The following is a 70,792-nucleotide window of genomic DNA, read 5'->3' as shown; positions in this document are numbered from 1 at the left end:
TGCTTTAATTGTGTTATCCGGAAATCGTAATACATGTGTGAGTACATAGACCATAACATGTCCCTAGTGAGCCTCTAGTTGACTAGCTCGTTGATCAATAGATGGTTACGGTTTCCTGACCATGGACATTGGATGTCATTGATAACGGGATCACATCATTAGGAGAATGATGTGATGGACAAGACCCAATCCTAAGCATGGCACTAGATCGTGTAGTTCGTTTGCTAAAGCTTTTCTAATGTCAAGTATCATTTCCTTAGACCATGAGATCGTGCAACTCCCGGATACCGTAGGAATGCTTTGGGTGTACCAAACGTCACAACGTAACTGGGTGTCTATAAAGGTGCACTACAGGTATCTCCAAAAGTGTGTGTTGGGTTGGCTCGGATCGAGACTGGGATTTGTCACTCCATATGACGGAGAGGTATCTCTGGGCCCACTCGGTATTGCATCATCATAATGAGCTCAATGTGACTAAGTAGTTAGTCACGGGGTCATGCATTACGGAACGAGTAAAGTGACTTGCCGGTAACGAGATTGAACGAGGTATTGGGATACCGACGATCGAGTCTCGGGCAAGTAACGTACCGATTGATAAAGGGAATTGTATACGGGATTGCTTGAATCCTCGACATCGTGGTTCATCCGATGAGATCATCGTGGAACATCTGGGAGACAACATGGGTATCCAGATCCCGCTGTTGGTTATTGGCTAGAGAGGTGTCTCGGTCATGTCTGCATGATTCCCGAACCCGTAGGGTCTACACACTTAAGGTTCGATGACGCTAGGGTTATAAGGAAGGTTTGTATGTGATTACCGAATGTTGTTCGGATTCCCAGATGAGATCCCAGACGTCACGAGGAGTTCCGGAATGGTCCGGAGGTAAAGATTTATATATGGGAAGTCACCATACGGTCACCAGAAATATTCGGGGGTATATCGGTATTGTACCGGGACCACCGGAGGGGTTCCGGGGGTCCACCGGGAGGGTCCACCTGCCCCGGAGGGCCTTATGGGCTGTAGGTGGAAGGGAACCAGCCCTTAGTGGGCTGGGCGCCAACCCCCTAAGGCCCATGCGCCTAAAGGGGGGCGCCCCCCTTGCTTGGGGGGCAAGCTCCCTCCCCCCTTGGCCGCCGCCCCCCTCTAGATCTCATCTAGAGGGGCCGGCCCCCTTCCCCCTTCTCCCTATAAATAGAGGGGTGAGGGGAGGGCTGCAGCACCACATCCAAGGCGCAGCCCCTCCCCTCCCCAACACCTCTCCTCCTCCGCGTGTGCTTGGCGAAGCCCTGCCGGAGAACTGTCACTCCACCACCACCACGCCGTCGTGCTGCTGTTGGAGCCTTCTTCCTCAACCTCTCCCTCCTCCTTGCTGGATCAAGGCGTGGGAGACGTCACCGCTCCGTACGTGTGTTGAACGCGGAGGTGCCGTCTGTTCGACACTTGGATCATCGGTGATTTGGATCACGACGAGTACGACTCAATCAACCCCGTTCTCTTGAACGCTTCCGCTCACGATCTACAAGGGTATGTAGATGCACTCCTCCCCTCTCGTTGCTAGTAAACTCCATAGATTGATCTTGGTGATGCGTAGAAAATTTTAATTTCTGCTACGATCCCCAACAGTTTTTTCTAGATCTTTTCTTTTGGGGCTACATATTTATATATGATCTGTGAATCATTGAGATGCATTAACATGTTGATCTTATATATGGGAATCGTATTAGTTGGTTTTGAATTTGGGCTACTAATGTGAACATATTACAATGCCATGCCTGTGAGTCTCGTGTGAACATTTTGAACGGATCGGCTCTTACTGCTGTGCACAGCATGATCCTTATTTATGTGTTCTCAGTGTTTACAAGTTACTAACAGTTCCTTATTTCTGTTTGCTCAGTGTTTACAAGTTACTGATTGATCACTAGCTAGCCTACTAATGCGCTCCTGGCAGTTTTAGTTCCGACGCAAGATCCGAAGTGGTAGTTTTTTGAATAAAAATGCCTACCTCTGAAGAAACTAACAAGCTGCTCTGAAGAAAATGCCATGCGAATCTGAAGAAACTGCCAGCAAAAAACGTTCGCAAATGCCTTATCTCCCAGCGAATGTTCATCAGCTATGCGATCGTACACGTACACCATCCGACCTACTCAATCCTACACGTACACTATCCGACCTACTCGATCCTACACGGATAAATAGCGGATCACGCACGTACTACCTCCTTTCCGGTTTGCAGGGCTCAATTCAAAAAATGACCTACTCGGTCCTACACGAATAAATAGCATATCACGCACGTACTACCTCCTTTCCGGTTTGCAGGGCTTAGTTCAAAAATCTAACCAACCAAGGTAGATGATGAGTGGTGGAATCATTTTTGACAAGGAGGGAGTACCTCATCTGGATGATTCGAGTGCACTCGTTTGACCGTCATGCCGGCGTGCGACCCAGCATGGACGGGATGCACCACTAACAGGACGGGATGGCACAGTCATAATTTCAGTTTTTCTAGTTTTCCATGGCAAGCTGGCGCGCTAAGCCATGCGTGCTTATGCATTGAATTCCGATGACCGCGATGACCGTCGCGTTTCCCGCGACACGGTAGTTCGCCTACCTTCCACCTATAATTACTGTTTCCCGGGCTTCTCCGGTGGCACCATCACCCAACTCGCCCTATCCTCATAAGCCCCCACCGGCCCGACGTCGCTCGCCACTTATTCTCGCTCTCGCCACGTCCACCATGCCCCCGCCCGTCCGTGATAGGCGACACCGGAGGCGGTCACCGCCGGAACTAGTGGTCGGTTTTTCACTGGAAGGCAGACGGAGGGAGGAGGCATTCTATCGATCTTTAGATGGCAATGCAGACTATGAGGAGTTGTTGGAGCGCGACCGCCTGGCGGAGGAGCAGCGTATTGCCGATTTGCGCCGTCAGCGGGACATGGAACAGTAGTGCACCGACGCTCTGAGTCGCGAGCAGAGCGCCCGCAACTGGGCCGACTACGTGGAGGCCGGCGCCTGCTACCTCTTGAGCACTGCGTTGGTTTTCCCTTGAAGAGGAAAGGGTGATGCAGCAAAGTAGCGTAAGTATTTCCCTCGGTTTTTGAGAACCAAGGTATCAATCCAGTAGGAGGCTACGCGTGAGTCCCTCGCACCTACACAAACAAATAAATCCTCGCAACCAACGGGATAAGGGGTTGTCAATCCCTACACGGTCACTTACGAGAGTGAGATCTGATAGAAATGATAGGATAATATTTTTGGTATTTTTATGATAAAGATGCAAAGTAAAATAAAAGCAAAGTAAAAAGCAACAGAAATAACTAAGTGTTGGAAGATTAATATGATGAAGATAGACCCGGGGGCCATAGGTTTCACTAGTGGCTTCTCTCAAGAGCATAAGTGTTTTATGGTGGGTGAAAAAATTACTGCTGAGCAATTGACAGAATTGAGCATGGTTATGAGAATATCTAGGTATGATCATGTATATAGGCATCACGTCCGAGACAAGTAGACCGACTCCTGCCTGCATCTACTACTATTACTCCACACATCGACCGCTATCCAGCATGCATCTAGAGTATTAAGTTCATAAGAACAGAGTAACGCCTTAAGCAAGATGACATGATGTAGAGGGATAAATTCATGCAATATGATAAAAACCCCATCTTGTTATCCTCGATGGCAAAATACAATACGTGCCTTGCTGCCCCTACTGTCACTGGGAAAGGACACCGCAAGATTGAACCCAAAGCTAAACACTTCTCCCATTGCAAGAAAGATCAATCTAGTAGGCCAAACCAAACTGATAATTCGAAGAGACTTGCAAAGATAACCAATCATACATAAAAGAATTCAGAAGATTCAAATATTGTTCATAGATAAACTTGATCATAAACCCACAATTCATCGGTCTCAACAAACACACCGCAAAAGAAGATTACATCGAATAGATCTCCACGAGAGAGGGGGAGAACATTGTATTGAGATCCAAAAAGAGAGAGAAAGCCATCTAGCTAATAACTATGGACCCGAAGGTTTGAGGTAAACTACTCACACTTCATTGGAGGGGCTATGGTGTTGATGTAGAAGCCCTCCGTGATGGATGCCCCCTCTGGCGGAGCTCCGGAACAGGCCCCAAGATGGGATCTCGTGGGTACAGAAGGTTGCGGCAGTGGAATTAGGTTTTTGGCTCCGTATCTGATCGTTTGGGGGTACGTAGGTATATATAGGAGGAAGGAGTACGTCGGTGGAGCAACATGGGGCCCACGAGGGTGGAGGGCGCGCCCTGGGGGGTAAGCGCGCCCCCCTACCTCGTGGCTTCCTGCTTTGTTTCTTGACGTAGGGTCCAAGTCCTCTGGATCATGTTCGTTCCGAAAATCACGTTCCCGAAGGTTTCATTCCGTTTGGACTCCGTTTGATATTCTTTTTCTGCGAAACTCTGAAATAGGCAAAAAACAACAATTCTGGGTTGGGCCTCCGGTTAATAGGTTAGTCCCAAAAATAATATAAAAGTGAATAATAAAGCCCAATAATGTCCAAAACAGAAGATAATATAGCATGGAGCAATCAAAAATTATAGATACGTTGGAGACGTATCAAGCATCCCCAAGCTTAATTCCTGCTCGTCCTTGAGTAGGTAAATGATAAAAACAGATTTTTTTTGATGCGGAATGCTACTTGGCATAATTTCAATGTAATTCTTCTTAATTGTGGTATGAATATTCAGATCCGAAAGATTCAAGATAAAAGTTCATATTGACATAAAAATAATAATACTTCAAGCATACTAACTAAGCAATTATGTCCTCTCAAAATAACATGGCCAAAGAAAGTTCATCCCTACAAAATCATATAGTTTAGTCATGCTCCATTTTCGTCACACAAGAATGCTCTCATCATGCACAACCCCGATGACAAGCCAAGCAATTGTTTCATACTTTAGTAATCTCAAACTTTTTGAACCTTCACGCAATACATGAGCGCGAGCCATGGATATAGCACTATGGGTGGAATAGAATATGATGATGGGGGTTATGTGGGGAAGACAAAAAAGGAGAAAGTCTCACATCAACGAGGCTAATCAATGAGCTATGGAGATGCCCATCGATTGATGTTAATGCGAGGAGTAGGGATTTCCATGCAACGGATGCACTAGAGCTATAAATATATGAAATCTCAACAAAAGAAACTAAGTGGGTGTGCATCCAACTTGCTTGTTCACGAAGACCTAGGGCACTTGAGGAGGCCCATTGTTGGAATATACAAGCCAAGTTCTATAATGAAAAATTCCCACTAGTATATGAAAGTGACAAAACAAGAGACTCTCTATCTTGAAGATTATGGTGCTACTTTGAAGCACATGTGTGGTAAAAGGATAGTAACATTGTCCCTTCTCTCTTTTTCTCTCATTTGTTTTGGGCCTTCTCTTTTTTTATGGTCTTTCTCTCTCTCTTTTTTCTTTTTTTTATTCCTCACTTGGGACAATGCTCTAGAAAATGATGATCATCACACTTCTATTAGAATAAAGTTTTTAGTATGATCTAGCTTTGAGTTTTTTTATCTCTATCTATGTAATCGAGTCCGTGAGTTATATATAATAAAGAGTAGTTTTGAGTTGAGGGCTTTGCTTTCTTGCTATGATCTTGAGAGAATAAAATAAGAAAGGAATAAAAAGATCATATATTGATTTTATGGAGAGTAATGACTTCACATATAAAGAGTATGATGAATGGAAGTTGTTGAGAGTTGACAAACATAGTTTTGGTCATTGTTGCAATTAATAGGAAGTGATAAAGAAAGAGAGGTTTCACATATAAATATACTATCTTGGACATCTTTTGTAATTGTGAGCACTCATTAAAATATGACATGCTAAAAGGTTGATGTTGGACAAGGAAGACAACATAATGGGTTATGTTTTCTTATATCCGAATATAAGTTATATTATCATGGATCCTCCAACATGTTGAGCTTGCTTTTCTCTCTTATGCTAGCCAAATCCTTTGCACCAAGTAGAGATACTACTTGTGCTTCCAAACATCCCTTAAACCAGTTTTGCCATGAGAGTCCACCATACCTACCTATGGATTGAGTAAGATCCTTCAAGTAAGTTTTCATCGGTGCAAGCAATAAAAATTGCTCTCTAAATATGTATGATCTATTAGTGTGAAGAAAATAAGCTTTATACAAACTTGTGATATGGAAGAAATAAAAGCGACATACTTCATAATAAAGTTCTTTATCACAAGCGGCAATATAAAGTGACGTTCTTTTGCATTAAGATTTTGTGCATCCAACCATAAAAGTGCATGATAACCTCTGCTTCCCTCTGTGAAGGGCCTATCTTTTACTTTTATCTTCTACCCTTATACAAGAGTCATGGTGATCTTCACCTTTCCTTTTTACACTTTTTCTTTTGGCAAGCACTATGTGTTGGAGAGATCCATAAAGTATTATTGTTGACATTACCCTTGAGGTAAAAGGTTGGGAGGCGAAACTATAAGCCCCTATCTTTCTCTGTGTCCGATTGAAGCTTTGTACGCATAAGTATCGCGTGAGTGTCAACAATTGTGAAAGACTAAATGATAGTTGAGTATGTGGACTTGCTGAAAAGCTCTTGAATTGACTCTTTCCAATGTTATGATAAATTGCAATTGCTTCAATGACTGAGATCATAGTTTGTTAGTTTTCAACGAAGTTTCTGATTCATACTTTACCTTGTGGACGAATTGTTACTTTAGCATAAGAAATTATATGACATTATATGTTGCTATTCTAAAGATGATCATGATGCCGTCATGTCTATTTCATCGACACCTCTATCTCTAAACATGTTGACATATTTTTTAATTTCGGCTTTCGCTTCAGGACAAGCGAGGTCTAAGCTTGGGGGAGTTGATACGTCCATTTTGCATCATGCTTTTATATCGATATTTATTGCATTATGGGCCATTATTACACATTATGGCACAATACTTATGTCTTTTCTCTCTTATTTTACAAGGTTTACATGAAGAGGGAGAATGCCGGCAGCTGGAATTCTGGACTGGAAAAGGAGCAAATATTAGAGACCTATTATGCACAACTCCAAAAGTCCTGAAACTTCATGAAGAATTATTTTAGAATATATAAAAAATATTGGGTGAAGAAAGCACCAGAGGGGGCCCACCAGCCATCCACAAGGGTGGGGGCGCGCCCTACCCCCCTGAGCGCGCCCCCTGTCAGGCCTCCGGTGCCCATCTTCTGCTATATGGTGTGTTTTGACCTGGAAAATCATAAGGAAGCTTTCGGGATGAAGCGCCGCCGTCTCGAGGTGCAACCTGGGTAGAACCAATCTAGCGCTCCGGCAGAGCTGTTATGCCCGGGAAACTTCCCTCCCGAAGGGGAAAATCGAAGCCATTGTCATCACCAACGAACCTCTCAACGAGAGGGGGTCAATCTCCATCAACATCTTCACCAGCACCATCTCCTCTCAAACCCTAGTTCATCTCTTGTATCCGATCTTTGTCTCAAACCCTCAGATTGGTACATGTGGGTTGCTAGCGATTACTCCTTGTAGTTGATGATAGTTGGTTTATCCGGTGGAAGATCATACGTTCAGATCCTTAATGATAATTAATACTCCTCTGATTATGAACATGAATATGCTTTGTGAGCAGTTACGTTTGTTCCTGAGGACATGGGAGAAGTCTTGTTATAAGTAATCATGTGAATTTGGTATTTGTTCGATATTTTGATGAGATGTATGTTGTCTTTCCTCTAGTGGTGTTATGTGAACGTCGACTACATGACACTTCACCATGATTTGGGCCTAGGGGAAGGCATTGGGAAGTGATAAGTAGATGATGGGTTGCTAGAGTGACAGAAGCTTAAACCCTAGTTTATGTGTTGCTTTGTAAGGGGCTGATTTGGATCCATATGGTTTATGATATGGTTAGATTTATCTTAATTCTTCTTTCGTAGTTGCGGATGCTTGCGAGAGGGGTTAATCATAAGTGGGAGGCTTGTCCAAGGAAGGGAAGCACCCAAGCACCGGTCCACCCACATATCAAATTATCAAAGTAACGAACGCGAATCATATGAGCATGATGAAAACTAGCTTGACAGTAATTCCCATATGTCCTCGGGAGTGCTTTGCATTATATAAGAGTTCGTCCAGGCTTGCCCTTTGCTACAAAAAGGATTGGGCCACCTCGCTGCACCTTAGTTACTTGCTTCCGTTACAAATTATCTTATCACACAACTATCTGTTACCCATAATTTCAGTGCTTGCAGAGAATACCTTGCTGAAAACCGCTTGTCATTTCCTTCTGCTCCTCGTTGGGTTTGACACTCTTACTTATTGAAAGGACTACGATAGATCCCCTATACTTGTGGGTCATCACTCCTCACCGACCATCGAGCCTATGAAGGAATTACTCACTCCCGGTGGGGAGAATCATGGAATTGGCGATGCAGAAGGGTTGGTGATGAGGAAGATCGAAGATCCCCCTCTCCGAAGCCCAAAACGGACTCCAGATCTGGCCTCCCGATGAAGAACAGGAGGTGGCGGGGCTCCGTATCGTGAAACGTGGTGAAACTTCCTCCCTGATTTTTTTCTCCAAATATGGGATTTTATAGAGCCGGAATCAGGGTCTACGGGGCCACCGTGTGTGCACAACCCACCTGGGCACGCCTGGAGGGGGGCGCGCCCTGGTGGGTTGTGCTCACTCACCCCCCCCTTTGGTAGTTCTTGGCTCCAGTATTTTTTATATATTCTGAAATAATTCTCCAAAATATTTCGTTCCATTCTGAGAACTTTTATTTCTGCACAAAAACAACACCATGGTAGTTCTGCTGAAAACAACGTCAGTCCGGGTTAGTTTCATTCAAATCATGCAAATTAGAGTCCAAAATCAGAGAAAAAGCGTAGGGAAAAGTATATATGACGGAGACGTATCAGGAACCTGTTATAGTTAAAGATGAAACAATAATTTATGATGTTGATCCAGTTGTGCCTACTGCTTATATTCAGAAACCTCCTTTCCCTATTAGGATTAAGAAACATGCTAAAACTTACAATTGTGGTTAATAAGAGTAATATCAGAACACCTAGACCCTATGAACAAATAAATGTAGACCCTAATGTTGCAATGGTTAAGGATCTCTTGGTTTATAATATTTATGGGCATGTTATTTACTTCTATGATGGAGCTGCAAGAATTGCTAAACCTGCTAGAAATGAAAAAGATATGTTAGATAAGAATAAGCCAGTAGTGGACATGCCTGTTGTTTCTGTTAAAATTGGAGATCATTGCTATCATGGTTTATGTGACATGGGTGCTAGTGTGAGTGCTATTCCATTTACTTTATATCAAGAAATTATTGAATGATATTGCACCTGCTGAGATTGATGACATTGATGTTACTATTAAGCTTGAAAATAGAGATACTATTTCACAACTTGGGATTGTTCAAGATGTTGAAGTCTTGTGTGCTAAGATCAAATACCCTACTGATTTCTTAGTACTCGGTTCACAACAAGATAACTTTTCTTCCATTATATTTGCTAGGCTCTTGAATACCGTTAATGCTAAAATTGATTGTGTTAAAGGAAAGATTAGAGTTAAGTTTGGTGATGTATCTCATGAGTTTAATTTCTCTAAATTTCGTAGACAACCACATGAGAAAGAATTATCTAGTAAATATGAAATTATTGGTCTTGCTTCTATTGCTGTACCTCCTACTGATCCGCTAGAACAATATTTGCTACACCATTATGAAAGAAATGAAATAGATGAGATATTCTTTAAACAAGCACCTAACCTTATAATTTGCATGTCAAAACTCTTGAAGATCCTGTCCCACCTAAGAGTGACCCTGTGTTTGAATTAAGGAAATCATCTGATACACAAGAATATGCTTATCTTGATGAAAGAAGATATATCCTGTTATTATCAATGCTAACATTTCGAGCATGAAGAAAAGAGATTTCTTACAACTCTGAAGAAGCATCATGCTGCTATTGGATATACTCTTAATGATCTTAAGGGCATTAGTCCCACTCTATGTCGAGCACAAGATTAATATGGAGCATGATGACAAACCCGTCATTGATCACCAACATCGTTTGAATCCTACGATGAAGGATGTGGTAAGAACTGAAATATTGAAGCTTCTAGAAGCAGGTATAATTTATCCCATAGTTGATAGTAGATGGTTAAGTCTTGTTCACTGTGTTCCTAAGAAAGGAGATATTACTGTTGTTCCTAATGATAAAAATAAACTTATCCCACAAAGAATTGTAACTGGTTATAGGATGGTAATTGATTCCAGGAAACTAAATAAAGCTACTAGAAAAGATCATTACACCTTGCCTTTTATTGATCAAATGTTAGAAAGATTATCTAAGCATACACACTTTTGTTTCCTTGATGGTTATTTTGGTTTTTCTCAAATACCTATGTCAAAAGAAGATCAAGAGGAAACTACTTTTACTTGTCCTTTTGGAACTTATGCTTGTAGATGTATGCCTTTTGGTTTATGTAATACACATGCCACCTTTACAAAGATGTGTGACTGCTATATTCTCTGACTTTTGTGAAAAGATTGTTGAGGTATTCATGGATGATTTTTCCGTTTACGTGTGACGCCCCCAAAATTAATCGTGCACTAAACATCCACGCCCTGTCATTCCACCACATTATCTCTCACGGGTCTTGGGGCCGACCGTGATAACCCACAAGTATAGGGGATCACAACAGTTTTCGAGGGTAGAGTACTCAACCCAAATTTATTGATTCGACACAAGGGGAGCCAAAGAATACTTGTAAGTATTACCAGTTGAGTTGTCAATTCAACCACATCTGGAGAGTAAATATCTGCAGCAAAGTGATCAGTAGCACATTAGTATGGTAATTTTATAGTAGTAGTAATGATAACAATGGTAACGATAACAGCACTAACAATAGTTTTGTAGCAGTTATGACACTAGTAACAACAGCAACAGTAATAGTAACATAGCAAGAACAATATGTGAAAAGCTCGTAGGCAACGTTGGATAATATTCATCGTGCAATAGTCATAACCTAGGGTGACACAGAACTAGCTTCAATTCATCAATATAATGTATTCCGTAAATAGTCATACATGCTTATGGAAAAGAACTTGCATGTCATCTTTTGTCCTACCCTCCTGTGGCAGCGGGGTCCATAAGGAAACTAAGGGATATTAAGACCTCCTTTTAATAGAGAACCAGAAGAAAGCATTAACACATAGTGAATACATGAACTCCTCAAATTACGGTAATCACCAGAAAGAATCTCAACTATTGTCACCTTGGAGTGTGCGGATCATAACACGTAATAGGTGCGTATAACTTGCAAGATAGGATTTAGAACACAAATATATTGGTGAAAACATAAACAGTTCATATTTCAAATCATGGCACTCAGGCCCTAGTGACAAGCATTAAGCATAGCAAAGTCACAGCGACATCAATCTCAGAACATAGTGGATACTAGGGATCAATCCCTAACAAAACTAACTCGATTACATGATGAATCTCATCCAACCCATCACTATCCAGCAAGCCTACGAAGGAATTACTCACTTCTGGCGGTGAGCATCATGAAATTGGTGATGGAGGATGGTTGATGATGACGAAGACGGAAGATCCCCCTCTCTGGAGCCGCGAACAGACTCCAGATCTGGCTCCCGACGACGAACAGGAGGTTGCGGCGGCTCTGTATCGTAAAACGCGATGAAACTCCCTCTCCTATTTTTTCTCGGGAAATAGGAATTTATAGTATCCAAATTAGGGTCAGCAGAGTCACAAGGGCCCCACCACCCACCAGGGCGCGCCTGGGGGGGGGGCAGGCTTGCCCTGGTGCCTTGTGGTCATCCGTCGACTGGAGCGCGCCATCAGGCTACTGGAAAGAAGACCGCAACTGTCCTTGGAGCCCCTCTTAGGGCGCCAGCTCCTGCGGCTACGCCCGAGCCCCACGTTCCTACTGGGGCGCCCGCTCCAGCTCCTACTCCTCCGACTCACATTGTCCCTCATGCTCTAGCTGAACAAGTTCTAGATCCTCGGTATAAGGATATGATCTGCTTTAACTGTGGTGGGTCGGGTCACTGTGTGGGCAACTGTATTGAACCGAAGAAGTGCTTCATCTGTTCTGGGAATAACAACGTTAACAATTGTGCTACTTGGTCGTGTTTGCACCCCACAACCGCTTATTTTGGTAGTGCAACAGCTGGACTAGGATTCTACCATATTTATATACCTATGCAAACAAAATCTAATTGGATGAACTTCAAGAACTGCGCTATCCTGAATGTGGTCAAAGAGGAGGTTTCTGATTCTCACCTTTTAGTGCAACAAAACAGTATTTTTTTCAAACAAAGATAGTGGCCATGGTAGACCAGAGAGCTAAACAGCAAGTCCTTTCTTAGGAGATTCCCTCCTTGGAAAAAAGTGGATGATCTTATTGATTTTCCTGTTGAAGGTGTTACTATCAAGATTACTGAATGGACAGGTTCTATTGATCCTTTTGGAGAACTCACTTGAGCATGGGTGCAAATTGAAGGTATTTGTTTGATGCCCCCTCTTACCTCCTAAGTACTCACTCGCTCCATAATGTAGTGCATAGATATTTTAAATATTAGATATGACATAAGACATATTTTTATACGGTATTTGTTTGATATCTTTTATGTTTATTTATTAAATACACAACATGGAAGCGCGTGCGGCTGTGTGGATCATCTAGTATCAACTAATTAAGCAACATCACATCTAGATACTATCTATCTACTCAATTTATATAATTATAATCAATCAGTTAACCCATAACCATATATACATACCCAAGCAAGCCATTAAAGCTAGTACTACTTGTACACTACTCACTTCTTCTGGTATATTGTAATTGGCACTAGAACTACACGGACGTGGCAGACGTTTTGGCTCCCGGGTGCATTTGCACCCGGATGAACAGTAAAATCATAAAAATTGTAAAAAAAAATCTGAATTTTTTTGTAGATGTTCGTGTTAGCGTCGCAAGCATGCTTGACAATCTTCATGCAAACCGGAGCAGTAGAGTTTCGTCGGTGAAAAAAACAAATGTGGGTGTGACATTTTGGGCTAAGAATTGATGTTTAATTTGTTTTGTTTTTTGCACATGGCAAAATGCTTAACGTTTTTGCCTAAAATTTTTCAAGAAGCATCTGGATGTGAGAAAGGACACATAAAATTTTTGTTAGGATTTTTTTTTTGAGATTTCAAAATTCATTTTTCACGGGTAGGAGCATGTGCTCCCGGGAGCCGAATTGGATTTCCGGTATATTTCTCCCTTCTTTCCAGTTTAGAAGGCCCAAGAATATCTTCAGATCGACGATTTAACCAATGTAACGAGAGTTATAACACAATAAGCTATATCAAGTTTGTAATGATATTGTCTTTTTATATATACAATTTTCAGTATAATGGTTAAAATAGCAATCTTACATGTAGGCCTTCTAAATCGGAGAGGAGTAGTGTACAAGGGAGAAACAACAGTATAGCTAGTGCACCAACTACAGGGCCCGGGCCCCGCCCCACCCAGCCTCAGCCAACCCCGATGGACTTGTCTGCTTCCACCTTGGGCTTTTCCACGTACCTGCCCCAGCCGACTGGCAACTGAAGTGCACCGAGAATGGAATCTTGGTACTAACAAGATAACGTACTTGAGCGACCGAGTCTTGACTTTGAGTTTGATGTGTTCTTCTCAACTTATATGTTGGTCGGTTCCTGTTCTGCTTCCCCTTTTAGGTCAAAGCTCATAAAGTCATAATCCCTCGTCCGTCCGTTTTCGCCTGCAGCTAGCTGTTGGTTCATCATATCTAATCTAGTAACAGACTAGTATGTGCTTCACATTTGAATTCTTGATCTTTAAGGGGGCCTGCATAGTGAACGTAGGTCGCCTAACATGCACGCACTCATTTTCTGTTTGCTTGGCATCGCTACGGTGCATGCGCCGTAACACGGCTATAACTTGTTTTTAGAGAATGTACAGCGCAAATTATGCAAGTGTTTGGAGAAGTTAGAAACATGCCGATCGCGACATGCACATATCTCGATGTAGTGGCTAGGTTTTGCCCACCTCTGCGTCTAAGATTTGAATCTCTCCAAATAATTTGACAATCAAAGACCCAATATTTGGCTATGGCATACCCATATCTTTTCTGGTATCTATGTTCTAGTACATGGCTGAACAACATTGACCTGCATAAATTCTTAGACCGACACTGAAAAACAAAGAGCTGGCCTGGCAAACTTTCTGCGATACAAACTAGCATACTCCAGCAGCTGGATGCAATGACGATAACAAACTTCCTGGCAAAAGAGAGTAGTAACAACTAAGAAGCCTGCCTCGTTCATGCATTTGAGAGCGTCACGTCGATGTGCTACGTAGTACAGTACTACGTAGAGTACATGCATGCATGTTGCATGGTCGATCCGTTCACTGTCACTGACCTAGCTAGGAGAGCTGGAAAGAGCCAGCCAGATGCCTACATAATCAACAAACGAGTACTCAAAAAGGAGCCGACCGGTGCAGCCGGCCGGTCACCTAGATTTCCCGGCGGCCTTAATGCCGGACGCGACTGTTGCTACACCGACTTTGACACTGTTGTGTGCTGTCGCGTCGTCGCGTCCACTGCTGCACTACACAGGTGAAGTTGCTACCTTGGGCCGAGTAGCTCTATTCATGGTCGATCAATCTAGCTAGCCTCTGCGCCGGCGTGGTGTTCAACTGTTTAAAAAAAACAAAAAATTCAGTCAAAATAGTGTGAATATTGACTATAATAACAAATAAATTTTGATTTTTTGCCCTGAAGTCCACACTAGGGGTTTATTCGTGAAAATTTATATACTGGTGAACAGAAAGTCACGTTTATTCCAAAACAAATCTAAACTTATTTGACTTTTTGTAATTATTATTTGACTTTTTTGTAATTATTTTTTTTTTGCTCATATAGGGTGTATCTACAAGCATGAACCAAGGGGTATTTCCCTAGCAGGCCCTCCTATTTTAGGTTAAAGTTTGACCTATAAATTGAACTAATAAAATATAAATTATATCTCATAAAAATTATACCGTTGAAAAACTCTTCCGAATACAAATCCAACAGTGTATTTTTTGTAGCATATACTTTATATTTTAGTAGTCATATATAGATGGTAAAAGTCTAACCCAAAATATGAGGGGGCCAAATAATAGGGATGGAGGTAGAACGTACTACTCTGTCTCATCAGATTAGTAAAATCAAAAAATTAACCAGGAAAATAATAAAGCTGAAATTTTGGGTATCAAACCTGGCCTATCATTCTAATCATGTGCAAAGTTTCGTGAAGAAACGACATCCGTAGTATTCTTAGCGAAGAAAATACAGTCCAATCTACAATGCATTCACACATTTTTTTTCCTATACAATCAAATTTTTGACTTATCCGCTGAGAATACCATGGACGACATTTCTTCACAAAACTTCAAACATGAGTAGAATGATCGACCAGATTTGATACCCTGAATTTTCAGAATATTTTGATTATTTTCCTGGTATTTTTTAAATTTTATTATTCATATAGGGTTCACGGGCGCCAAGAGCCAAAAAAATCTGTGTCCCCCAAATCACCATATATTCTTGCATGATCACCTGGGTATATAAACCAAAGTACACTAAATGTGAACCTTTCTTAAGAACCCAAAATTAAAGGGAAATTTTTGGCATAAAAGTTGTTGGTTCACAGGCAGCTCACCATAGCTAGTACTCCTTCAACACTCCTATAAATATTTTTGGTTTTAATTACAGCCCAAGGATACACCCTGTGAAATACCTACCCACGCGCCATACTTTGGTATAGCTGATCTAGTAGGTAGCAAAGCACTCAGGAGTGTGTTTTTGGTGAATCATGGAAACGAACAATTGACCATGCATATAATATATCGCTGTCAAACCAAAGGGTTTGATAGAGAGCACTAATTGCTGTCCATTCGTTATCTTCGTAGCACAAATGTAGCTAAGCTGCTCCACCGTACTAGGTCAATAATGCTCCTTTCTTTCAAAAGAAAAAGGAAGGGTCAATAATGCTCCTAAAAATAGGAGATGGTCTGTGACTAAATCATCTCTTAACGCAAGCGACGACACCACAGTTGTCAAATGAGAAGAAATACAATATATGTTGTCGAAGATTATGGGTCTTGACCTAAAGAAATATATAGAGAATTTAAATAAATTCTTTAGGAAAGCATACACTAGATGAACATCATGAAAATATTTGAATCGCAAAGTCAAGCCGTTCTCCAGGTTCCATGCGCAGTTGCCGGCGGGCCGGCGTGGGCAGGTGAAAAGGCCCGGGAAGAAGCAGACAAATACAACGGCTTCGACAGAGTTGGGTGGGTCCTCTCTAATCTCTAATTCGTTCAACGCTAATGCTAGTCATAGCGGGAGTAACTTAGGCAGTAATATAACACATTTCAAAAAAAATTGCTTATATGACATGTAGTGAATGAGAATAGAGGTGTTTAGAGTAATATAATATGTTACTATAACATAGCGCTTCCTGAAAAAAGATGAGTCTACAAGATAATTAATGAAGCCATCTATGACACTACTACTATGTTATTTTGCACTATGAAGATAGTAATTTAGACTAGTATCATATACATGACACTAGTATAACTTACTCCCCACTATGACAGCCTAATCATTTTTGCCTAAAAAACACTAATCCTTTTTTCCTGGTTAGCCGTATTTTCTTCAACGCTGTGGTGCACTCGTAGTAGGTTTTTTCTTCTTTTTTCTGCGGTGGCATATTGTTTTTTTTGTATTATTACATGATTAAAATGGAGTGTTTTGCCTTCTTGCGGATCTTTCTCAATTATGTGCAATTTGTGATCCGGATGGTGCCTACTTTATACTATCAAAAAAGGCTTTCGCCCCGCTTTATAAATAAAGCAAACCATCAAGGCCACAGAGTATCACAACAGTACACGCACACCACACCCAAGTCCCACGACAAATAGTACAAAGGTTCTGCTGAGGGCACAACTCAACAAGCCCTAAAAGAGAGAAAAAAGGGGCGGCCAAGCCACAAAGGATCTAATCAGGCTCTGGAGGTGGCGGAGGAAGCAGCGGCGTCAAGCGCAGGGCCATCGCACGGAGATCAGCAATGATGGTGGTGATGGCGTCCCGATCCTGTGGGCGGCTAAGAGGCCGCCGGAGCTGCAAGAAACCACACATTTTGAACACCGCGCCAGTCGCACGTCGAAGAGGAATACGCTGGATGACAAGCTTATTGCGGACCGTCCACAGTGTCCAGGGCAGGACCCCGATGGGCAACCACCTAATGTGGCGACTCGCTGGGGGGCGAGGTCTGGAGCTCGGCGAAGAGGTCGGGAAAGTTGGTATTGCACCATCTACCACCGGTCACCTCGCGCGGGCAGCTCCAGGGAAACTGGGCAGAAACACACAATAAGAAGATGTGGTTGGAATCCTCTTCGGTCCCACAGAGAGGACACAATCCGTCCCCGGGGCCATTGCGCTTTCGCACCTCCATGCCTGAGGGAACACGCCGACGGATCCATTGCCACGGGAAGATCCTAATCTTCAGGGGGAGTCTTATAGACCAGACCGCCTCCAGGGAGGCAGGTGCGGGTGTGGCGACAATGGCGCGGTAGAGGGACTTCGTGGAGAATCTGCCAGAGGCCTCTAGGTGCCAAGATATGCGGTCAAGCGGCGACGTCAGGTCTGGTTCATAGAGCGCGATGATGTCTAAGAGTTCATGCCATGCAGCTATCTCCGGGGGGGAAAAGGGGCGCCGGAAGGCGAGACGCCCTAAGTCAATAAGGGTCGTCTCAACTGAGACCCGAGGGTCCACTGCAATGGAGAATAAGTCTGGGCAGCGGGCCGCAAAGGGGGAGTCGCCAGCCCACCTATCGAACCAGAAAAGGGTGTCCATGCCAGAACCAACCGAGATGGAGGTCCCTATGCGGACCACACACATAAGCTGGATGACGGACTGCCAGAACCGAGAGCCTCCGAACCGCTGGCATAAAGCAAGGGGCTGGCCACAGAGGTATTTGTTCCGGATGATGTGGAGCCAGAGGCCGCCGTCCGCATTGGCGATGCGCCAAAGCCAACGGGTCAGGAGCGCGATGTTCATCCGCTTGGAGGACATGTTGCCAAGACCGCCCTGCTCCTTTGGCTTGCAGATTTTTGTCCACCGCACCATGTGGTACTTCTGTTTATTGCCCTCGCCAGCCCAGAAGAATCTTGCATGGACCGAGCCGATCTCATGGTGGAGCGTCTTAGGGAGGCTGTAGAAACTCATGATGAACAGGAGAAGGCTGGACAGGATCGTTCGAGCCGCCTTTGACAGCCATCTACCCTGCCAGGGCTCAATGCGGAGACGGAGTTTGCCCACTGCGGGTCTCAGGTCCGTAACGGAGAGCCGGGAGTCACTAATGGGGATCCCCAGGTAGGTGGTGGGGAAAGTGCCAAGCCGACAGTTAAGTCGGTTGGCGATACTCTGGCTCTCCGTGCAGGAATATCCCATGTCACCATGATCTCACTCTTCGCGAAATTGATCTTGAGGCCCGACATCTCCTGGAAGCAGAGCAGGAGGAACTTGACGTTCGTGATGTCCACCATGGTTCCTTCGACCATGATAATGGTGTCATCGGCGTACTAGAGAAGAGAGTGTGGCACCCAGGCTCAGAGCAACCGGTTTACCCTGCATTGCCAGCCCAGAGATCGAGTCTTCTGGCAATACACAACAACATGGTACATAAATAACCGTTTTATTGATACTAGCATGGTACAAAGGTCTGATATTACATCGAGATTCGAGGCCAAGCGGCACACACGGTGCTGCTGGACAGTATGTACATTATTTAATGAACATGGCTGGGGCCTCGATCACACGAAACTACGCGGCAGCGGAAGAACGACGTAGCGGAACTCCATGGCACAGGGACACCGACGTGGACACGGCCTAGACACGAGATGCGCTCCGATGCGAATCAACTTGCCTGAAAGCTGGCATGACACGCCAGGTCAGTACATTGAATGTACTTGCAAGCTCACAACAAACATAAGCACGATGACAGACAATATCATGATAATTAATCAAGTTAAATTAATGCGAGAAATTACTACAAATGCAAAGCTATGCAAAGCAACCAAACAGCGCACCGAGTCACACGGACTCGCTTACCAGACGGTTACCTCGTAACCAAACGATCACCACACCGGGGTCACATCTGAAACCAATCACTCATGAACACCTCGAGTGCTCAAGGTTCACCACGAAACAATGCATCACAACAATTACTAGTTTGCAAGATTAATTATAAAAGTTGATCCATGGTGTGACTTACTCCCGAGTCTTGCCCATAACCGAGGGCACGGCTATCGATAGATTAAATACACTCTGCAGAGGTAGCGCACTTTACCCACACTACGGAATACCTGGCCTCGTACTCCCATTCGGGTGGACCAAAGTATTCCGACGAAACCCTCCCTTTGCCATGCACTCTCCCCAGCCACTCCGACCATCTCCCTCTCAGGGCTAGGTCTTGGGTGGCCCCGTGTCTACCAAAGACACCAACGGCCACCGTCATGGCAAAATGGTCCCAAACGGGGACAAGGTACCATAAAAACAAAACGAGCACACAAGGTTATGTCTGCCTACCGGGCCAGGGTATGCACGCCCATAACCTTCCCTCGCGGGAGGCACCGGTGAGAGCCACGACAAAGGACCGAATCAAGACCTTCCCATTAGGTAAATGTGGTCGCACTAAATTAAAAACCCGATTCAGTGGAACCATGATGTGATCAACATCATATTCAGGTTGAACTTAATCAAGTATTAACTTTCAGAAAAACTTTTTATTACTAACATGGCATCATACCTGAAATCATGCAACTACTCGTCACATAGAGCAAGCAACTCTTAAGCATGGATCAAAACAAGCAACATAACTATCTTGCAATACTAAGATCAGAAACTTCTCTGGTTATAACTCCTTTTTATCTACAAACAACATTTTTATTAGTTCATCATTTAGTTGAAAACTATTACTAGCAAAAATAGCTACATAACTTTCCATAACAAAATATCTAGTGCAAAATCTTACTCTACTTAGCCAAACAATTCTATGAACTCAACCAGAAGCTAAAACAAGCATATCAAGCATCATAAAACAACTAGCAATTAACCATATTAATTTATCAAATTTATAATGCAAATAAGACCCATATTCAAGTAGAAAATCATAGATATTGAAATAACACCATCCAAATGATGATGTGGCTTGCCTTAGTGCAGAGGAGGGTCACACTCCTCCTGGTTAGCTTCAAGGCAAGATCCTCCTTCTGAAAATATTTTAAAACCACAAAAATAAATGTCAAAACACATTCTGAAAATCACCAGAAATTCTAGACAGCAAGGAAAAAATCCACCTTTTGGTGTGCTGCTAGAGCTTTCTGTAACAAAGACAATGCAAAAAGAATCAATTCATTTGGACTTATGGTTTAGAAATGGTGGCTGGTCAAAGTTTAGTCAAATTTCTGAATTAAATTTGAATAAATAAGAAATCATGGGGGGTGACGTCGAAGGCGTAAAGTAGGAGTGCGCCTCCACTCGTACCGCTTCGGGCGCGAGTGGTGAGGCTGACACTGGGCCCCGCCAGTCAAGAGAGATGGAAGGGGATCGAGACCAGAGGGGAGGCTGAAAGATCGTGGATGTCGCCTAGAGGGGGGGTGAATAGGCGCTTTAAAATAATTACGGTTTAGGCTTGAACAAATGCGGAATAAACCTAGCGGTTAATTTGACAAGCACAAAACCTACAACAACTAGGCTCACCTATGTGCTAAGCAAGATAAACAACTTATGCTAAGCAAGATAAACAACTAAGTGATAGCAAGATATATGACAAGAAACAATATGGCTATCACAAAGTAAAGTGCGTAAGTAAAGGGTTCGGTTAAGAGATAACCGAGGCACGCGGAGACGACGATGTACCCCGAAGTTCACACCCTTGCGGATGCTAATCTCCGTTTGGAGCGGTGTGGAGGCACAATGCTCCCCAAGAAGCCACTAGGGCCACCGTAATCTCCTCACGCCCTCGCACAATGCAAGATGCCGTGATTCCACTAAGGGACCCTTGAGGGCGGTCACCGAACCCGTACAAATGGCAACCCTTGGGGGCGGTCACCGAACCCGTACACTTTGGCAACCCTTGGGGGCGGTCACCGGTACCCGTCAAATTGCTCGGGGCGATCTCCACAACCTAATTGGAGACCCCGACGCTTGCCCGGAGCTTTACACCACAATGATTGAGCTCCGAACACCACCAACCGTCTAGGGCGCCCAAGCGCCCAAGAGGAACAAGCTCAAGGGCACCAAGCACCCAAGAGTAATAAGCTTCTCAACTTGTAACTTCCACGTATCACCATGGAGAACTCAAACCGATGCACCAAATGCAATGGCAAGGGCACACGGAGTGCCCAAGTCCTTCTCTCTCAAATCCCACCGAAGCAACTAATGCTAGGGAGGAAAAAGAGAGGAAGAACAAGAAGGAGAACACCAAGAACTCCAAGATGTAGATCCAAGGGGTTCCCCTCACATAGAGGAGAAAGTGATTGGTGGAAATATGGATCTAGATCTCCTCTCTCTTTTCCCTCAAAAACTAGCAAGAATCCATGGAGGGATTGAGAGTTAGCAAGCTCGAAGAAGGTCAACAATGGGGGAAGAACACGAGCTCGAGAGATAAGTTTCATTGGGGAAGAAGACCTCCTTATATAGAGGGGGGAACAATCCAACCGTTACCCCCCACACGAGCCACGCAGAGAGCGGTACTACCGCTTGGCCAGCGGTACTACCGCTCCCCCCCCCCCCCCGCGGTACTACCGCTGGGGCCAGAGCGGTACTACCATGGTGGTCAGGGCAGTACTACCGCATACGAGCGGTACTACGGCCCCCACTGCCGCGGCTAGTACCGTAAAACCCGACACGAAAAAGACCCCTCGAATCGAGGTGGTACTAGTACGAGACCGCAGCGGTACTACGGCTGGGGGCTACCAGCGGTACTACCGCTCTGGAGCGGTACTACCGCTCTAGAGCGGTACTACCGCTTGTAACACCCAAGCGGTACTACCGCTCCGGCCCGCGGTACTACCGCTAGGAAACTAAAACTGCCATAACTTCTGCATATGAGCTCCGAATTGAGCAAACTCAAGCTTGTTGGATAGAGGAAGACGAGTAGCATCAAAACAGAGGAGTGAAACCTCCAACCGAGAAGAACCGGCATAACCTCCAACATCAAAAACATCATAGAAGATGCGAGTGAACTCCGTTTTCGATGAACTCGAGCTTGTCATCAAGATGACCATAAGCTCCAAAACTCACAAAGAGAAGAACCAAACAAGAACCAATAAAGATGATGCAAGGATGCAATGGTTTGAGCTCTCTATGAACGATACGATCAAGCTACTCATCGAGAGCCCCCCTTGATAGTACGGCAATCGATCCTATAACCCGGTCTCCCAACTACCATCATGAGACCGGTAAAATAGAAAACCTATCAAGAGCAAACCTTTGCCTTGCACATGGTCCACTTGAGCTAGATGATGACGATCTTGACTCCCTCAAGTTGGACCACCTTTCTTGGTTGCGTTGGCTCGATGAAGACTAGTTGATTGCTCCCCCATGCTCCACTACGGGTGAGCCACTCTTCCGCACATCTTCACAAGTCCATTGTCACCACAATGGACGGCAAGCTTCAAGCATTTGATCTCTTCATGATGCTTCACTTGAACTTGCACACCGCAACATCTTCACAAGTCCATTGTCACCACAATGGACGGCAAGCTTCAAGCATTTGATCTCTTCATGATGCTTCACTTGAACTTGCACACCGCAACCTAACCCCACAAAGAACTCTCACGAAGATCATGGTTAGTACACAAAGCGTAATTGACAATGCTTACCACACCATGGGATCGCTTGATCCCTCCCGGTACATCTTCTACGCTTTGTGAGTTGATCAAGTTGATTCACTCTTGACTTAGTCTTGATCAACCATGAATCTTTTCAACTCTCTTCATTTGGATGATGTCTTGAAGATATACATGAATGATCACACAATCTTCTTCTCCAAGACATGCTTGCAATAAGCTCAACTCTCACATGACCAATCTTTGGATAATTCCTTAATAACACCTTGGTCACCACATAAACTCCTTGAAACCAACACATGGACTTCAAGAAATGCCTATGGACAAATCCTTCAAATATAACTCAAGGCAACCATTAGTCCATAGAGATTGTCATCAATTACCAAAACCAAACATGGGGGCACCGCATGTTCTTTCAAAGGCGGTGCTTCGCCGGAGCTCATGCCGGCGACGAGGGGGTTTGGGGCTAGGCTAGAGGGATAGATCATAAGCGGGGCTCGCGGCGCACCTGCCCGTACCCGTGGCTTAGCGAAAGGTGGACGGAGCTGGTCGGAATCGAGCTCGCAAGCTTCGGTGGCGGACGGGGTTCGCCGGAGAGGTGGAAGACGGTGGCTAGAGGCAGCTCCGAGTGCTTGGCGGGGTCCAGGCAGCTCCAGCAGACCACCAAGGCCCTGCCCAAGCAGCTGCTTGAGCTCGAGAGGCCCTGGAGAGCAGCAGCTGACCTGCGGGGATCGCCGGAGTCCTCGGGTCGGGGCGACGGCCAAAGGCCTGCCCGACCGGGCTTCTGCTCATCTACGTGTTCGTGGAGGTGGTGTGGAGTGGTGCGTGGCTAGCGAGGGAGGCGGGGTGGCTTTATATAGCCGGAGCGGAGGGGGAGGGGACGTGTCGCCGCCGGAGCGCTCTGGACACGCGGCGAACGTCGACGAGAGGCTCCAACGCGAGGGGACAGGGTGCAGCGTCAACGCCGGCGCTTGCCCACGCTCGCGGACGAGCACTGGAGGCGGTTTGAGATGGGGACAAGCACACGCGCGCACTGTGCCGTTTTGGCCGCGACTTGACCGGGCTTGCTGCGGCGGCTCCAGCGTCGGCGAGCGCCAGGGAGGGGTCATGGGTGATGGGTCGAGGGTTCTGGCACGTTGCGGCAGTCGGAGGCGAGCACTTGCATGCACACGCGCGAAACAGAACGCAAAGCGCCAGCCAGACCGCGTCGAGACCTGCCAGGCGCCGTGTCCTCGCGCGGTCACCAAGTTGGCATGGCCAAAACGATGGCCAGGAGCGGCCAAACCTTGTCTACGAGCTCGAGCGTGCAGTGCTACGTCTAGGAGAGGTGATGGCTCATACCCAGGCCGACCAAACGCGACTCTACCAAGCTCGCAAGTTTGTGGTCAGAAACTTGGTCGCCAAGTTTGGCCACCTTCTAGAAGGCCATTAGGGCTAATCTCATGGGGTTTAGGGTTTCTTAGAAAGGTCTTTAAGCTCAAGAAATCTTAAGGCCAAAAGCTCAAGGAAAATGCACTTGCTGTACAAAGTGCATTTCTGGTCCAGAAGTGAAAAGCTTTTCTACAACAAAAATATTACAAAAAGTGATGCAATATTTTTGCATGGGAAGATGTGCCATGGTCCTAAGAATATTTAGGAATTATCTCAGATTTTTCTGAGCAAGAAAAATTGAGGTTGCTTTGGAGCACAAAGTTCTGAAATGAGCTTAAGAGAGAAGAATGAATATTTTCCTTTTAGGAAAAATATTCATTTTATTATTTTGGGAATTTGTGGGAGGAATAAGGTAGATAGGTCACTTGGGTGAAAGCCAAGGATATGCCCAAGTGACAAGTCCATTTGAATTGATCCAAAAATCCAAATCAAATCAGGGCAAAAACCACGATGAAAACCAAGTCCGGAAAGAGAGAGAAGGCAAGTCCGGTAAAAAGAGAGAAGGCAAAATCCAGGCTGTCACAAACCTCCCCCACTTAGGATGAATCTCGTCCTCGAGATTCGGTTGCTTGGGAAACCATTCTCGGTATGCAGTCCTTAAAAATTCCTCTCTTTCCCAGGTTGCTTCTTCGGTGTGATGCTCCCACTGAACCTTGTAAAATCTTATCTCTTTGCTGCGAGTGACCCTTTCTGTCCGATCCAATATTCTGATTGGCTTTTCCTCATAAGTCAAATCCTTAGCCAATTCTATCTCTGACATATCAGTCCTTTTCTCCGGTGGCGAGATGCATCTTCTTAGCTGTGAGATGTGAAACACGTTGTGTACTTCTGACAATTCTGGTGGCAATTCCAACTGGTAGGCAACTGTTCCGACTCTGGCCATGACGGGGAATGGACCGATATATCTGGGTGCCAATTTTCCTCAGGTTTGAAACCTCTTGACTCCTTTCATAAGGGTGACTCAGAGATATACGTGTTCTCCGGGTTCGAAGCTGATCTGGCGATGTTTGGCATCATAGTAGCTCTTCTGTCGGGATTTGGCCAGTTGCAGTCTGTCTCGGATTTCCTTGACTTGCTTCTTTGCTTCGAGCATTAAATCAGTCCCGAAAATACGGCTATCTCCGGTTTGAGACCAATTTAATGGGGTGCGGCATTTCCGGCAATACAGGGCTTCATAGGGTGACATCTTTAAGCTGGCCTGGAAACAATTGTTGTAGGAAAACTCGGCGTAGGGCAGATAGTCTTCCCACTTGGTTCCTTGGGCCAATGTACATGCCCGGAGCATATCTTCGAGTATTTGATTTACTCGCTCAGTCTGTCCATCTGTCTGAGGATGGTAAGCCGTGTTGTACTTCAGAGCGGTCCCCAAGGCTTGATGAAGTCGGGACCAAAATGCGGATGTGAATAGAGATCCCCTGTCGGAGGTGATAGTCTTGGGTACTCCATGCAGACTGACGATTCTTGATACATACAGCTGTGCAAGTTGATTTGCACGGTATGTGGTCCGGATGGGTAGGAAGTGTGCCACCTTGGTTAGAGTGTCCACTATGACCCATATCGCGTCGTTTCCTCGATGAGACCTTGGTAATCCGGTGATGAAATACATGCAAATACTGTCCCATTTCCATTGGGATACCGGCAGAGGCTGGAGGAGTCCGGCGGGTTTTTGGTGTTCCGCCTTTACCTTATTGCAGATATCGCAGCAGGCCACAAAATACGCGATGTCTTTCTTCATTCCATCCCACCAAAATATCTGACGAAGATCCTCATACATCTTGGTACCACCGGGATGAATTGAGTATGGTGCTTCATGTGCTTCCGCCAATAATTTCTTCTTCGGACTGTCTTGGTTGGGTACGCAAAGTCTTCCTCGAAACCTTAGCGAACCTAGCTGATCCATAGTGAAATCCGGTGCTTGCCCTTGGTGCAGCTTCTGAACATATATCTGTAACACCTTATCATCCACTTGAGCTCTGCGGATTTCTTCTTCGAGAGTAGGAGCAACTTCCAATATATTGGTAAGACGGGCGTCGGTGATTACCAGATTTAGCTGCATGATTTCTTCATAGAGCTCTGGAGGCAAGGAATCCATTAGGGCATTGAGGTTGGCTGGTTTGCGGCTCAGGGCGTCAGCCACCACATTAGCTTTGCCCGGGTGATAATTTATTCTGAGGTCATAGTCCTTAACCAACTCGAGCCATCTTCGCTGTCGAAGGTTCAAGTCGGGCTGAGTGAATATATACTTGAGACTTTTATGGTCGGTGAATATCTGGCACTTCTTTCCTATCAGATAATGTCTCCAGATTTTCAAAGCGTGCACCACTGCGGCCAATTCCAAATCATGAGTAGGATGGTTTCCTTCATGTTGTCACAGTTGGCGAGACGCATAGGCCACCACTTTGCCATCTTGCATGAGTACACACCCCAGTCCTTTTCTGGAAGCGTCGCAGTAAACATCGAAACTATGGTAGATATCTGGAAGAGTTAATACGGGTGCCGATGTCAGTCTGGTTTTTAACTCATTGAAGCTCCGTTCGCAGTCTTCAGTCCATACGAACTTCTTGTCCTTCTTGAGGAGCTCAGTCATTGGCTTGGCGATCTTGGAAAATCCTTTGATAAAACGGCGATAATATCCGGCCAGTCCAAGGAAACTCCGGATTTCTGAGACGGTGGTGGGTGCGGACCAATCAAGTACATCTTTTACCTTGCTTGGGTCTACTGAGATTCCTTCTGCCTAGAGGATATGTCCGAGGAATCCCACTTGCTGGAGCCAAAACTCACATTTGCTGAATTTGGCATACAGTTGATGATCGCGAAGCCGTTGCAGAACTGCGCGAAGATGTTCCTTATGTTAGTCCTTGCTTTTGGACTAAATGAGGATGTCATCAATGAACACCACCACAAACTTGTCCAAGAAGTCCATAAACACATTGTTCATCATATGCATAAAGAATGCGGGAGCATTGGTGAGGCCGAAGGACATAACAGTGTATTCGTAAAGACCGTACCGAGTGGTGAACGCGGTCTTAGGAATATCTTCCTTCTTAATCTTGAGTTGATGATATCCCGTCCTCAAATCAATCTTTGAGAATACTTTGGCCCCACTGAGTTGATCAAACAAATCGTCAATCCTCGGCAGTGGATACTTGTTTTTAATGGTGACGTCATTCAGCTGTCGGTAGTCTACACACATTCGCAGACTGCCATCCTTTTTGTCCACGAAGATTGCTGGTGATCCCCATGGGGAAGAGCTTGGACGAATGTATCCTTTTAGCAGCATCTCATCCAGTTGTTTCTTCAATTCCACCAATTCTGAGGAGGGCATCCAATAATATTTCTTATGTAACAGGGTGGTTCCAGGCACTAGGTCAATAGCGAACTCCAATTCCCGGTCTGGTGGCATGTCGGGCAATTCTTCAGGAAATACATCTGGATACTCACTGACCACTGGGTTTAATTCCACCTCTTCTGTCACGGCTGCGAAAACCATATCCTTCGTGGGGATGCGCTTGCGGGCATAAAAACTGGTAGTGCGACCTTCCATATTTTTCACGGTAACTTCTCTGGTCGCACAGCTGATGCAGACTTGGTATTGGGTTAACCAATTCATGCCAGAATGACATCCAATTTGTTGGAATCGATGATTATCAACAATGTTGGAAACTTGACGCCCTTGATGTCAATCTCCAAATTTCGGCAGACGAGATTGCTTCAATGACGACTTCCGGGTCCTCTTGGGCTTCGTCTGCAGAGATGTGATGAACTTGCCCTTGGATTATATCGGGAGCGGAATACTGCTCCATGTAGTTGACTTGCGGCTGAAATGGAGCGACATGCTTGGTGTTCTTGGGACACTGTCGGGCGTAGTGTCCGGTTTGACCACAGCTGAAGCACGAATTGTTGCGCTGGCAATCGTCGCGCACCGGGCTGGTCACGACATTCTTGACTTGTGTAGTAGTCTTGTTGACGTTCTGCTGCCAATTGGGTTTGTACTCCACCTGAGTCTATTGCCATGTACGAGCCTTTTGCACTGGTTGCATATCCTTCTTGGGCTCGCATTTGCGCTTGTGGTCATTAGCAGCTGGCTTGTTGTCGTGCAGGAGCTTGTGTTCCCTCTCGGCGATGAGGGCCTTGTTCACCAGAGTCAGGAAGTCCGGGAAATCAAACATACTGAGAGTGCACCGGAGATGTTAAAGTAGGCCTCCAAGGAATCGGTCGATCTTCCGCTCTTCTGTGGCCACATCGTGGAGAGAATAGCGGGCCAAATGGTTGAATTTATTCAGATACTCGGCGACGGTCATGCTGCCTTGAGTGAGAGCGAGAAATTCGCGTTGCTTGATCTTCATGACTCCGGTGGGAATATGATATTTGCGAAAATGATCCTTGAATTTTGTCCAAGTAATTTCCTCGTCGGCAGGCCATATTGCTTTGGCATTATCCCACCATATAGCGGAAGCTCCTTCGAGATAATGCGTTGCGAAGGGAACCTTGTCTCCGTCGTCTGTGCGAGCAATTTCCAGTTTTCTTTCAATAGTCCTTAGCCAGTCGTCGGCGTCCAAAGGATCAGTAGCATGGCTGAAACTCGGAGGCTTGGTTCGCTGAAAATCTGATAGCTTGGAATGATGGCCATTCTGGTTTCCATTCTGCCCAACCATAACTTGTACACTTTTCTGTCAGGTTAGCATTCAAACTGTCCTCATGGTCAAGATACAAACTAAATGAGTAATGCCCAATTGATACAAATGTGAGCATCTGATCTGTGTCACTATCTCCTCTGATTTCTCTCAACCCATTCCTATTGATTGACAGAATGGGAATGCAGTAATATACCTTCAGCCTGCCTGCCATCTCATATCCTATCTCTTCAACTAGGTTTTCAACCATGATTGGAGACCAAGTATTTGCATCTACTTCACCGTACCACAGTTGATGACCATTGACATATGAACGATTGGTACCTTGCCCAAGGAAATAACCACCATGGTTAAACTGCACTGAAAACTTCCTGCTGCGCTTGTCTGCATACATGAAAACGGAGCACAACAGAGTTTCAGAATTTCTGTTCCACATAAACTGCAAGATACCAACTTTCAGTATGTAATTCACCTATACAACCAACATCTTCAACATGCACCAAAATATAGCACCTTATAGCACCAAATAACCTACAAACAGCCACCTTCTCCAAACCCAAAACCCTATAGGCAGAAACCCCCAAATCATGGTCTAAAACCCTAGGCAAATCTCCAAAATACAGATGGGCATATCTGACTAACACACACACCATCCACAATGCCCATCTCTAAATTTCAACCCTGTAGCTTACAGCGCAAGAACCATGGCGGGGCGATGTGAGGGCTTACTGTAGTTGGGCGGCGGAGCGCCATCGGGGCGACGAACAGGCGACATCGCAACGAAACAGCTCCAGCGATGAGATGCGCCGCGCCTGCACGGCGCCTCTCGCCCTTGTGCGGTGACTCCGGTGGTGGTGGTGCGGTGCGGTGCCGCCGACGATCGCCCTTCCCTCCTCCCCTTTCACCTCCTCCCCTTTCGTTATGATCGAAACCGAATGGACAAGGAGCTGGAGGAATTGCAGAGCCAGCCAAGGGTTTCCTTGTAAAAAGCCCAGGAGAACCCCGCAAACGCCAGCTGTCGCCTTGGATTGGTCAACAAGTGGTCAAATGGAGCGGCGACGAGTGGCGTACGATGAACAGTGACCGTACAATCACGTGTAGGCGTATTGAGTGACCGTATTGGTCGTATTTTAAAGTACAGTGGTCAAGGTGTGCTTTCTTCTTAAGTTCAAGTACCGCCAGTGCATTTTACTCTTAATTAAAGCAAGTCCTTCCGGGAACCTGCGGCTGTCGACATGGATCATTGCGCATCCCGGCCGTGTCCCACAGAGTTGGTACATCACGTAGCCTAGATTTGTTATGATTGTAGGATATTATATATGCCTGAATCCCAGCAGTGTTGCATGATCACCAAATCAACATAAGAAACCCCCGCAATGCCCACACGGTCCTGCACTTGAATTAATTATAACCGGCGTCCCACCTGTAACCATGTTTGCGTGTGTAACCAAAGGAGTGATTAGTTCAAAAGCAAACTGTCCTTTCCTTCTGGCTACGAGCGCTTTGTTTACTTATAGTTACTTAATTACTTTGGCAGCTTGGTTTCAAATATTGGCACGTGTTGGAAAGGCTAAATTCCTTAAATATGGTTGGGTTTAAAGTGAGAGATACTACTTCCCACAGCAGCAACAACAAAAGTGCTCAGTCTTTTGGAGGTGCTCATAGGGTGAGTGTATGCGTGTGTATATGAGCGCTTGCGTCTGTACTGTGTTCAAAAAAAAGTAAGAGGTCTATGGCTGGCCAGCCGACAATTGTACACTAAATTTCAACCTTCGAGACAATAAAGACAATAGTTTTTTCTCTTTATTATTCCTATTTTTCCAAAAAATAATTCACCTTTTAATTCACTAAAATGAGACTTTGATCGACAATTACTTTCTTAGACGGTCGCCATATAGGGATCACCAGGCTACAAAGATTGGCAAACAACACACCGCACAAACACTAAGAATATGAACTTCAAAACAACAACAGTAACCATAAGCAATCTAGCTCAGAGTTTTCTAGAAGTATTGTGAGACCATCCAGAATTGCCATAGCATGTGTTTATAAATATGAATGTAATAATATTAATATGATATCATATATTGTGTGCATCAGTTGATGCAGAGGCTGGGGTACACCCCTTTTTTGAAGAAAAAACACATATTGAATGAACATACACTTTGTGTTAACTTATATGTCTGAAAAAATAGAGCCCCAAACAAGATGCTTCTCGTCGTTTTGGGTTGTTGACGTGAAATTTGTTGTGTCAATTGTTATAACTTATATTTACATGTTAGGGACGCATTTGGAAGCACCGCAATGCATGTATCTTCGATGACTCTCATCCCTCCATCAACCATGTGATGCACGTTATGCAATGCATCCAGGAAGACGCCCGATGTGTTGGGCTAAAGCCGGTGCCACCAGAATCGGCAACATCACCCCGCAGAGTTAGGACCTCGTTAATTATGAGGATTTCTGTTTTTCTACTTTTTCTATCAATGGAATGATACTCAAGCTTTGCATATTCGTAAAAATATCTTGGTTAATTATGAGGATTTCTGGTTTTTCACTGTGGCCAATTTAGATATTGTTGTTCTTTTATGAGTAGTCCGCATGTTGTGTAAATAGAGGTGTTTGCAAGAAATTACGTTGCGCGTAGTGTATAGGTATAGAGCTGATGCTGGTTTCCGAAATCAAACAAAGACGTTAACACTAGGCGTTGGCTTGGGGCGGGCCAAGCTTGAAACCTTTTGGGTGAAGGAATTATGGCCAAGGCAGTTGAAACTAGCTACGCTCGATTATTTTTGTAACAACTCGGCTGCCACTCACCGTCCCGAACCACTCCACACCTCTTTCCTTTGCATATGCCACGACTATATAAACAGGACCATGCCCGCCTCATCTCACCACCCACAACAGGAGAAGCAGAAGCAAGCAAATATACAAGCTAGCAGCCCTCTTAATTCGTCGCTTGCAACGTAGTGCAGGGTGAAGTAGTTTGCCTGCATTGATAATCCATGGCGACCTCCATGGTTTGCCTGGTGGCCCTCTGCCTCGTGTCTCCGCTGCTCCTCGCCGGCGCCGTCGTCGGCAACCCGGGTTACGGCGGCCTGTTCCCGCAGTTCTACGACCACTCGTGCCCCAAGGCCAAGGAGATCGTGCACTCCATGGTGGCGCAGGCCGTCGCCAGGGAGACCAGGATGGCCGCCTCCCTCGTCAGGCTGCATTTTCATGACTGCTTTGTCAAGGTATCTCTACTACACACACTCTTCTTCCTGTCTACTGTATTAGTGTCATTTGCAACTTTGAATCAGATCCCTTGTCAGGCTGCATTTCCTCTCTGTTGCAGCAGTGTTATTTACACTTCATGCTTCGACAAAGCTACCAAGATATGTGCTGCACCTACATAGTTTTTTACTTTGCATTTTTAGTTTAGATTATAAGATATGCATTTTATCTTCTTTTTAGCATTTATCTTATTTGTTACTACCTTTGACTGCCCGAACTCATTTACTATAAGATGTGTATTTTTCACTTTGTGGCCCCAGTTTTATGTTCTCAAAGAGAAGAGTGGTTTTTCTACACCCCATCTCGGTGCCTCGTTAAGAAAACATCTTCCAGCAATAACTTTCTTTTTGAGTGTAGGGTTGCGACGCTTCTGTACTGCTGGACAACAGCACAAACATCGTGAGTGAGAAGGGGTCCAACCCCAACAAGAACTCCATCAGAGGGTTCGAGGTCGTCGATGAGATCAAGGTCGCCCTTGAGACCGCCTGCCCCGGCACCGTCTCCTGCGCCGACATCCTCACCCTCGCCGCACGCGACTCCACCATCCTCGTAAGTAACACCACTAGTAATTCTGCTTAGAAACATGAAAGAACAAAGGATCCCGAGTGAAAATGAACAACAACAAAAAACCATGTGTGTGACTCTTTTGGGTCCCAAAAAAACTGCAGGTCGGTGGTCCTTACTGGGATGTGCCACTCGGGCGGAGGGACTCTCTGGGCGCGAGCATCCAGGGCTCCAACAATGACATCCCTGCACCAAACAACACCCTTCCCACCATCATCACCAAGTTCAAGCGCCTCGGCCTCAACATCGTCGACGTTGTCGCCCTCTCAGGCGGCCACACCATCGGCTTGTCCCGGTGCACCAGCTTCAGGCAGAGGTTGTACAACCAGTCAGGTAACGGCATGGCCGACAACACGCTGGACGTGTCCTACGCGGCTCAGCTGAGGCAGGGGTGCCCACGCTCTGGTGGCGATGACAACCTCTTCCCACTCGACATCGTCACCTCCACCAAGTTCGACAACTTCTACTTCAAGAACATCCTGGCCGGCAGGGGTCTTCTCAGCTCCGACGAGGTCCTGCTCACCAAGAGCGCCGAGACGGCGGCGCTCGTGAAGGCATATGCAAATGATGTGCATCTCTTCTTCCAGCACTTTGCCCAGTCAATGGTGAACATGGGCAACATCTCGCCACTCACTGGGTCACAAGGGGAGATCAGGAAGAACTGCAGGAGGCTCAACAATTTCCACTGAGTTGCTAAAAAAATGCTGCTTGATTTGTTTGTGAATTGTATGTGGAGTTTGTGCATTTATTTTCAATAAGCAAGGGAGCCTTAGATGCTGCCTTGTGAGCTCTTGCTCAAAATCTTTCATACCCCTTGTAAGTGACCGACCCAAGATTTCTAAAAATGATGTTTGGTCTAATCCAGGATGTTACAGACAATGGTTTGAACATGTCATTGTTTGAGCATAAAAAATGACAAGTTTGAATTCCATCATATCTTTTGAATCTTTTGAACTGAAAGTCCAATTTATATTTTGTTTAATGTTTATGTTCCTTGCGACAAGGGCTTTCAAACAATACCACTCTTGAATACATTTTGACAAGTTTTACAATTTTACCATGTCTCAAATATTAAAACTTGTTGTTCGCCTCCACCGGAAAGCCCTCACCGTCAACTGCCTTGCTGTACGGTGGGAGGCCTCATGAGGAGGTATGCGCACTTTGCTCCATGGAATTCGAGTCGAGTCAGCACCTTGTGTGGGGCTGCTACTTCATTCACGGAGTTTGGGGCATCGTTGCCGTTTGGCTATCTAGTACTCATAATTTTGCTTAGAATTTCTCCTCCCACGAGGAATGATGGAACCTGAACATCGCCAGGCTTTATTCGAAAAGGAAAAAAAAAAAGGCAAGGTCGTCATGTATGTTCTTTGGAGTCTGTGTAAGAACATCTCTAGCAGACTCCTTAAAAGCGGTCAAACCCTTATAATTTTCAGGTTTTAAGGTTTTGGTCCTAATAAGTGTCCGTAAAAATCATGTAAAAGTGGTCCGACCCTTAAATATTTTAAAGCAAGACCCATATATTTTTGAAGGCTCGAAGGCCAAACTGAGGGTGGCCCTTATACCGGTCAAACCTCGTCAGGAAGGACGCGTCGCCACAATTCCACCATATGCCTCACCGGAATCGGCCCCCGGTTCAATTTGGGGCAGAAGAAGGGCGGGGCGAGGCGGCCGGGATGAGCGCCACCTCGTGGATGTGATCGGCCGCCGTCGGGGGCGTTCGGGGGACGGCGGGGAATGAGGAGGGGAGGCGGAGGAGGGCGGCGGGGAGCATCTCTGAGAGGAATATTCATTTTTACAGTGTCGTTCGCAGGGTCTGTTCTGCGGGAGGTAAAATCGACCCTTAAAACACGTTTTTTGCGACCCTTATCACGGTTTTAAAGGCCCGCGAAATTAAAAGTATGCCAGAGATGCTCTAAGAACTACGACAAAGAGAAGAGGGGGCAGCGGGTCACCTTGCCGCAGCCCCCTCCCATGTTTGATCCGGGCACCGGAAATTTCATTGAGAAACATCCTTGAAGTGGCCCTCGAGAAGATGGCCGCGACCCGGTTGCAAAAATCTATGGGTCTCTTTTGCAAAATATCAAAAATGTTGTCCCGCCAGGTGCGGTGGGCTCACAGTGGCAGGTAACAACATGTAAGCATGCACGTTGTTTCCTTGAAGAAGAGTTGAAACATGAGTCCTTCCGGGAATTAACCTGCTCCTGGCGACACGTACGTAGGCCAAGCGTACGTGTCCCGTGTCATCCAGAGTTGGTACATCATCCACTTTGACCGACCGGATTCGGTACGCGAGTCCGGACAAGGTGTAGGTTGAATGGTCGATCGATCACCCCAGCAAAAAAATAAGAAAACCCGCCATGCCAACACAGTCATGCATGCACTACATGGAGCTGCATTAATCAATAATGCGGACCGCGCGTCCAACCTGTAAGTAACCATGTTTTGCTTATAACAAAAGGTGGCAGCATTTGTTTGGAAGCAAAAAACCTTTACTTTTGCCTATACGCGCCTACTTTGTTAGCAATGATTTCACATATGATTAATTACCTTGTATTGCCACGTTCTGCTCGTTGCTAGTTAAATATGGTTGGAGAGTTAAAGTGAGACCTCCGACGACTCCCCTGGTCTATTGCATGATCCAACCTACGCTTACGGAAGGTTCATCTTGGAGACGCTAAAAGTAAGACTAGCAGCTTTCATGCAGTCTTAAGCCTTGGCTTGGGAGCAAGTTTTAAAGACTTGGGAGGGAGTTGCTTGATGGCAGAATTATTGCTGAAGCAGTTGACAACGGTGCCTAGCGAAGCTCAGCTACTACTCGATATGCCTAAGAGCATGTCCAGTAGAGCTTGCTTTTTTACAATTTTTGTTGAAAAAAAGCCGTAGACTAGAACCTCTAAACCCTCAAACCCGTAAAAAAATTTAGAGGTCCAACCCTCAAACTGTTTCCCCACCTGTAGAAGTGAGGGTTGAGAGGAAAAACTCCCCCCAACCCGCACTCCTCTTTCCTCTCGCGCGGGAGGGAAGTTTCATCCCGCCTCCCCTGCTCCTCCCGCCGCCTCGCCCCGCGCCGGCCATGGAGGCCTCCGCCGCCGCCGCGCCCCCGCCCGCCGCCGCGCCCGCCCCCGCCCCGGCCGACTCGGGCCCCGCCCCCGCCCCTGCCCCCGCCTCCGCCCCGACCGTGGCCGACGTGGTGGCAGCGACCCACATCGGGGCCAAGCGGCGGCGGGCGGGCCTCGCACCGCCTCCTCCCGCCTCCCCGGCTCCCGCCCCGGCCCCCGTCCCCGCCTCGGCGGCCGCCCCCGCCGCGCCCGCCCCCAAGAAGAGCCGGCCGAAGGCAGGCTCCCGTGGGCCGCGAGGGGCTTCCTCCAAGGTCGCCGGCTCGTCCCCGGTCGTGAACAAGCCGCGGAAGAAGCCCGCGGCCCCGCCCGCCGCCGTCGCCGAACCTCCTCCCGCCGCGCACGAGGTGTTCGAGGAAATGGCAACCCCATCCTCGTTCATGGACCTCCTCCAAAACGCGGAGGTGGACCTCGGAGCTCCGCCCCTAGACCCCTTTAGGGTTGGTGACGACTTGGAGGAAGATGAGGAGGATGAAGGGGATGACGAGGAGGAGGTGGCCGAGATAGGGGAGGAGGCATTCACCGCCGCTTCCCGCCCACACGCGCGGTCGACAAACTACACCGAGCCGGAAGATGTCCTCTTGGTTCGTGCTTGGGCAGCTGTGGGAATGGATGCAACCACCGGCACCGATCAAACCGGTAAACGGTATTGGCAAAGGATCGAGGACGTCTATTGTAGGATCAAGCCGAAGAATAGTGGGTTCATCCATCGCACTTTCCGGTCGCTTCAAGGCCGGTGGGAGTTGATCAAGCCCGCTTGTGCTCGTTGGAGTGTGGCCATGGACCAAGTGAGGGATGCACCACCTAGTGGAACCGTGAAGAGCGACTATGTGAGTACATATTTCTTCACTATTTTGATTATGTGTGTGCACTATGCTATTGGTGGGTTCTTATGTGATTTATGTGTGGTTGATAGGAGACAATTGCCGGCATGAGGTACAAGGAGATGGCCGCTTCCAAGGGCAAGCCATTCCCATTTAAGCATGTTTGGTCAATTCTTCAAACCTTTGACAAGTGGAAGTTGAGGGATCAAGAGACCGCACCCAAGAAGTCGGCAATGCTAAGGATGGATGATAGTGAAGATGAGGAGGAGAGGAACTTGGGCAAGCCCGAGGGAACCAAGAAGGGCAAGCTAAGGGTGAACATGGAAGAAGAGGCGTCAAGCCTAAGGGAGAAGATGGACCACATGATGAAGGCAAGAGAGGAATTGACAACGAAGACATTGGAGACGAAGCTTCTTATCACTGAGAAGAAGAAAGAGGTCAAGCTTGCACAAGTTGAAGCAAAGCGTGAAGAAGCAAAGCGCAAGGCCGAGTTGGAGGAGAGGATGATCAAGCTCAAAGAGGCAAATGTATGGAAAGAACTCATGGTGGAAGAGAAAGAGCACATTATGATGTCCAAGAAGGACATGGATCAAGACCAATTGCAATGGTGGAAGGACACCAAGGAGGACATCGTAGAGAGGAAGAGGATGTTCCGTGTTGCGTCCTCTACTTTTCGAGGTGACACTCCGTTGAGTAGTTGTGGTGATGGCGGTGTGTACGACTCCACCGGTGCCGATGGAGATGCTTGATGGAGCCCGCTTGTGGTCTAGGAGATGGCGCCGAGGTGCAACTTTTTGGTGATGGTGCCGATGAGAGGAGGAAGATGATGATTTTGTGATGTAAACTATTAAACCATGCATCAATGATTGTCATTTGGTAGTTTGTTTGGAAGTTGATTGTGTTCTTGTTGTCATAAATTATGAGATGTCAAATGATAGATTTATAAGTTGGGGTCGAGGCAAAGACTAGAACCCTCAAATCTAATCCTTAAAGCAGTTTAAGGGTTGGGTTTAAGGGTTCTAGTATTTGCCCCTGTTTTTCAACCCTTAAAAGTGTCAAAAAGTGGCACTTCTCAACCCTTAAAACTGCTTTAAGGATTTGAGGGTTCTACTAGTAATGCTCTAACAACCCTTAATGCTCTAACAACCCTGCTGGCTGCTGCACCTGCACCTCACCGTGTCGGCGTGCCCTCTGCTCCAAACCACTCCTCTCCTCTTCTCTTCCATCCATCCTCGTGCCTGCTATAAAAAACCCCTCCATCTTCACTTCATCTCACCACCCACCCACAACAAGAGAAGTGCAGGAAGCAGCTAGCTAACCAGCTCTCTTCTCAACGTAGTGCAGAGCAACGTAGTTTCCTCACATCCATCCACCAATGGCGACCTCCATGGGTTGCCTGGTTGCGCTCTGCCTCGTGTCCCCGCTGCTCCTCGCCGGCGCCGTCCACGGCAACCCTGGTTACGGCGGCCTGTTCCCGCAGTTCTACGACCACTCATGCCCCAAGGCCAAGGAGATCGTGCACTCCATTGTGGCGCAGGCCGTGGCCAGGGAGACCAGGATGGCCGCATCCCTCGTCAGGCTGCATTTCCATGACTGCTTTGTCAAGGTATCTCCATACTTAGAGCACCATAAGATGCGCCTTTTATTTGCTAACTTTAATTAGCTGTTCGAGCACATAGCTCAACGTGCAAATTTTCACTTCACCTATTGGTATAGGAAAAGTTATCCTCGGCAGCATGGAAGAATCTGTACTGTGGGTTTTAGGCTTACTGTTAAACGGTGATTAAGCTATATCCTACTACCAACGTAGCGCATGTGGGTACTGTTGACTGTTTTTTTGTCTGGGTGGCATCATCGATACCATGATTGCTCCGTTCTTCTTTCCACTGAGAGAGTGATTGATTAATCCAGTGTCCAATAATGCTGCCTCTGTGGAATGTTCTTGTGACAAATATGTCTCTTTTTCCGACAATTAACATTTTCGCGTTTTCTAGGGATGCGACGCGTCCGTGCTGCTGGACAACAGCACCAACATTGTCAGCGAGAAGGGGTCCAACCCCAACAGGAACTCCATCAGGGGGTTCGAGGTCGTCGACGAGATCAAGGTGGCCCTCGAGACCGCCTGCCCCGGCACCGTCTCCTGCGCCGACATCCTCGCCCTCGCAGCCCGCGATTCCACCATCCTCGTATGTTCACCACCTTTCCTCTCCTCTCACAAGCCCAGCAATCCAGCCAGCATGTGTGACTCTGATCAACCTGCAGGTCGGTGGCCCGTACTGGGAGGTGCCACTCGGGCGGAGGGACTCTCTGGGCGCGAGCATCCAGGGCTCCAACAACGACATCCCGGCACCCAACAACACCCTCCCCACCATCATCACCAAGTTCAAGCGCCTCGGCCTCAACCTCGTCGACGTCGTCGCGCTCTCGGGCGGCCACACCATCGGCCTCTCCCGCTGCACCAGCTTCCGGCAGAGGCTGTACAACCAGTCGGGCAACGGCCTCGCCGACGGCACGCTGGACGTGTCCTTCGCGGCGCAGCTGAGGCAGGGCTGCCCCCGCTCCGGCGGCGACAACCACCTCTTCCCGCTCGACGCCGTCACCTCCACCAAGTTCGACAACTTCTACTTCAAGAACATCCTCGCCGGCAGGGGACTCCTCAGCTCCGACGAGGTGCTGCTGACCAAGAGCGCCGAGACGGCGGCGCTGGTGAAGGCGTACGCCAACGACGTGCACCTCTTCTTCCAGCACTTCGCGCAGTCCATGGTGAACATGGGCAACATCTCGCCCCTCACAGGGTCCAAGGGAGAGATCAGGAAGAACTGCAGGAGGCTCAACAACTTCCACTGAGTCTTTGAATGTTTTGTTTTTTGAGGAAAAGAGTCTTTGAATGTTAATTGTACGTGGAGTGGAGTAGGTGTCATGTTCTGGTTGGTTTAATAAGCAGGTGTGTAGTTGTAATCTGGGAGCCCCGGATGGTGTTTTGTGACGAACTCAAGATTTCTGTAAGGGATGCTATGTAAGAGAAAGAGAAAAGTATGTGGTAGCAATCATTTAAGTATGACCGCATTTCGTTTATTTAGACATTTTTACCAAACAATTCATCAAAAGATCTATCGATGGTAGCGGTTGGTATACACAAACATCTAGCTAGAATCAAAATAATTTGCAAAAGTTTACATGCTAGGTTCTTCTCTGTTGTATACTAGACTAGAAACTTCGGCAGAATAATTTAGTAATCCCTCCGTCTCATAATGCAAGACGTTTTTTGAAACTATGGGACGGAGGGAGTACTTTCTAATGTTGGTCCACACATATTATTCTCTTCGTTACGAGCTGCATGTATTTTTATTTTTATTTTTGACAGGAAGCTGCATGTATATTTTGATACAAAGGGAGTACTCAGAAAAGCAGAAGGCAGTCCTCGTAACAAACTTGCTTTGAACATTTCCCTAGAAAAAAACACTTGCTTTGAACATTGTCAGATAAGAAATGATAAACAATGAGAATAATATTATAGCTCTCCATTAACGGTCCAAATAGCAATACACAAGGTCTTCAAGATGCACAGCATTGACGTGGATGGTGGTTAGTAGTGTTGATGTATAATTGTATTGCGTAGTCTCTTTCATGAGATCAGTCTTTTGGTTACATTGGCTAGAGCATTTGCCCGTCCCTCTCCATCAGTTTAGACTTTTGGATGAGTTGGCTGGAGCATGAATTCAATCAGTAGAGATGGTTGTGAACTCTTATTCGACAGCATGTGTGTCTTATTTATTTTTCTTCAGTTTTAGACGATATAAGAGTCAAATCCAATGGTCTAGAAAAAATCAATATTGCTCGACATGGGTGAAATTAAAAATAGCAAAAAGAAAAATGGCAAAAGGATGTTTGCATCAGAATGTGATATTGATAATTGCTACTATGATATACCCTTTGGATGTTCATGGTGCAGTGGTCGTGGCCAGGGAAGCAGAGACTCCTCTCTATCATGTAAAAAAAAAAGTTATTTCTCGGGAGGGCCGTTTTGGCTCTTGGATGCATACGATTCCTAATGAACAGTAAATTCAAAATAAGTAGTAAATAAAATAAAAAATTCTGAATTTTTTCGTAGATGTTTTTGTTAGTGTAACAAGTGTGCTTGCCAATTTTCATGCGAAACGGGATGACGGTGCTTCGTCAGTGAAAAAAAACAAAAATAAGTGTAACAATTAGAGGTAACATTTGTCGTTTGACTTGTTTTTTTTTACACAGATCAAAATACTTAAGCTTTCCTCCTAAAATTTTGCAGGTAGGGTGTGACAATGATCACATCTATTTCTTTTCAAAAAAAATTGGACATTTGAAAAGAAACATTTTTGATGGGCAGGAGCATATGCTCTCAAGAGCCGAATTGGATTTCCGGTTATTTCTCTTCCTATTGTAGAGTGATGATTGAGCTAGAGAGTAGAGAGGTGGCCTGGCCAGTTTGTCCAGTGACGATAACAAAGTAAGCAATTAAGATAAACTAGGTGGAGCAGATCATCACTCTACAACTCTCTACTTTGTGATCGAAATTGCTGTGCATACGATGAACAGTGCGTACGATTTTCGTACGACATGATCTCGCTCGTCCTACTGATCGAACGGCTGCTGACCACTGTCGTACGTACATAGTACGAAATTAGTCGTACGTGTAGCAGTTCTCGTTTGTGATTTCTTGCACTTAACTCTCCCAAGAAGCTGCGCCATCGGAAGCAGGCAGGGCAGAGCTCACGCCGGCCAGTGTAACCAGAATTTCCGGCGCGCCCTTTAATGCCGGACAGTCAGACACGGCTTGTTTCTTCTACAGTTCTACTAGTAGTACTAACCCCCACATGTCGTGGTATCAGCACGTCAATGCAAGTCCAGGCCTTACCTAACCTCAATTCCTAGCCTCGTCCTGGCTGAGGTGACATGCACGCACATGATAACATTAACAATTTACTACGTGCTCCTTTGGCATATATTGCCATGCAATTCAATGGAGGTCTCCTCAAAATTACTTGATGCCCTTTTCCTTCCGCTTGTCCCATCGACCAAGGATCATTTGGAGTAGGTGCAGCCGATACCATCATTCTGCATTCATTATAACTGGTATGATTAAGATAAACTAGGTGGAGCAGATGCGTTACACTTTCCGTTCCCAACAAAGCAAAACCTCTAATGAATGCTGCCCATGCACAAACCATATCCATATACTAAAAGAAACAATTGCCGTCGCTCTCCATTTGGAACCAGACCAATCATAGGAGAAAGTAGGCAATGGTTTTCCTCGCAAAAAAAAAAAAAAGTAGGCAATGGTTTAGAACACGAGATAGTGGAAAATGATCAGGGAACTAAAACAAAAGCTCTCTCTAGATCAGGTACACCTGAAGCACATACATGGTTCCTAATCTTACCACATGCAGGTGGAGTGGATGGAACGATGCATGCGGTCCAACTTGAATCACATTAGTACGTACTAGTTCTATAAAATGGAAGCAGTGTGCAAGAACCAAATCACAGCAGCATTGCATCAAAGCTAATGGGTTCATCATCCAAGAGATGCCTTGGCGCAATCCTCATTGCATCTTTCTACTTCTCAGCCTCCCTTGCCTTCTTCCCTGCTCACCATGAGGGTGAGGGTGCCCATCCAACTGGACACAGTCCAAAGCCAAGCCTTTCTCCACATTTCTACAGGTCCACATGCCCGCAAGCTGATGAGATTGTAGTCTCCGTCCTGAAGAAGGCGATCACCAAGGAACCGCGCATCGCCGCGTCCCTTCTCAGGCTCCTTTTCCACGACTGCTTTGTTCAGGTAATTATTACTATTAAGCACGGCTCAAATGCACATCAACTAGTAAACAACATTCCTACAACCACAGTGTTCACCATAAGTTTAAATTGTGCATTTCCTTGATAACCGGGAACACCATGATTTCAGCTGCTACTACAACCACTCATGGTTAGTTCAGCTATTATAGATAAAGAAAAATATTTTCGGCAAATTTCAGGGTTGCGATGCATCAGTTCTGCTTGATGACAGCAAGGCAGTGGCAAGCGAGAAAAACGCTCTTCCCAACAAGAATTCTATTAGAGGATTTGAAGTCATAGATGAGATTAAAGCGGCACTAGAAGAAGCATGCCCACACACAGTCTCTTGTGCTGATACTATTGCCCTAGCTGCCAGAGGTTCAACAGTATTGGTAAGTATCTGGTTTTTCCATGTTATATAAACATGTGCTCGTTTTATAAAGAAATAATATAAACCTTTGCTAGACTGCTTCTGTAGTGGGGGAAAACTACATTACGTTATCGTATTTAAGAGGAATAGAAGACTGAAAACTACTGATGTTCTCAATTAAATATGTTGTCATGTTGTTAAGACATATTTGATATGACAGAGTGGTGGGCCATACTGGGAACTCCCACTGGGAAGGAGGGATTCAAAGACAGCATATATGAAGCTAGCAAATAAGAACCTGCCTCCACCCAATGCAACACTACATCGTCTTGTAAAATTCTTCGGAAGGCAAGGACTGGATAAAACGGACCTTGTAGCACTATCAGGTATATCACCTTTTCAATGTTCGAAGTAGTACACATTTGAGGTAAAGTCGTAAAACAAAAGGGTTTGTTAGGGGAGTCAAATAGCCTAGAAATGGCACGGTTGTACACTGGCTTCCTGTCATAAACTTAAGCTTGAGATAACAGTAAGAAAAAACATGCAGTGGATAAACAAAAGAGCATAAAGTTGTAAGTAATGTATCTGCTGGAAAGAGATGACTGGGACAACATAAAAGTAATAAAAGGCTTTAGATCATAATAATCATATTAGGTGTTCCAGTTAGATCACCATTGCAGGCCTTGAAACCAGCAGTGCAATTTCAAATTTAACACCACGAAAATAGTTGATACCGCTGGCCAAGTATCAGGTCAGCATGTTCTCCTATCAATGACACCTTCCATCTTGCTGCATTCCAACAGGTAGCCACACCATTGGAATGGCCAGATGTGTTAGTTTCAAACAACGGCTCTACAATCAGCATAGAGATAACAAACCGGACATGACACTGGAGAAAAGGTTCTATCACAAACTGGCATCAGTCTGCCCATGCACCGGAGGTGATAACAACATCAGCCCGCTAGACTTTGCCAGCCCTCCGAAATTCGACAACAGCTATTACAAGTTGATAGTGGAGGGAAGAGGTCTTCTTAATTCAGATCAGGTTTTGTGGACCGGAAAAGACCCAGAAATAGCACACCTGGTCAAAAGTTACGCAGAAAATGAGTCCTTGTTCTTTGAACACTACATGAACTCGATAATCAAGATGGGGAACACAAATCCCCTCTTGGGTTCTGACGGAGAAATCCGTATGAACTGCCGCAGGGTTAATCATGTTCGCTAGTCAACAAGTTCCATGGGTTCCTTTGCTTGTGATTTCCACGGTTTGTCATTTAAATGTCATCCTGCTAATGTTTGGTGACATAGTTTGAAATGTGGCCTCAGATTGATTTTTCATTCAGAAATGTAATTTTATTCCTTTCAATGAAAGATATCTCGTCTTCTTTTGCTCTGAAACATTTGGTTTATTTCGATGGAAGATGCAAAGACGAAAACTCGGAGAGCTGATTTCAGATGCAGTTACATATATACAAGAAAAAGATATTAATAAAGACCAAGTAAAATGAGTAAAAAGTGCAAACCTACAAGACAAATTCCACAAAACTAAGCATGGCTCATATTCTCCCATATCTTCCATCATTTGTCCTCTGTGCTGCTGGTGTGGTAACAGAAGTGTTCTCCCACGATGCTTGGCTTGAATGATTTCCACTAGGATCACCTGCTCTTAGGTAGCCTCTTGGTCTTCCAACCTGATGAATGATTATTAGGTTACAAAGTACTACTTCTGTTCACAAATATATAAGATATTCTAACTTTTTTGTGAATCGGATGTATATAGACACGTTTTAGCGCGTTTGTTCACTCATTTCAGTCCATATGTAGTCCACATTGAAATATCCAAAACATCTTATATTTGTGAACGGAGGTAGTAGTAGGTAAGTAAACTAGCATGATCGTCAATGATTTGGTCAGGAAATAACGAGGCTCAGAATTCAAATTGAAGTACTTACAGCATCCAGAAAGGCAGACACGGTAGTCATCCCAGGCAGTGCATGTAAACCATCCTGAAATTGGTTCAGAGGTGCCATGTTTTCAAGAGAGCTTCCAACATGGCAATGTCAATAGCCAAACAAAAAGTTTAATGAAGTTCGAAAATAAAACCTGATGCTCCACATGACTTTTGTAGATGAACCCCCCACAACAAAGTAGGCTCGAAAAGACAATGAATCTGCACACAAAGAGCACATAAGTCAGAACTGTAAACACGATGAGGAGCAACACACGGACAAGTAGCAACAACACAGCAATGATGGCAATAATATAAGAGAAAATCACGATAGAATTGACGTTACCATAAATAAAGTTCTAAAGTTCAAGAAACACATACATGCAAGAAATGATTCCAAATGTTGCCCACCCTCTCATAGAATCACTCTCTTTTTCTTGTGTGTAACCTACACAGACAACGGATATTACAAAAAAAACTAGTCTGAAATTTACAGGATCACAAAAACTGACCTAAAATATTATATATCACATGTACAAAAGCAGAACAATGATAAATTATTAAAACAGTAAAACTGCTCTGACATATGAATATTTTTCCTTATATAAGAACACTTGCAGTAGCTATTCATATGTTCTCAATAATACAAATTATCACAAGTATCATTAACATGTCATTCTGTTCTATTATAATCCCAATTTACAAAGTTGCCATTTTACAAGTAAATTAACGAAAACACAGCAACTTTTTGTCACAACCAAAATACATTTGACGTGCAACATTTTTCAACCTCTGAGTCGAGATTGCAACATGTTTATCCATTCCACAAGTTAAATCTTCAGATAATGCTTACGATATATATCTTTTGAATTATTTTCCACAGTATCTAAAATTAAACCTATTGAATCTTTGAAAGTGTGAAGTTATCTCTATTATGGATGCACTTTATCTCTATGGCATAGCCCAAGGGGCATATAAACATTACACAAGACATGGGGTGCAAGGAAGGAAATATAGGCCAATACTAATACTCCTTGACAATCTCAACTGAGATTTGCATAAGACCCATCTTCTGCAATATTTCTAGAACATCAATCAAGATCTAGTGAAGCTCATGTAACAATTTCCAATACATGAAAATCTATATGCACAGCTGGTGATTGTCTGAATAGAACCAACCACATTCTTTGGTAAGCGTGAATTCGATTGGATCGTAGCCCACCACTGGGATTGAAACATTCACCACATATGGATTGCTTCGAATGATTTCACCTACAAAATGTATGAACTCAATTGTTAATAGTAAGTACAAAATGGCATCAGTATGTGGAGACAAAAGTCACTAACATATCCAATTCACATTCAGAACTGTTGGAGACAGGGCAGTAGGCACGGCGCCATTGGCCCCTGATCCTGTAAGCATAACATCAAGCCCTTTCATCGGATTAACCTGTGTAGTGGTAAAAAACAAAAGAAAATTATATGCAGAGTTCAACACATAAGGTATGCAACAGGCATATGGTTAGCACCAACGGTGGCAGCAGTCTCTCAAGACTCGCCTGGTATAGCTACTGGTTTCAACAACAGTGCACTCATTTGTTTGGTTAGCACTAATGATTGCGGGGTAGTTTACTAGTGTTATCTGATATTCTCAGCATCTGGTTTTAACAACAGTTGTACATCCATCGACCAATACCGACAACAAAGTTAAGGGACACCACTTACCCCAAAGAAAAACTAACTATATGTGCAAAATCAAAATAAAATAAGGTAACATAAAGAAAACCATAAGGGCATAGAATGTGTAGTTTTTACAGTCCCAAGTCTTTTTCCTTACCCTGATGGTAGGTTTTCCAACTAGGTCTGCGAGAGAAGACATGGCGCTAAGATATAAAGACACGTGAATCTGCTCACTTGGAAAGCTGCACAGAAAACAGAACTGCAATGATTTATATGTATCCATGTCAAAATTCTTAGATAATGTGGATCAGAACTGCATAGAAAGCTTTTGAATCAGACCATATCAAAATTCTTAGATAATGTGGATCAGAGATAGCTCTGATTGCTAGACTCTACTCAATCCATATTTAATATATTTCAGGCTTCAGTGCTATTAATACACCATCAAGTCTTGACCACATCTAGTAAATATTTCGGCTTTAGGCAGTTGACATGTGGTGACATGTCTTACCGTATATACTCAAGTTGACAGTACAAGTGTGGCTTCAGACTTATTCACTATGATGAAGTAACCAAAGAGATCAACAACAAAACTAAACACAGAAAGGATTCTTGAAAGGTGAGCTAAGTATAAATAACATGTATCATACTGCAATTCCGTAGCGCTTAACTGACTTAGGATCTGTTTGAACCTTGTGGTTCTTCCATCAGGCGGTAGATGGATACCGGTTTCCAAGCAAGAATTCGAAGTTCGTTTGAGGATAACCCATTATGTACAAATATAGTCTTTACCGAAAAAGGCTTTCACCCTGCTTTATATATAAAGCACCGATCCACAAGCATCACGATACAAACTCACGCCACCACCACACACGACACACACACCCAAGGCAAGATACAAGGGTGCCGAGCACCGCCACACCACCCCAACGACTACCAAGCCACTACACATACGCGAGGATGATCCGCTTGGAGCCAACGGAGACCTCCAATCCTCCGAGGAGAGGTGAGACGGAAAACGACAGAACAAGGACTCCAAGATGGTGCCTCCTAGAAGGGAACGACCACTGATAGCCGCCACCATCCGATCCCAAAGATCGAGTTTTCATCCGGAGCAACTCGAAGGAGTAAGGGCACCGCGACTGAGCCTTCATGAAGGATACGGTGTCCACGGACGCCGCCGCCGTCGGCCAATTCAAGATTGGACAAATGATGTACCTCGGCACGCCCGCCCCTCCGACGCATCCTAGCTCCGCCAACCACCAGCGACCACCCACCCGCGTGGCCATGGCCGCTCGCCCGCACCCGAGGCGCAAGTTTCGCCCACGAACGCTGTGCCTCCCGCCGCCAGGGCCGCCGCCCTGCATCCAGACACCCCCAAGACCGACCAAAGTGACCGGCTTTGGGCCAAAGGGCACACCCAGCCGAAGAGACCGCAGCATACAGCCCGCCTCGAACAACGCTGGAGCCGTGGCCCACACACGGTCGGGGAACGGGAGAGGAGGGGGAGCAGACGCATCCGGGCCAGCACACCCTTGTGCCAGCGACGGGTGGCCCGAGCTCGTCGGTGCCTCCCATCCCTCCAGCCTGCCTCCCCACCGGACACCTCATGTGTCGCCCCACCTCGGCGGCGAACGCAGCTCCACGCGAGGCCACCAACGTACACCCGCCCACCGGCAAGAAGAGACCCGAAGGACCGCCGCCAATCGCGAAGGAAGCCCACTGAGGAGCCCAACTGCGCTGCCTGCCGTCGTCCAGCCGCCGTAGCCTCCGGATTCCGGCCGGCCCGCCCACCGGCCAGCCGCTGCTGCGGCGCACCACCACCCGCCTTGGCCATGGCAGGGGCGGAGACCAACAGCCTGCGCCGCCCGGGCCCAGATCTAGCCTCGACCTCGCCAATCCCGGAGAACCAGGCACGCCCTCCACCACCGCGCCGCCCAACGCACCACCGTCGCGCCGCCGCCGTCGACCAGCCCTGGCGCGCCGTCGTGCTGCTCCGCCTGGCGCCTAGCGCAGCACCCAGGCCCGGGTGAGCCGCCCTGCGCCTCGCCACCCGCACGAGAGGAAGAAGAGCACCCCGCCGCCGCCGGCGGCGGCGAGGGAGGGGAGGAGGGAAGGAGGCCGGCGGCTAGGGTTGACCTCCCGTGCGCCCGCGGGGGCGTCGCGGGAGGAGGGGGAGGGGTATAGTGCTTTAGTGCTTGTCTTCTTAAGACTCAAGCTCAAATATAGTCTTTTTCACATGAAAGCAGTTAAACTTCCTAGTTGGCATTTAATAAGGCTTGGATAAACTGAAACTTCAACTATGCTCGAAAAATCCCCTAATCTCATTAAATTGGAAGGATATTTTGATATGATCTCTTACCTAAACCCATGATGAAGTTGTTCGAATCCCAGTTGAGTCAATCCATTGTAAACCTAGAGGAACCAAGCTGAGATGTAACATCAACTTAATCGCTGATTAATACCCAAAGAAAGAACTAGCTTTACCACTTCGGATGACCGGGGGTGGAAGCCCACAGTGAAACCCTTAAAAACTCTTGGGCCTCTTTTAGGACAAGGAATGGCTAGCTCAACAACCGTCCTGGACAAAAAGGGAACATGTTTAGCTGCAACATACACAAGAAAAATAATGCCGTAAGCACACGAAAGCAGGCAACAGATCAGCGAAAATAAGCAGTACAGGCACATTTAAAAGTATATGATGCTCAAAGTTCTGGCTGCTGCAGTTCTATTTGTTTTAGAGAATTTAGAGCCGTATTTTTATAGATCAAACATTTTCATCTCTTTTCCTTGTACCAAACATAAATAGAATTCAGGGAATTAGAATTTTAGCATATATAAAGCTCCCACGGACGAAACACAAAACGGGGATGAGGCAGCATGAATGGAAGAGTGCTGCATGGATTCCACCCCTGCCGTCGCTCAGGACAGGCTTATCCTCGTTGATAATGCTCCAGCGTGGTGGATATAGAAGCAGCCCAACGCTGAGAGAGGCGAAGGCATGGTTATTGGCTAGAGCAGGAACAGTGTCCAGCGGTTATCAAGTGTAGTTGGAAGTCCAATTGTACTACGAGTTAAAAGGCTTTGCCTGGCTCATGGTCAAAGATAGGTTCAACACAAGGGAGTATGGACTTCATGGATAGAAAAATTGGCAGCCCCTCTGTCCCCTCTTCTCCCCTGTACTCCCTATGTCTACTGTCCCATTCTCTTTATACAGTCCCTCCATCTTGTAAATATGTTTTCTTACTTAATACTCCCTTCGTTAACAAATATAAGATGTTTTGGATATTTCAGTATGGACTACATACGGACTGAAATGAGTGAACAAACACACTAAAATGTGTTAATATACATCCGATTTAGAAAAAAGTTAGAACATCTTATATTTGTGAACAGAGGGAGTAATATTTACTGGCAGGGCCTCCCTCACAGTTTTTCAATCAGAAAAAATGCATTGAGACGTAAAGCCTAGCGTTTTCTCGAAAAAGGAAAAAAAGGTGCTGCGTGTGCCGCAAATTTCCGTGTCAAGTGCTGATAGTCATCGTCGTGCAGGAAGGTTAATGTATATGTCTAACCCCGCTATGATGCTACATAACAACAGTGACAGTACCTGTTACTATGAGGCGCCATAATTTAAAAAGACCGTGATTGGCTATTTGAAAGCCAAAACATTTTAGATTCAAAATAGATAACGAACTGGTGGTTTCTGCATTGTTATATATTTTCTGCACCAAAGTTGTTTTCTTCGTACTTTCAGAATATTTACCAGTGTGCATACTAAGAAAATATACCCATTCATCTTTCGCCTGAAATGATCTGCTATGTTCAACTCAAATTTATTCCTCCCATTTGTACAAGGTGCAAGAAATCATCATGAGCATGTTGACTGTGGTCAGCTGATCTACATACTAACAAGGATTGAAAACTAGACTTCATAAGACATTTAACTACAAGTGAACAGCTCTTTTTTGTAGCAAACACACAGAAATTAGGAAAGAAGTTGCAGCTTCTTCACTTTTTGACATCAATAGAAAGAAATCAATGAACTAATTCTTTTAAAAAATACTACAAATAAAAGTCGGTCATGGTTACCTGCACATCCTTTCATCATAGGATACTCTGCAAATGCATCCATGTTCATCTGCAAAACTATCAATGTTAAATTTTTTTCTTCCGCAAAAAGGCATGCACCCAAAAAGAATCAACACATTGGTCAACCAATCATGGTTGATGATTCTGGCAATAAATATTTAAGCAAGGTAGTAATTGTTAGACAGACGAGCAAAATGGCTAAGAACATGTGTTAACATAAAAAAAATGAGCATCAGACTGGTTACATGAAAATCTTGATAATCAAAACGACTTTAGTTATATGATATACAAAATGTTGGCTAAAGCGGGGAAGAGTCTCCTTTAACTGTCTGTTGTTTAGGTGGGAGGTGAGATCTCTCCATGATCTAACAAGGATAGAGCACCAGCGGGGTCCGCTGCACGGACTTGAACGCAGGTGGGCGGGTTAGCCACTGAGCTAGCGCTCAGTTCTCCATAACTTTATTATGATTGCATATAACTACGTATTGGAGACTGGATCAAAGTCTAAAGCAATGCTTCCGTCGAGATGGAAGGGACTGACTATTCGCCACCAAGGTTTCCTAAACATAAAAAGTTTGTGTCCGTAAATGAGGTAAGTGTTAAAAACAACTTGGTACAAGTTTGCAGAAACTCAGATTTAGTTAGCATAACGTGACCAAGAATAGTGATTTATGCCATAAGACATCCCTAAGCGTGCATATAATCAGATAAAAATACATGTGTAACCATGGAGCTTTAACAACAAACCGAATGCTAATTTTACTTTAGCCAGGTTGCAACATATTTGGTGGAAGAGTATTAACAAAAAAATGTAAACAGAAAAGACAGCTGACCTTTGCATACTTTATTTGAGCATCGTCCACACATAATGTTGACCTGAAATATCAAATATGCTCATTGATGTTAATCCAGATATCTAAAATGAAACTACACAAGAAAATAAGAAATTCTAAATATTAGTGAAAACAGCGAAGTATCGCATCGAAGTTAGAGCAAACCTGTGCAGTACGGCCCATCTCTTCAAACGTAGTTTCACATTTCGCTAAATCACCATTGTGAAATCTCTGAAATAATGTGACAGATTAAGGAACGATGAAGGCTGAGAACCTACTATGAGAAAAGATGCTAGAGCAATTATGCAAAGAACGAAGATGCTTTAACAAATATTCTGTTTAGTGATTGCTTATTAAGAAAGCTTGGAAATACTCTGCTGGAAATGTTTGCACTGATAAACCTCACAATGAATTGACAAATCTTATAGTATTTTTGGCCTAGACAGACTACATCCAATTCAAACATCAGCTTGAAGATGAGTTTATACCCTGGACTTCAAGACTCTAGTGTACACCTTTAAATTTGTTACCTTCAATGTAGAAAGTCCGAACTGATGGAAAGGGCTAGGCAATCCATATATACACTTCGACACCCCCTCTCACGTGTGACGAGAGGCCTATACATGGACACAGAAACAGCAACACCGAAGCTCGCTCCCCGAGTCGCTCCCGCGGGCGACTCCGGGAGCCATCCCTAGCGCCACCCCCTCCCCCGCCGCCGCCGGTGGCGTCGCCGGCCAAAGGCCGTGCGACGTAGGCGGCGGCGGGGCGCCTTCTTCCCACGCCTGGAGTCCTGCGTCGCGGGGCGCGGTCCTCCTCAGCGGCGGCGGCGGTCATCGGCTCTCCCTCGTGCTCGGCTCCTTCCCCTCGTCGTCCTGGCGTCCCAGCGGTGCCTCCCGCCCTCCCCCCATGGCGGATCCGGGGTGGGTGCGGGGATCTTGCTGGCGTCAGATCTAGGTGCCTCTGCCCAGATCCGGGAGGTGGCGGCGGCGGATGCCCTTGGGGGTGGCCGACGGCCAGGTTCAGGTGGTGGCGTGGCGGCTGGCAGCTTGGCTGCTCCGTGTGGGGGGCGAGGTGCTGGCCGGCTCTGGCCAGGGCGCGGCGGCGCGTGTGTGGTGGAGGTGGTGGCGCAGGTGTGGTGGTGCATGTGGCGGCGCAGGTGGTGCGACCGGTGCGCTGGCCGATCTAGTGGCTGCGTGCCCGGCGGACTCAACGCTTGGAGTCCGGCGGGCGGCGCGGGATGGGCAGTGGCCTGGTGTGGCTGCTGCTCCGGCCGTGGAGGGATCCACGATAGCTTGGCATGTCGGCTACGGCGGCGGCTGACATGTTTCGGCGTCGGTTCGTGCGTTGGCGGCGTGCGGCGGCCTTCGATTCATCTCCCCGTCGCCCACGCACCACTTCCGTCGAAGGACTGGGCTTTTCTCAGCTGTGGTACATCGCCCGTCTCGCGCCCGGCAGCAGGACCGCGCCCGTTTCGCGCCCGGCAGCAGGACCGCGCCTGTCTCGCGCCCGGCTGCAGGACCGCGCCTGTCTCGCGCCCGGCAGCAGGACCGCGCCCGTCTCGCGCCCGGCGGTAGGACCGCGCTAGTCTCGCTCCCGGCAGCAGGACGGGCCGATGGCGGCCAGTTGGGGGCAGCTCAGGGGTGCGAAAGGCGGGGCCTTTCCACCCGTCTCTATAGGTGGCGTGGCGCTGGGTTACTGGTGAGGTGGCGTCGAGGTCTTGGATGCCGGGGTGGCGGCCCTGGTGGTGGTGTCGCGGTGCTCATGGGCAAAGCCCGTGCCTTGGTGCTGCCTAATGACCATGGTCGTGTGGGCGGCATGGTCGCCGGGGTGTGGCGTTCGGTGGCGGTGAGTATGGGCTGGGGTGAAAACCTGTCCTATCTTCGGACGGACCGGCGGCAGCGAAGCTCGCTCCCTTCTTGAAGGCGTCGTCGCGGCCATCATTGCCCGTCATGTTGCTCTAGGGGAAACTCTGACTCTCGGGTCGGGCGGTGGCGGCGCTCCGGTGTCGTATCCTTCCTGAAGGCACCGCCTTGGAGCCCACGGTTCGTCATATGCGGCGTCATCTCTTCGCGGTGGCGTGTTCACGGTCGAGGACCCGGCTGCTCTTGTAGTGCCTGGGGTGGTGTTGCTGCGCTCAGCGCTTATGTATCTTGCCTTGGGTGTGTGCGTGTGTTGTGGTGGCGTGCGTTTGTACCGGGTTGTTGTTGGTCGATGCTTTATATATAAAGCGGGGCGAGAGCCTTTTTCGGTATACATGGACACATAGGGGGAAACAACAATTTTTGGATAAAAATTGCGAAAGCCAGAACTTGAACGCATGACCTTAGACCCTGATACCATGTTAAGCTTCGTGCACTAGGCAACGCAACCAAAAGTTGAACTGATGGAAAGGGCTAGGCAATCCACATATACACTTCAACAGAAAGGAACACCAACTCGACAAATAACTGGTGGGAAACTTGAGACTGTAAATCATCACTCCTTATGACCTTTTAAGTTCCATTCAAGATACTGAAACCAGGTAACCAGTACCTTGCTCACCTTATAGTGATTATACAATGTAATCGACCTTATACACGGTTTTTCCAGTAACCTAGGAGAGTACCTAGTACTGTTAGTCTGTTACACGGCCTAGTAGACATAGTTTTAATAAATTAGTGTTTTTGTGCTTTCTTCCCCTTAACTCAATACACTACTTAAATGTTTTGATTAAGTTTGCAAGTGTACTCTGATGCGTAACTTCCATGCACCCTTTCCTTCTATCCATATGTTAGCATGACAATAGAAAAGTGGACAATGCAACCTACGTAAGAGGCTTCTAACCGTGTGGGATGAACCATTGGTATATTATAACGTTATTAGCTTATTATCCATAGTACGATATACAGCATATATGTTACACGAGATACCTATTGAAAGTTAGACATCACCGGCTATTGGCCAATACCTCCCATCTACTCCTGCTCATTCTAGGAAAATCACAGAACTTTGAAGATGTAAACCCGTCTTGAACTATGTGGCAATGACACATCAAAGGCACTGTTTTATCGCATACAAAGTTAATATAATTATGGAAGTGTTACCTGGATGTAGTCAACCAGCTTTGAACCAGTCTCAAAAGAGCGATGATTTGTAAAGCGGCCAAAATCAATGAAACCACCCTGGGAGAGAAGAATTATTGAGATTGACCAAGACAAAAGCATTAGATAATCGTTAGATATGTATATACTATTTGTGTAATACCCCGTTGCATAGGGGGTTTCCTGCATATTTGCCACCTGTATGTCGATATATATTGTCCTATTTGCCTCATTTAATAAAATTTATCTTTATCGCAACATGGTATATATTAATATAATCAAATATAAAAATCAAACTGTCTACATTGAAATTGAACAAGAATTTTCACATATAATAAGCATGCTAAACGAGAGAGCACAGATGAGCAGATAAATGATGACTGACATAGTTGAACCTGAAAGATGAAGATGTTGGAAATAAGAGGGTACGTGTTGAACTGCTGCTCACCTACATAAGCTTATGCTTCTACCTATATTATATTTCTATATTTTTGCATACATGTGGGTACATACATATACAATTATATGAAGCTAATTTCTTTCTCTATGAAAGTGTGGTTCACTATAAATAATTGTTAAAACGTACTAAATGAAGCACCTATTTGGGAATTTCAATGGATCACATGCCCAACATACTGCAGTGTATCTTCTCTACACCCTAGAAACGCATATTATGTTGTTGGCACCTTAGAACATAGGTATAACTGCCGTGCCTGCACACTGGTGTGCGAATGTTTATAGAATCAAAACGATGGTGGTAATCATTTTATGCCTTGCCTATGTAAGTGCGAAGACTCCTGACACACTGAAACATCACTGGGCAGTTTATAGCATTTTGTGCTAGTAAGTGATTGCTAGATTTATCGTGTGTTTAAATGGAGTCGTTGAATTGAATAAGGCAGTTTCGCCATGTAAGGAACTCCCCATCCCCACCCCGTTTGAATATTTTCCATCTCAGAATATTTTCAATTTCATTAATGGCAATGTATGTCGATGCTGCATTCAGAGAGGTTGTACAATGAAACGAGCATGCAAGCAGAATGTCATGCTACTCCATCACCTTTTAATTAAGAACTGGAATATTTGACCATGGCGAACTTTAAACAAGATGAAGGAAACACTATAGATCATTGATACAAAAAATGACATACTACATACCGCCTGAGACCTTCTCTGCACATCTTTGCATAACTGGACAACCAAGTCAGAAGTTACTGAGCCCTGATAATGATAACACAGTGTTAGTGTAACTGGATACACTTCCGGTGAAACGGGATACATGGAAATAGACTATATGTTTTTTCAGAATAACTTGTAATGAACATATGATAAATTACCTCCTCATTGTATTCAAAATTCTTCCCGGCCAGGTGTGTCTAGCAACAGCTGAGGAGATAATGACATGAAAGAACCTGCTGTAATTTCTAAGTAGGCGTAATGAGTAGTGGGATTATAAGGATACGAAGTCAACAAGGTGGCTATCACTGTCGAATGTATAACAATGAGAACTTGGAACAGCAACAATAGCAGTGGCTGGCACATGGATGTACGCAGCCGCCAACAGCACTGCAGAGAGTAATGGAAATTTTAAGGATATGCTTAATAGGGGATACCTAGTATGGAAATTCAAATGAATTTAAAAGCATAACTGTGTTGATTTATCATGCTGAATACACGAGTATAGTATAACTAAGAACCATATTTCTGTGGCAGTATGAATGTGGAAAGAAGAGAGCAGAGGATCCTGGCAGTTAACAATTACAGTATCAAACTAACATACACTGCTATAAATTATCAAATAAGAATTGGCACATGATATAGTAACAGAACCCACTATAAGAAATAATAGCCATGTGCAACTTGGTAAGTTTGTTCATCACTAAATGGGTGGACAACTGATCCAAGAAAGCTTTTCATTGCATAGTAGTTGCTCGGAACAGCAGATGCAATGTATTAACTCAAGAAATACTGGGTTTTTTTTTCCCAGATGCACAGGATGACAAAAGCTGTGAATATCCATCCATATTTGTTTGGCCGCCAACTGACCTCATGCTTTACGCCAAATCAAAGTAGTACCTCTTATCTAGTATAACCATGAAATGGTCTTATAATAAAATCCTAAAGATGGTATTCTGATGATCAAAACACAGAGCAGGGGAGTGCTTCTAGAAGCACAAGGCTTAGAAAATCACCTATGATGAACGGGCAAAAAGCATCGAGGGGGCAGGAAGCGAAGATGCTCCGTTTGACCAACATGCTTATTCAGGTCTCAACAGCAGCACTGCCCTGTCAGAAAATGATGCATGACAAGGCACTGTCAGTAACTAGAATTCTATATTTAACCAGATGTACAGTCGCAACAAAGGCAAAGGGATTTGGGCAGGCAACATATAAAGTTCCCCTGATACTATTCCTCTATGCGGGGGCAAGGAATGGACATGGTGGTGCCGCCGCTAAACCCCAATCTTTTTTTGGGGGGAAACAGGCTTCTACTTACTACAGTAGAACAATCCAAGCAATTCCGCTGGCATCTGGGTGCTATCCTTTATCCAAGCAAGGCGGGTTAGGGCATTTTCCTTACCAATAATGCAAGGGGAAGAGATGAGGCACCGGCTGAAGCTGAATGTATCCCCTCCAGCCCTCTCCACTCCAGATGCGAGCGAGCGAAAGCCTTGGAGGTGCCGCGGCAGCCGGTGGACGTGGCTGCCCCAGCTTCTCCAACGGCGGGGCGGGGCGGGGCGGGGAAGAAAGCGAGGTCGGCGGCGCTGCTATCTGTCTTCTCCGCAGAGGGGGAACCGAGGAGCGTGGAGTGGAGTGGTGAGTGTAAATCCAATCGTGTAACGCCAGTAGCTTCTTCTTCTTTTTTTTTCTTTTTTTTTTTTTTTGAGAATCACGCCCGTAGCTGGAGAAAAGCAAAATCTGGCTGAAAGAACTATGCTCAAGACGACCGCTCAGCCAATGCTCGCAATAGCATGGGCCGGACTGGGCAGCAAACAGATGGCGTTGAATGCGACGTTAAGCATTTTAGATTGTTTTTTGAATTTTGCACAAGTAGAGCCAATTTTTTTCTTTTGGAATAAGGTAGTACATAGAAGCCGCTCTCTTACAATTTCCACAAACGTATTTGCAAGTTTTTGAAAACGTAAGTTTTCGTGAAATAATAGGACCATTTGTGATCCAATGATAATGATGAGAAAACGAGAATAAGCAGTCTCATTTCCGTGCTCGATGCACCACCTGTTATTTTTTAGCTTATTTTAGATGATTGTAAGCATCCTGTTCCTTGATTAATTTAAGGCACTTCATTCGCGTGGGCGCGCAAAGATGCGTCCAAGATAAACCCAAACATGCCAATGTGAATTTGCAGTAACGTTGATGGATGAACTACTTGGTTAGTTCGCAAGCAAGATCGGTCAGAAGCTACTCGCTTCCAACATGCTGAGTGTGCAAGCAATCAAACTAGGAAGGGGCACACTCTCCATGTCTGGACATTTAATTTGCCATCAGTTTGGACTTTGGACGACTTCGCAATGCCCAGCACAAATATCAGCTCAGCTCCTCATCAAGGTGAATGGGAGAAAGAGCTCAGGCATCAGGCAAAATGCAACCTTCCAGTTCCAGGATTTAAATCCAAGCGACGATAACATAAACCTAAGGTTTGCTTTGCATTGCTAACTAGTAGTGGTTACTACAAGCGGAAGCAGTAATAAGCTCATCGACTCCGGGAGACACACACAACGCAAACTGTCTTCATAGTAAGCTTGATCTCGCAAATGAGCTCCTCTACAGGAGAACTTCTTTCACCTTGCCGTTCACCACAAGCTTGCACAGCCCATTGAACGCATCAGCATCTGCGACATAAACATGATAACAGGGTTTAATGTTGTTACAAGGCGGAGCAACAGTGTTGGCCAAAAGGAAAGCTGCTACAATGTAAAAAATATATAATTACTCCTGTTTGGCCTGCAAGAACATAACAAAGATATACATAAAACTTGAAGCCACAAGAAAGATTCCCCAAAATGAAGACTTATTTGCAATTAGCTGCGATAAGAATGCTGAAATGTTGGGCTATGCGCGGCAGCTTATGAGCTATAGGACCTAAATTTTTCCTACCAAAATAAAAATAATATGTTAACCTGAGATCTATTGTAAGATAATGAACACTTAAATTGGAAAATGATTTAAAATGACAAAAAATCCAGAAAAGATACACAAGTAGTAAATGTTCGGGCCCATTACCATTGTGTAAATTTTCGTGGAAAAAAATTCACCTTTACACATTGACGAAGAACTCCCAAGGATTCAATTTTTAGAGCACTAATACACATGGCATGAAAATTATTCGTTTTCCATGAAAAGTTACAAGCATATAAAGGACTGAAGCATTCACTCCCCCCGTTCACAAATATAAGATGTTTTGGACTTCAATATGGACTACATACGAACTGAAATGAATGAACACACACACACTAAAACGTGTCTATATACATCTGATTCAGGAAAACGCTAAAACATCTTATATTTGTGAACGGAGGGAGTACTTGAATAAAGTTTTTAACACTGTTTTTTACATTCAGAATATAGTGTTCCGGGGTGCACTTCTGAATTACCCCATTTAGGATGAAACTAAAGATGTGAGTCATTTTGCATAACGACCCAAGTCAGTTCTGGCTTTAGATTCTTAAGTATCGGGCAATAGTCTTAAGAGAACTAAGGAATATAATTTCTAAATTCTAGAATTTTGCATCCCAACACAAGCAATCACCTGTATTGTGCTGATGTTCTACAATAACATGAGTATGGATGAGAAATACAAATATTTTCTTATATAATCAAGAATGGCAAAGCCAAAGAACAAGCTAACAAGTGCGTGAGGGGATCTCATAGCATTGACCACTGCCAACTTTTGAAAAGAAAAAGTTCAGCTGCTCGTTACTGATTGAAGGTGGTAATGGAAAATAATAATTAAGAAAAAGGCAAAGCTCCTCTGATGTCTATGGAATTATGTAAAACATAACAAACTTCAATGTTGAACCCCGCAGCAGCAAGTATAATACAACCTTGAAGAGGCAAATAAAACCAATATAGGTGCATTAAATCTCACCAAAGTTGTCATCAAAATCTTTGCAAGTTTCAGCACTGATGGACTGGTCGTTGTCAGCAATCCCAATAACCTCTAGATAATGTGATTCACGGCCTTCCGAGGCACCTCTGATGGTCAACTGATGTCCATCAGTCGACTGCCCAACAAGAACTCCACCTTGAGTGTGTTGGAACTTAAGTACTGTACGCACTCTTTGCCCAACAAACATCTTGAGAGTCTCTCCATTGACGATTGCTGAACGAAATGATGCATCCATGTCCATGTCTGCAAAGTGTTAACTTCAGAATTATCAACTCAATTTAACAATATCAACCAATAAGAAGAGAACAAAAGAACTGCCCACGCATCTCCTTGTCACTATCATCATACCAAGCAAGCAAGCACATGACCAAGCCTTGGCCGCATGCATTGGTGCGATGAATGAGAGACAACAATGCTACATCCTAATTAACTAAATTGGCAGCTATGCCATAAGTTATAGCAGCGCCATGATGGCTACTAAAATTCACTGCAGCAGCAGTATTCACAACTGTCTGCTGTCATAATCCGTCCGTAATGGACAAAAAGACTTGTTTCAAACTGGATCAATTACACGGTTCTCCATTTTACATTTCAATGGCTTCTTGCGCGCATTGGTCACTGTCCCACAGGAGATCGGCCTTGGCGCGCTGAAGAAAGAACAGGAACAATGTTCATACCAGGAAATCCGCGACTGGGGTGAAAATCCAGTGGAACGACAGACTAGAGGGGTCAGAGATCGCGGAAACTTCCGGATCTGGATTCGACTGCACACAGAAATCGAAGACCAGAACGGTGTACGCAAAGGCGAAATCAGCCCGGGCAGGGGTGGGACTGGCGGACTGCGTTAGGGTTCAGTTAAACCTAAACCCCCAAAATTCAGTGAAAACAATCTACCATTTTGGACCAGTCAAATCGAACGCACAACTAACACGATGCGTTGGAGTATCGGGCGAAGATTCGGAGAGGGGACGAAGCAGGCTTCGGAAAAATATTCGAAGAAAGCGAGGTCAGTCGGGAATTTTCGTACCGAGAGAGGAGATGAGCCTCGATCAATCTGTCTACTTCTGCGCAGCCCACCCCGGACGGAGATGGAAGCCTTCGAAGTGGCGCAGCGGAGGACTGCCCTGCTCTCGGCCGCGCTGGGGTTCTGCACTTCTGCTGGATTCGGAACGGGTGAGCCGGGCGGCGCGGCGAAAAGGAGGTTATTTGGGGCAAGCCCAGAAGGGAAGGGATAGCTAGCGTTTCCACCGGAAAATGTCATTCATTTTCACGAGAAGTGAGGACATTTTTAAGAAAAAATGTTCGTATGGCCTGGGTTGTCGCGCTTTGCTGCGCTGTTTGTGTCGTCGAGATTTCAAATTATTTAGTTTAGAATGTGAGGGAGATGATGGTGTATGAAATTTTTATCCTATAATGTGATTTTTTTTGAACAAAATATGATGTTTTAGTTGGCCCTTTCTAAAGTTGTGCTGCCTATCAATTCATATATATGTGGACCGACAACCGCATGTACTAAATTGGTGTTGCAGTGTCGCATATTGATGATTTTTTTTCCACGTCATGAGAGGGTACGCAGGGGCTCATGTGTTTTTATAGGTTAATTGTTGCCGATTGATTCAAAAATCATTGACTCGGTCAAAATCATGAACCAATTTCAAAATTAAACACCTCAATCGAAATCGTGGACCCAATCAAAATTATGAACCAAACCCAAAATTGAACACCTCAACCGAATAAAAACTATGAATCAGATTCAAAATAACCTCGATCAACATCGAGAATCAAATCTGAAATTGAATGCCTCAACTGAATGAGATAGATCCAAAATTAAGGAGCAAAGTGTATTTATGATGATGTATGGTCACTTTATAGGATGCATCCCCTAACAGTTGGTCAAACAGGCTTTGCCTCGCACGCGCATGAAACTTAAAATGATTTCAGGTTTTGTCTCACTAGGAACACTCGAATCGTTCATTTTCAGCGAGCCAAACTCGGGCGAGCGCGAGATAAGGAACGACATACACTTTGGTACAAGCATTGAGATGGCGGAAGACCCAAATATGCGGGCGTGAAATGTGGCGTCTCACCCCTTTATACTCGCTCCCTCTAGCAAGAGGACTGAACAAGCCTAAATATCGGCAGCGACTTAGATTTGCAGTACCTGTAGCGACGGCTTAGATCTCCGGCACCGGGACGTGCTCCTCCCTCCGTGAGTTGCTCGTCTCCTTCTCCGTCTCGTCATCGTCGTCATCGTCTCCAATGGCGGTAAGCCGCATATAACTGGAAGTGAATTGTTTCCCTCGAATGGTATTTTAATGTTGATGACAACAAGGATAGTGAAGAGTGAGGACTAATGTCTTTATCTTAGGAAATTGGTTACTCTATGGTTATCAAGGGAGATAGATGGACCCCTAATTCAAAAAGGGAAAAGATCTCTTTTCTTCGAAGACTTCGAGTATTTTGGGGGTTTTATCTAATCTTAGAAAATCATACTATTAAGAGGGGTCTCTCCTTGGATCAATGGTAAAACTTATTTTGGTACTCTCCTAAGTTCACATCCCATTGACGCCAAAATAGCCAAACTAAGCATTCCATCATCCACCATATATGCTCCTCAGGAATCCAAGATTGGAACTTCCCTCTATCCATTTTTGGCTTCCCGTACACCCTCTAGAAGTAACAGCCACACATTCCCGGACAACCTTTCGGGAGCTCCCAGAATCTGGTTGGCCTCTGTTGTCTAGCCGGAGTACGCCCCAAAACCAACCCCAGAATTTGGAGCCCCCTGAGTCGTCTCCAGAATCCGTTGTCACTTCTGGCATGTACTTCGGCTTGGCGTTAGTGGCTCTAGTGTTAGCTAGAAGGCGTGCTTTGGAACTAACAACGGAATCCAGGACACCCAAGCGAGAAGATTTTTGAGTGAGCTTGATGAGCCACAAGTATAGGGGATCTATGTAGCCTTTACGATAAGCAAAAGTATAGAACTCAACGAGGAGCAGAAAGAATTGAGAAGCAATTTTCGGCAAGGTTTCAGTGTAAATGTTGTAAAGATAATTTGATAGCAAGATAATTTGTAACAAGATAAATAGTAATAAAATTAATAGAGTGAAGCAAGTGGCCAATCCTTATGTATGTTAAGGACAAGCCGGTGGTGTTTCTTATAACAGCTAAAGTACTCCGAGGACACATGGGAATCTTGTCAAGTTACTTTCACCACCATTCGTTAACTTACCGTTCATTGATCTGGTAAGTACTGTGTGGGTGGACCAGACTATTCTTACTTGAATAAATACCTACTTATGATTATACCCTCCATGCAAGCATCCATAAATACAAGAGAGGTAACTAAGATAAATCTAACCATAGCATTAACTAATAGGATCCAAAACAACCCCTCAAGGAACAATTCATAAACCGGGATTTGAGTTTCTATCATTCCCGCAACCCATCATCTACAAACTAATTCCACAATGTCGTTACTGGTACCAGAACATGAAGAAAATCGAGTGAAACTAAACTCGCTTCGGATCTGTTCTATAAATAGAGCCAGGAGCGCCCGTGATACCCTCTGAGGCACGAGTTAGATTTTTCTCATAAAACAAAATATCCAGCTACACAAACTTGGTACTCAAGAAGGAGGCATGATTGACATTCCACCTAGATATTAATTGATGACACTTGGATAATCCAAGGATGGGTGTCTCAGCACTGGTGCAGAGACGTGCTATACAAATGGTTTTTAATCCCTTTCCGCGACGGCATTTTAAACCGTCGTCTTGCCAGTGTGCGCGATAGGAGGGTCCTTCCCATGCGACCCAGAAACTGTCGGGGATAGGTGATACGTCTTCAACGTATCTATATTTTATTAAGTTATCATCCCATGTTTACAATAATTTTATATGGTTTTGGTATGATTTGATTAGAGCTAACCTAGACTAACGTTATTTTCAGCAGAACTACCATGGTATCTTTTTTGTGCAGAAATAGAAGTTCTTGGAATGGGCTGAAAATTTACGGTGATTTTTTATGGACCAAAAGAGACCCCCAAAGCACCGGAGCTGGGCCAGGAAGTGATCGAGGAGGCCACAAGCCTGGGAGGCGCGCCCTCCGAGCTTGTGGGCCCCTCGCCCCCCCCCCTTGACGTGAGACCGACACCAAAAAATCATATAAATACCAAAGCCCCCGAAAAGAACCCTAGATGAGAAGTTCCACCGCTGCAAGCCTCTGTAGCCACCAAAAATGAATCGGGACCCCGTTCCGGTACCCTGCCGAAGGGGGAAATCATCACCGGAGGACCTCTTCATCACCCCGGCGATCTCCATGATGAGGAGGGAGTAGTTCACCCTCGGGGCTGAGGGTATGTACCATTAGCTATGTGTTTGATCTCTCGCTCTCGTGTTCTTGATTTGGCATGATCTTGATGTATCGCGATCTTTGTTAATACAGTTGGATCATATGGTGCTTTCCCCTCTCTATCTTGTTGTGATGAATTGAGTTTTTACCTATGAGGTTTCACCATTATCGAATTGAATACTTTGTTGGATTTGAGAACACTTGATGTATGTCTTGTGATGGGATATCCGTGGTGACAATGGGATGTTCTATTGATTCACTTGATGTATGTTTTGGCACTCAACTCGTGTATTCCCAAGGTGACATTGGGGTAATCTATGCATAGGGGTTGATGCATGTTTTCATCCTTGTTTCTCCGGTAGAAATCTTGGGGCACTCTTTGAGGTTCTTTGTGTTGGATTGAATATTATGAATCTGAAGTTGTTTGATGCATGTCGTATAATTGACCCACGGATACTTGTGGTGACATTGGAGTATCTAGGTGACATTAGGGTTGATTGATGTGTATCATATGGTGTTATTTTAGTACGAACTCTAGGGCTGTTTGTGACACTTATAGGAATAGCTCAAAAAATTGATCAGAAAGAATAACTTTGAGGTGATTTCGTACCCTACAAGCAATTTCATCTTATGTTCTCCGTGATAGGAACTTTGGAGTGACTCTTTGTCGCACGTTGAGGGATTGCCATATGATTTAATTATGTTATCATTGTGGAGAGATTACACTAGTGAAAGTATGAACCCTATGCCTCATTTTCAAGCATTGCAATACCGTTTTGCTCACTTTTGTTACTTGCTACCTTGCTGTTTTTATATTTTGAGATTATAAAAACCTATATCTACTATCCATATTACACTTGTATCACCATCTCTTCGCCAAACTAGTGCACCTATACAATTTACCATTATATTGGGTGTGTTGGGGACACAAGAGACTCTGCGTTATTTGGTTGCAGGGTTGTTTGAGAGAGACCATCTTCATCCTACGCCTAATAAACCTTAGTTCATCCACTTGAGAGAAAATTGCTACTGTCCTACAAAACTCCGCGCTTAGAGGCCCAACACGAGTCTACAAGAAGAAAGGTTGCGTAGTAGACATCAATGGGTCCTTCGGTCACACACGCGGGGCAAAATGAGCTCGTGTGCGATTGGGCGAGGCATCGGGGACAATTATACAGGCCCAATCTTTTCCGTTCGTATGTACATCCCACACAGTGAATCCCAGAAAAATGTTTTCGTTTGTATGTATATCACACACGATTTTTTATGTGGAAACGTTTGTGTAAGGTGGCCTAACACGCTGCCACCGTCACTCGACCGCAAACATTGAGATACCTGATTTTTAAATTTTAGTAAATCCAAAACTTGTCTGAAATTCATGAAACTTGGCATGCGATCATGGAGCGTCATCAACATGCCGTGGTAAAAAAATGGTCCCATTTGGGGCAGGTTTGTGTATAAGCTTCTCACAAACCAGAGCTTCTCACAACAAGCGTGTCGTTTCGGTAGGGAACATGCCACCTTTGGGGACAAAACGATATCCGTTGCCTCTTATTGCTTTCAAAAAAAATTCTAGTGTCAACATAGAACAACAGGAGTGTTGTTTTTAATTTTGGAATTTTTTGGGGTTCGTTTGGACATTTTTATACATTAACTGGGTTTTCCAGGAATTTTTCCTGAAAACTTACATTTCGGGGTTCGTTTGGACATTCTTAACATAAGGAACTATAGCAAGTTCATCTCCATAAGCATAATTCATATTGGCATCTTGGCCACAAGCATAACAAGCATCAAGTTCATCAAAAAGGGATATTTCAAATGAATCAACGGGATCATAGCAATTAACATAGCATTCATCCTTTGGTAAGCACGAAGGGAAATTAAATAATGTATGAGTTGAAGAGTTACTCTCATTAGAAGGTGGGCACGGGTAGCTAATCCGATCTTCCTCCTTTTATTCTTCGCTCTCCTCATCATTTTTTTATCCAATGAGCTCATAGTTTCATCAATTTCTTCTTCCATAGACTCCTGCAAAATATTAGTCTCTTCTTGGACAGCGGAGACTTTCTCAATAAATTCATCAATATCAGAGTTATATTTATAATTATCATAGCAATATTTAAGGATGGCAAAATTTTCAGGTATATAAACATCATCATCAAAAGCTTCATATTTTTCAAACAAAGATTCAATTTCATAAGCACCCTTAAAAGCAACAAATTCTTCTATTCATTCCACATCATAATAATCATATATACCATTAGCATAAGAAGCCAAGGTTTCATTTGTTGGAAATATGCCCTAGAGGCAATAATAAAATGGTTATTATTGTATTTCCTTGTTCATGATAATTGTCTGTTGTTCATGCTATAATTGTATTAACTGGAAACCGTAATACATGTGTGAATACATAGACCACAACATGTCCCTAGTAAGCCTCTAGTTGACTAGCTCGTTGATCAATAGATGGTTATGGTTTCCTGACCATGGACATTGGATGTCATTGATAACGGGATCACATCATTAGGAGAATGATGTGATGGACAAGACCCAATCCTAAGCATAGCACAAGATCGTGTAGTTCGTTTGCTAGAGCTTTTCTAATGTCAAGTATCATTTCCTTAGACCATGAGATTGTGCAACTCCCGGATACCGTAGGAATGCTTTTGGTGTACCAAACGTCACAACGTAACTGGGTGGCTATAAAGGTGCACTACAGGTATCTCCGAAAGTGTCTATTGGGTTGGCACGAATCGAGACTGGGATTTGTCACTCCGTATGACGGAGAGGTATCTCTGGGCCCACTCGGTAATGCATCATCATAATGAGCTCAATGTGACCAAGTGTTTGGTCACGGGATCATGCATTATGGTACGAGTAAAGTGACTTGCCGGTAACGAGATTGAACAAGGTATTGGGATACCGACGATCGAATCTCGGGCAAGTAACGTACCGATTGACAAAGGGAATTGTATACGGGATTGATTGAATCCTCGACATCGTGGTTCATCCGATGCGATCATCGTGGAACATGTGGGAGCCAACATGGGTATCCAGATCCCGCTATTGGTTATTGACCGGAGAGTCGTCTCGGTCATGTCTGCATGTCTCCCAAACCCGTAGGGTCTACACACTTAAGGTTCGGTGACGCTAGGGTTGTAGAGACATTAGTATGCGGAAATCCGAAAGTCGTTCGGAGTCCCGGATGAGATCCCGGACGCCACGAGGAGTTCCGGAATGGTCCGGAGGTAAAGATTTATATATGGGAAGTCCTATTTTGGCCACCGGAAAATGTTCGGGATTTTTCGGTATTGTACCGGGAAGGTTCTAGAAGGTTCCGAAGTGGGGCCCACCTGCATGGGGGGACCCACATGAACGTGGGTAGTGGGGGCAAGGCCCCACACCCCTGGTCAAGGCGCACCAAGATCCCACCTTAGAAGGAATAAGATCATATCCCGAAGGGATAAGATCAAGATCCCTAAAAAAGGGGGATAACAATCGGTGGGGAAGGGAAATGATGGGATTTCTTTCCCCCACCTTTGCCAACGCCCCAATGGACTTGGAGGGCAAGAAACCAGCCCCCTCCACCCCTATATATAGTGGGGAGGCGCATGGGAGCAGCACCCCAAGCCCTGGCGCCTCCCTCCCTCCCGTGACACCTCTTCCTCCCCGCTTGCGCTTGGCGAAGCCCTGCCGGGATCCCGCTACTTCCACCACCACGCCGTCGTGCTGCTGGATCTCCAGCAACTTCTCCTCCCCCCTTGCTAGATCAACAAGGAGGAGACGTCCCCGCTCCGTACGTGTGTTGAACGCGGAGGTGTCGTCCGTTCGGCGCTAGGATCATCGGTGATTTGGATCACGGCGAGTACGACTCCATCAACCCCGTTCTCTTGAACGCTTCCGCGTGCGATCTACAAGGGTATGTAGATGCACTCCCCTCTCTCTCATTGCTAGCATCTCCTAGATTGATCTTGGTGACACGTAGGAAAATTTTGAATTTCTGCTACGTTCCCCAACAGTGGCATCATGAGCTAGGTCTATGCGTAGATTCTATGCACGAGTAGAACACAAAGTAGTTGTGGGCGATGATTTGTTCAATTTGCTTATCGTTACTAGTCTTATCTTGATTCGGTGGTATTGTGGGATGGAGCGGCCCGGACCGACCTTACACGTACTCTTACGTGAGACAGGTTCCACCGACTGACATGCACTTGATGCATAAGGTGGCTAGCGGGTGTCTGTCTCTCCCACTTTAGTCGGATCGGATTCGATGAAGAGGGTCCTTATGAAGGGTAAATAGCAATTGGCATATCACCATTGTGGCTTTTGCGTAGGTAAGAAACGTTCTTGCTAGAAACCCATAGCAGCCACGTAAAACATGCAACAACAATTAGAGGACGTCTAACTTGTTTTTGCAGGGTATGCTATGTGATGTGATATGGCCAAAAGGATGTGATGAATGATATATGTGATGTATGAGATTGATCATGTTCTTGTAATAGGAATCACGACTTGCATGTCGATGAGTATGACAACCGGCAGGAGCCATAGGAGTTGTCTTAATTTATTGTATGACCTACGTGTCAATGAAAAACGCCATGTAATTACTTTACTTTATTGCTAACCGTTAGCCATAGTAGTAGAAGTAATAGTTGGCGAGACAACTTCATGAAGACACGATGATGGAGATCATGATGATGGAGATCATGGTGTCATGCCGGTGACGAAGGTGATCATGCCGTGCCTCGAAGATGGAGATCAAAAGGCGCAAGATGATATTGGCCATATCATGTCACTTTATGATTTGCATGTGATGTTTGTCATGTTTACATCTTATTTGCTTAGAACGACGGTAGCATAAATAAGATGATCCCTCACTAAAATTTCAAGAGATGTGTTCCCCCTAACTGTGCACCGTTGCGAAGGTTCGTTGTTTCGAAGCACCACGTGATGATCGGGTGTGATAGATTTTAACGTTCGCATACAACGGGTGTTGACGAGCCTAGCATGTACAGACATGGCCTCGGAACACAAGCAAAACACTTAGGTTGACTTGACGAGCCTAGCATGTACAGACATGGCCTCGGAACACAAGAGACCGAAAGGTCGAACATGAGTCGTATAGTAGATACGATCAACATGGAGATGTTCACCGATGATGACTAGTCCGTCTCACGTGATGATCGGACACGGCCTAGTCGATTCGGATCATGTATCACTTAGATGACTAGAGGGATGTCTATCTAAGTGGGAGTTCATTAAATAATCAGATGAACTTAATTATCATGAACATAGTCAAAAGGTATTTGCAAATAATGTCGTAGCTTACGCTTTAGTTCTACTAAGATATGTTCCTAGAGAAAATTTAGTTGAAAGTTGATAGTAGAAATTATGCGGACTGGGTCCGTAAACTGAGGATTGTCCTCATTGCTGCACAGAAGGCTTATGTCCTTAATGCACCGCTCGGTGTGCTGAACCTCGAGCGTCGTCTGTAGATGTTACGAAACATCTGACATACACGTTTTGATGACTACGTGATAGTTCAGTGTGTGATGCTAACGGTTTAAAATTGTGGCACCAAAGACGGTTTTGAAACGTCGCAGAACATATGAGATGTTCCAAAGACTGAAATTGGGATTTCAGACTAATGCCCACGTCAAGAGGTATGAGACCTCTGACAAGTTTCTTAAGCCTGCAAACTAAGGGAGAAAAGCTCAATCGTTGAGCATGTGCTCAGATTGTCTGAGTACTACAATCACTTGAATCGAGTGGGAGTTAATCTTCCAGATGAGATAGTGATGGTTCTCCATAGTCACTGCCACCAAGCTATTAGAGCTTCGTGATGAACTATAACATATCAGGGATAGACATGATGATCCTTGAGCAACTCGCGATGTTTGACACCGCGAAAGTAGAAATCAAGAAGGAGCATCAATTGTTGATGGTTAGTAAAACCACTAGTTTCTAGAAGGGCAAGGGCAAGAAGGGATACTTCATGAAACGGCAAATCAGTTGCTGCTATAGTGAAGAAACACAAGGTTGAACCCAAACCCGAGACTAAGTGCTTCTGAAATGAGGGGAACGGTCACTGAAGCAGAACTACCCTAGATACTCCGTAGATGAGAAGGCTGGCAAGGTCGACAGAAGTATATTGGATATACATTATATTAATGTGTACTTTACTAGTACTCCTAGTAGCACCAGGGTATTAGATACCGGTTCGGTTGCGAAGTGTTAGTAACTCGAAATAAAAGCTGCGGAATAAACGGAGACTAGCTAAAGGTGAGATGACGATATGTGTTGGAAGTGTTTCCAAGGTTGATGTGATCAAGCATCGCATGCTCCCTCTACCATCGAGATTGGGGTTGAACCTGAATAATAATTATTTGGTGTTTGCGTTGAGCATAGACATGATTGGATTATGTTTATCGCAATACGGTTATTCATTAAAGGAGAATATGGTTACTCTGTCTATTTGAATAATACCTTCAATGGTCTTGCACCTAAAATGAATGGTTTATTGAATCTCGATCGTAGTGATACACATGTTCATGCAAAAAGATATAAGATAGTAATGATAGTACCACATACTTGTGGCACTGCCACTTGAGTCATATTGGTATAAAACGCATGAAGAAGCTCCATGTTGATGGATCTTTGGACTCACTCATTTT

At 45.1% G+C, this 70,792-nt stretch overlaps 5 protein-coding genes across 13 annotated transcripts; 3 read left to right on the top strand and 2 right to left on the bottom strand.

Annotated features, from left to right (window-relative positions):
• Window positions 1-31,927: 31,927 nt before the first annotated feature.
• LOC109739315 (peroxidase 49) lies at window positions 31,928-33,742 on the top strand. The gene is made up of 3 exons (XM_020298402.4): window positions 31,928-32,276; window positions 32,674-32,865; window positions 32,985-33,742. Exons 1-3 carry the CDS (start codon window positions 32,046-32,048, stop codon window positions 33,567-33,569), a joined length of 1,008 nt encoding a protein of 335 aa, XP_020153991.1. The 5' UTR covers window positions 31,928-32,045; the 3' UTR covers window positions 33,570-33,742.
• Window positions 33,743-38,082: 4,340 nt separating this feature from the next.
• LOC109739311 (peroxidase 72) lies at window positions 38,083-39,895 on the top strand. Its single transcript, XM_020298394.4, has 3 exons — window positions 38,083-38,426; window positions 38,815-39,006; window positions 39,083-39,895. Exons 1-3 carry the CDS (start codon window positions 38,196-38,198, stop codon window positions 39,665-39,667), a joined length of 1,008 nt encoding a protein of 335 aa, XP_020153983.1. The 5' UTR covers window positions 38,083-38,195; the 3' UTR covers window positions 39,668-39,895.
• A 1,750-nt stretch (window positions 39,896-41,645) lies between these two features.
• Window positions 41,646-57,577, bottom strand: LOC109739312 (uncharacterized). Of its 9 annotated transcripts, none has more exons than XM_040403742.3 (19): window positions 57,219-57,577; window positions 56,830-56,923; window positions 56,100-56,203; window positions 55,975-56,013; window positions 55,796-55,858; window positions 54,641-54,718; window positions 51,720-51,785; window positions 51,555-51,597; window positions 50,722-50,770; window positions 49,117-49,210; window positions 48,992-49,044; window positions 46,787-46,871; window positions 46,297-46,399; window positions 46,129-46,221; window positions 45,331-45,397; window positions 45,105-45,171; window positions 44,954-45,007; window positions 44,525-44,692; window positions 41,646-41,914 (listed from the first exon to the last, which is right to left on the bottom strand). In XM_040403742.3, exons 2-18 carry the CDS (start codon window positions 56,891-56,893, stop codon window positions 44,558-44,560), a joined length of 1,257 nt encoding a protein of 418 aa, XP_040259676.1. In that variant the 5' UTR covers window positions 56,894-56,923; window positions 57,219-57,577; the 3' UTR covers window positions 41,646-41,914; window positions 44,525-44,557. The 9 variants fall into 9 exon arrangements, with proteins under 9 accessions (XP_040259676.1, XP_020153985.1, XP_020153986.1 ...); XM_020298396.3 differs by lacking the exon at window positions 41,646-41,914 and adding an exon at window positions 42,157-42,622; XM_020298397.3 differs by lacking the exon at window positions 41,646-41,914 and adding an exon at window positions 42,157-42,622 and having other exon boundaries at window positions 44,529-44,692.
• LOC109739314 (peroxidase 9) lies at window positions 42,355-44,506 on the top strand. Its single transcript, XM_020298400.4, has 4 exons — window positions 42,355-42,635; window positions 42,832-43,023; window positions 43,222-43,387; window positions 43,805-44,506. The coding sequence occupies exons 1-4, from the start codon at window positions 42,363-42,365 to the stop codon at window positions 44,224-44,226; spliced, it is 1,053 nt and encodes a 350-aa protein (XP_020153989.3). The 5' UTR covers window positions 42,355-42,362; the 3' UTR covers window positions 44,227-44,506.
• Window positions 57,578-58,093: 516 nt separating the features above from the next.
• On the bottom strand, window positions 58,094-61,037 carry LOC109739316 (replication protein A 14 kDa subunit). The gene is made up of 3 exons (XM_020298403.4): window positions 60,793-61,037; window positions 59,745-60,008; window positions 58,094-58,488 (listed from the first exon to the last, which is right to left on the bottom strand). The coding sequence occupies exons 2-3, from the start codon at window positions 60,004-60,006 to the stop codon at window positions 58,421-58,423; spliced, it is 330 nt and encodes a 109-aa protein (XP_020153992.1). The 5' UTR covers window positions 60,007-60,008; window positions 60,793-61,037; the 3' UTR covers window positions 58,094-58,420.
• Window positions 61,038-70,792: the final 9,755 nt, after the last annotated feature.

The sequence above is a fragment of the Aegilops tauschii genome, chromosome 3 (assembly GCF_002575655.3).
Source record: "Aegilops tauschii subsp. strangulata cultivar AL8/78 chromosome 3, Aet v6.0, whole genome shotgun sequence".
Classification (NCBI taxonomy): Eukaryota; Viridiplantae; Streptophyta; class Magnoliopsida; order Poales; family Poaceae; genus Aegilops; species Aegilops tauschii.
This window is presented reverse-complemented; position numbering and strand designations above follow the sequence as displayed.

What these genes read in the sequence shown, in the direction of transcription:
- LOC109739311 (XM_020298394.4), top strand. Translation starts at nt 38,196, where the DNA reads ATGGCGACCTCCATGGGTTGCCTGGTTGCGCTCTGCCTCGTGTCCCCG. An exon ending in TCCATGACTGCTTTGTCAAG is followed by an intron (nt 38,427 to 38,814) that starts GTATCTCCATAC and finishes CGCGTTTTCTAG; the next exon opens with GGATGCGACGCGTCCGTGCT. An exon ending in CCCGCGATTCCACCATCCTC is followed by an intron (nt 39,007 to 39,082) that starts GTATGTTCACCA and finishes ATCAACCTGCAG; the next exon opens with GTCGGTGGCCCGTACTGGGA.
- LOC109739314 (XM_020298400.4), top strand. Translation starts at nt 42,363, where the DNA reads ATGGGTTCATCATCCAAGAGATGCCTTGGCGCAATCCTCATTGCATCT. An exon ending in TCCACGACTGCTTTGTTCAG is followed by an intron (nt 42,636 to 42,831) that starts GTAATTATTACT and finishes GGCAAATTTCAG; the next exon opens with GGTTGCGATGCATCAGTTCT. An exon ending in CCAGAGGTTCAACAGTATTG is followed by an intron (nt 43,024 to 43,221) that starts GTAAGTATCTGG and finishes TTGATATGACAG; the next exon opens with AGTGGTGGGCCATACTGGGA.
- LOC109739312 (XM_040403742.3), bottom strand. Translation starts at nt 56,893, where the DNA reads ATGTTGGTCAAACGGAGCATCTTCGCTTCCTGCCCCCTCGATGCTTTT. An exon ending in CACGCTTACCAAAGAATGTG is followed by an intron (nt 45,398 to 46,128) that starts GTTGGTTCTATT and finishes TTGTCTGTGTAG; the next exon opens with GTTACACACAAGAAAAAGAG. An exon ending in TTTGGAATCATTTCTTGCAT is followed by an intron (nt 45,172 to 45,330) that starts GTATGTGTTTCT and finishes CTTTGTGTGCAG; the next exon opens with ATTCATTGTCTTTTCGAGCC.
- LOC109739315 (XM_020298402.4), top strand. Translation starts at nt 32,046, where the DNA reads ATGGCGACCTCCATGGTTTGCCTGGTGGCCCTCTGCCTCGTGTCTCCG. An exon ending in TTCATGACTGCTTTGTCAAG is followed by an intron (nt 32,277 to 32,673) that starts GTATCTCTACTA and finishes TTTTGAGTGTAG; the next exon opens with GGTTGCGACGCTTCTGTACT. An exon ending in CACGCGACTCCACCATCCTC is followed by an intron (nt 32,866 to 32,984) that starts GTAAGTAACACC and finishes AAAAAACTGCAG; the next exon opens with GTCGGTGGTCCTTACTGGGA.
- LOC109739316 (XM_020298403.4), bottom strand. Translation starts at nt 60,006, where the DNA reads ATGGACATGGATGCATCATTTCGTTCAGCAATCGTCAATGGAGAGACT. An exon ending in AGATTTTGATGACAACTTTG is followed by an intron (nt 58,489 to 59,744) that starts GTGAGATTTAAT and finishes TTTATGTCGCAG; the next exon opens with ATGCTGATGCGTTCAATGGG.